This window comes from Gastrolobium bilobum, unplaced genomic scaffold, assembly GCF_033153095.1.
Source record: "Gastrolobium bilobum isolate Gb01-03AN ecotype WA unplaced genomic scaffold, APGP_CSIRO_Gbil_v1 utg1409, whole genome shotgun sequence".
Classification (NCBI taxonomy): Eukaryota; Viridiplantae; Streptophyta; class Magnoliopsida; order Fabales; family Fabaceae; genus Gastrolobium; species Gastrolobium bilobum.
Window position 1 is genome coordinate 187,339 of NW_026898052.1, and position 72,089 is coordinate 259,427.

Here is a 72,089-nt window from a genome sequence, read left to right on the forward strand (position 1 = left end):
TACATCAATCTTACAACTCATCTCACTCACCAAGAATAAATGAATAATTCAAAGGCCAAACTAAAGACAAAGATACTACTCAACAAAAAATAAAGGACATAGATGGTAGCCTACCAAAAAAGAAGAAAAGAGAGAATAGATATTAACATGTACAAGGAATGGAATAAGACTAATAGAGTAATCCAGAAACAAGTTACAAGTAATTCAATGTTTCTGGGTGGTTTTGTTATACTTGGTCTTGATCCATTGGAGGCCCACGGAGGTACCCTCCTTCAACTTCTTGACGCCAGTGGATGCCACTGCCTTTGTCTTGCCGAGGGCGTTGTTGCTCTTCTTCTTCGATTGATTGGAAACACTTACTGGGTCTGGCCCATCATCCCACTGGTCAGCCCATGATGTTCCATAAGAACTCATCCCTTCCGACGATTGAAATTCCCCTTAATCTGAGAGAGACAGAGAGAGAGAGAGAGATGAAAAATCTCGTGTGAACCGGTTGAAATTGATGAGGGAAGTTAAATATAATGGGTGTTAGGAAATGGAGCGTTAGGAACTGGTTCAATGCATTTTATAGGACTAGTTCAACTAGTTGACAAAGCAATCGACCAAATCCTAATGCATGGCTTAAGCTTCTGTTATCATGATGACTTTGTCACGTCAAGGCCACCCCAACAAAACTCGTTTTACCATTTTTGCTCGCTCTCGGAAACTTCTAGAACACGTGTTATTGACTAAGATATTTTTTTTTTTTCCATATAGTTTTGGACCAACAGACACATTACACGTTTGCGCTTACGTTCCAATGCAAGTGCAGGATTGGTGGGCTCATTTTTTTATGCTATGGCGGCTATTAGAAGGTTCTAGGGCCCGCTTGGGTGATTTCTACCGTCAAACATAGAATAGAATAATTAAAAAAAGAAAGATAAGAAAATTTGGACCACCTCTCTTCCGGTCTATAATTCTACCAAAAGAAGCAATTCGAGCGTCCCAAAGTCATTGCGCGTATTATCTAGTGTGATTCTTCACCTGTGTTGTTCCCATCAGAATGGACCCTGGTTCCTCTGTTTAGGTGGTAGCTAACCAGCTTCGAATATGTTTGGTTTTTTGTTCTTTTGCGGATGTGTTTGGTTTACATTTAATAAATTTATTTATTTTTTTAAAAATAAATTTTTGTGTTTGACATGCGGAAAACTCGATTCACGTAAGCATGTTACAAATCGGAGCTTGGTACTATAAGTCATCAGGTCGGCCAGTGGAAACAAAAAGAGAGAGAGAAATAAATAGATGAACACAATAGATTTTTAGCGTAAGAAAATCTTTTCTGTTGTGAAGGAGTAAAAATTCACGGGACATTAGTCCAAAATCAAACTTCCACTATGGAAATAAAGGACACAAGACATCAAACTTTGTAATAGCCGAATAAAAAATAAAATAAAAATAATAGTAATAATAATCAAAGTAATAAGATATAAAACAATAATATTGATAATAATAGATAAATAAATTATTATTATTATTATATTTGCTATAAATAAATAAATTATTATTATTAATAAATAAGTAAAGAAATAAATTTTATCTATGTTACATGTGTGACTACATAAAATTATATGGAAAATATTAAATGTAGTATATTAAATGTAGTATATGATAACATATGATAAATATAATATTTAAATCTTAACATGTAAATATAAGAATACATTATAAATATATATTATAATTAACACTAGCTGTAAATAATAGCTAATATGACTATTAATATTAGACATTGATTAGTTAATAAAATATTTAAGTGAATGATAGATAAATTATAATAGATATGTATTGTTTTATTTATTAACAACTGTTAATAAAATCATATGTGTTTAAAATCATAAGGGAAATAAACTATATCAGTAAAAAAAATATTAATCAATAAATATATATTAAATTATTTTCTTAAAATTTTTAATCACATTAAATTATTTCTAATTAAATATTTACTAAATATCCTAAATTATTAATTAAAAATAATAACAATACTATAACTATTTTATAAGAATTGAATGAATATTATTTATTATTAAAATGAATTAATATATAAAATAATATAATAAAATATATAAATAAATAAGGAGGGGGCCATGTGAAACACCTCTCCAAAGCCACAATTGCCATGTTTTAACTAATATGATGTAAGGTAAGTGATGTAATTACAATGATGTAAAAAAAAAAAGGAAAGAAAGAAAAACGAAAAAGAAAAGAAACGGGTGATTCAGCACATCTAGACATCTATATATATATATATATATATATATATATATATATATATATATATGATGCAGCACTTCAAATGTCATTTTGCATAAGGAGTGTTAAAAAAAAGATTTTACAGAGAAGAACGTAATAGTCGGTGAAGAAGACGAAGAGATAATAAAAAGAAAGGTAATATTGAGAGAATAAAATCGTCTCTCTATTTTCTTCTTTTCAATTAAATTATATATATATATATATATATATATATATATATATATATATATATATATATTTAGAAAGTTGTATGTTGTTGTTATGCCAAAATATTTTCTTAATTTCTTCTCTTCTTTAATATTGTTTTTATCTATAGTTTTACCTTAATCTTTCTTTTAATTTTGTTATACTTGTCATGTTAACATGATTCTTTCCAAATTTTGAATTTTTTTTTTATATTTGATACCAATTGAATATTAAAAGAATGTGTAAAGTTTACCTTAATGATACTGCTGTGAAGTGACCCACAAAAGTTTGAGATCAGAAGGTTTGAGGGTAACAGACGTTTATCATGGCTTGAGCTCTGCCATATCATAACCTTTCATATGCAGGAGACCCACAAAATTGGGAATTAAATTAGCTTCAGTTAAATATTACGAGATTGCATATTAATATTTGTGATATTATTTCAATTTATGAAATATACTTGAGAGATTGATATTTTTCGTTATTACGGCTGGAAATGGTTGTAGTTTAAAAATCTCAATATTACTGAGAATTATCTCATATTGTTTATTTTGTCCTAACCTTTCCAGAAAATCATCATGCCTAACTTATCTTTTTCTGGAGAACGATGGATTGTGAATATTTATTTTTATGACGATCTTGAGAATTTTACATAATAGTTGGAAACTAAGGAGCAACAGCCATATTCCATGCAGGCAGTGTGGAGTCCTACACCTATAGGCCAGACTAGAATGAGAAGTATGTAATGAATAAACATTGTAACCTGATGTAGTTAGGAATGTAATATATGTGTGGAACCGATGTAAAATATTTAGAATGTAAGATATTTGTACTAACTTACATCCATGTATAATTAATGAAGGATGTTAGTAGTTCCAGTTAATCTTTCTAGATTTATTTTCTTAATATTTTTATTTATTCAGTATTATTATTAAATATATTGGTTACAAACAATGTGATATTCTCTATATTGGGATAATTAGAGGTTGTTACATTTTTATGGTATCAGAGCAGCGATTCAGGTAAATAAAAGACCTAAACCATTATAGTTGCTTGTATTTTGTCATAGATTATGCATATTTTGAGTTATTTTAATGAGCCTGATCAACTCACTATCATAAAACAATATATGTAGATCTATGGCAGATACAAGACATATATCTTCTTCAACTTCTGAACCAGAAGTCAACCCAGTAACGGATGCGTTTACCCGAGTAGCAGAAGCTCTTAGAGAACAAACTGTGACTAATCAACAAATTATTCAGGAGCAGAGGGAGGATCGCGCAACCAGAAATCACACCCATAATTCTGAAAGTGAAAATGGACCTAGGATTGCAAATACTCAGGGAGGACTTAATTCTGATTATAAAGGACTCACTGAATTCCGTAAGCATAAACCTTTCACTTTTCGTGGAGCTTATAACCCTAAGGCAGCCATGGAATGGGTGAAAGAACTTGAGAAAATATTCCTAGTAATGGACTGTCCTAATACTCAACGTGTAAACTTTTTCACATACTTGTTGATTGGAGAAGCAGAGCATTGGTGGACAAATACCTAAAGATATTTTCAAAGCCAAGGAACAAAGATTACTTGGAAAAATTTTAAAGATGCCTTTTTGGAAAAATACTTTCCTCAAAGTGTGAGAAATAGAAAAGAAATAGAATTTCTTGAACTGAAACAAGGAAACATGACTGTTGGAGAATATGTGGCAAAATTTGAGGAATTATGCAGATATTCTAATTATGTACAGAATCAATCTAATGAAGAATGGTTGACAACTAAATTTGAATATGGACTAAAACCTGAATTAAAAAGTATGATAATAGGACACCAAATCTGGAATTTTTCATCATTAATAAATATGTGCAGAGACATTGAAGCAAGCATGAAGGAAGTTGAGGAGGGAAGAGAGAAAGACAAAGTTTCAAGTCAGAGAAAGAACGATGACAACAACAAAGGGAGATTTTCATGGGCACGAAACTCAGGGAATAACTTTTCTAACAACAGAGGAAGGAAGAATATAGGATAGATGAATCCTCAGATTCAGGTATGTCCAAAATGCAAAAAGAATCATGCTGGAGAATGCCTAGCAGGAAGAGACGTATACTTTAAGTGTGGAAAGCCTGGACATATGTTGAGGCAGTGTCCTCAGAATTAAGGTCAGAATTCATCAACTCAACCTGCAACAAGATGAAGAGTTTTCACTCTTAGTGGTCAGCAAGCGGCCCAAGCTTCAAATTTGGTTCAAGCTATTGGTCTAATACAAGATTCTCTTATAACTGTACTGTTTGATTCTGGGGCTACTCATTCTTTCATATCTTTATCTTCTACTCAAAAGTTAAAGTTACCAATATCCATTCTATCTTCTTATCTTGAAATCTTTCTTTCTACTAGAGAGAAAATTACCACATTTCAAGTCTGTAAAAATTGTCCTCTTCAAGTCGAAGGGAAAGAGTTTAAAATAGATTTAGTTTGTTGGCCTATGATTGACATTGATGTAGTCCTTGATATGAATTGGTTATCTACAAACTGTGTGGTCATTGATTGTCATAATAAAAAGATAATTTTCACAAAAGAGTCAGAATTTCCAAATGAATCTTTATTCTTGTCAATTTCCTAACTTAGGAAAATTTTGTTAGATGGAGCACAAGAATATGTTCTCTTTAATCTTTCATAAGAAAAGGCTAAACCTGATGCAACCAGTATCCCTATTATCTCTGAATACTCAGAGGTTTTTCTGAATGAAATTCCAGGTTTACCCCCAAACAGAGAAATTTAATTTTTCATTGACCTAATACTTGAAATAGGGCCAATTTCTATTGCACCCTACATGATGTCACATGTAGAGCTTGTTGAACTAAAGAAACAATTAGAGGAACTTCTATCAAAGCAGTTCATCAGACCAAGTATGTCACCTTGGGGAGTACCAGTGCTATTTGTCAAGAAAAAATATGGAAGTATGAGGTTGTGTGTGGATTATAGGCAACTAAATAAAGTCACCATTAAAAATAAATATCCTTTTCCTCGGATAAATGACCTTTTAGATTAGTTGAGAGGAGCCACAATGTTTTATAAAATAGATTTAAAGTCAGGATATCACCAGATCAAAATTAAGACTGAAGATATTCCAAAGACAGCCTTTAGGACTAGGTATGGATATTATGAATATCTAGTGATGCCTTTTGGATTAACAAATGCTCCAGCAGTATTTATGGATTATATGAATAGAATTTTTAGACCTTACCTAGATCAATTTGTAGTAGTGTTTATAGATGATATTTTAATATATTCCAGGAATAAAGAGGAGCATAAAGAACATTTAAGGATAATGTTACAAATTTTGAAAGATAAGCAACTGTATGCCAAACTTTCAAAATGTGAGTTCTGGATGGAAGAAGTTAAGTTCTTAGAGCATGTTATTTCAAAAGAAGGAGTGACAGTTGATCCTAGTAAAATTGAGGTTGTAATTGACAGGATATTACAGAAAATTTATTAAGGGATTTTCACAACTAATGTTACCTTTAACTAGGTTAACTATAAAATGAGTTTCTTTTGTTTAGACACAAGAATGTGAAGATTATTTTCAAGATTTGAAGAATAAATTGACATCTGAACCAATTTTAATAATCCCTGATCCTTTAGAAAAATTTGAAATTTACAGTTATGCATCTAGAAAGGAATTAAGATGTGTCTTAACGCAAGAAGGAAAAGTTGTACCTTATGCATCGAGACAATTGAGACCTTATGAGAAAAATTATCCAACTCATGACTTAAAATTGGCTGCAGTAGTTTTTGCCCTTAAGATTTGGAGGCATTATTTTTTTGGAGTCAAGTTTGAGATTTTTAGTGATCATAAGAGTCTTAAATATTTATTTGACCAAAAAGAATTGAATATGAGGCAAAGGAGGTGGATGGAATTTTTGAAAGACTATGATTTTGAACTTAAATACCATCCAAGAAAAGCTAATGTGGTAGCTGATGCTTTAAGCAGAAAATCTCTTCACATGTGACATTTAATGGTCAAATAAATGGATTTGTTAGAAAAATTTAGAGATTTAAAATTATCTGTGACTGTATTGCCTCAAAGTTTTGGTATTAATGAAATAAAAATTGATAATGAGCTGATAGATAAAATTAGAAAAGCTCAACAAGAAGATTCTGGTTTAGAAAAATCTTTGAAACAGGAAGGATTTACCAAAGGGGAAGATGGTTTGGTGAAATTTCAAGGAAGGATTGTTGTACCTAAAAAGGAAAAATTGATGAAAGAAGTTTTGAATTAGGCACATAGCAGTAATTTCACAGTTCACCCTGGTTCCACTAAAATGTATCAAGATTTGAAAAAGATATTTTGGTGGTCAGGAATGAAAAAGGATATTGTTGAGTATGTTTCAAAGTGCTTAATTTGTCAAAAAGTGAAAATTGAACATCAAAAGCCTTCAGGATTACTTCAATCATTAGACATACCAGTTGGAAGTGGGAAAGCGTAGCCATTGATTTTGTCATGGGTTTACCAAGAACCCAAGAGGGGTATGATGCAATTTGGATAATCATTGATCGATTAACCAAATCTGCTCATTTTCTACCAATTAGGGCTTAATATTCTATAGAGAGGTTAGCCCAACTATATATAAAAGAAATTGTCAAACTTCATGGGGTACCTCTAAGTATTGTGTCAGATAGAGACCCTAGATTTACTTATAGATTTTGGGGATATTTACAGCAAGCCTTTGGAACTAAGTTGAGACTTAGTACAACATATCATCCTCAAACTGATGGTCAAACTGAGAGAACCATTCAAACTCTAGAGGATATGCTGAGAGCTTGCATCTTTGAACAAGGAGGTAGTTGGGATATATATATGCCATTACTAGAGTTTTCTTATAATAATAGTTACCACTCTAGTATTGAAATGGCTCCATATAAAGTACTCTATGGAAGAAAGTGTAGATCTCCAGTGTGTTGGTATGAAAAAAGGGAAAAACAATTATTGGGGCAGGAATTAGTCCAAGAAACCTCGAGACAAATTCAGATGATAAAGGAAAACCTTGAAAAGGCACAAAGCAGACAGAAAAATTATGCTGATAACAGGCGCAAACCTTTGTCTTTTAAAGAGGTAGAACATGTCTTTCTTAAACTTTCTCCTGCCACAGGTGTAGGCAGAACCCTCAAAATTAGGAAATTGAGTCCTGGGTATATTGGTCCATTTCAAATACTCCGAAAAATAGGGCCAGTTGCTTACCAACTTGCCCTTCCACCTCATCTTTCCAATCTCCACAGTGTTTTTCATGTTTCTCAGCTTAGAAAGTATGTCCCAGATCCTTCTCACATTCTCGATATAGACTCAGTACAAGTTAAAGAGAATCTGACTATTAAGACCAGACCTGCTCAAATCTTTGATAAAAGTTTAAAGCAACTGAGAAATAGGATGATTCAGTTAATTAAAGTACGTTGGGAAGGACTTTCACCCAATGTTATTAAACCTGGGCTGGTTATTGACCCGGTTGAGGTACTGGGTCACTGGTTCAACCAATAAGTCACTGGTTCAACCACATAACCCAGTAAGTATATGTAAATCTACGATTTATATTAAAAAAATATAAATATACTTAAATACTTGTAAAAAAATATACCAATTTCAAATATTTTAATATGAAAATAATAAAATACACATCATTGTCCAACAAAAGATCAATCAAACATATAATATTTGTGATACTAGTGTTTCAGGTTTAGTAAACGACATCTCTAACTATAAATCAAATCAAAATTCCTTGCATATTGCATAATCAAGATAATATTAGTGTTGTAGGTACATAATCTTTATAAGTTAATAAGCTACAAATCACTCAAATATTTCAAAAGAAAACAAATCATTTGTGTTTGAGAGTAAAAAAAAAAGAAGATATTAATTTATGAAAATAAATTAGTTTTTTTATAGACCGGGCCGGGTCACCAGTTTTTACCAAAACAGGCCGGGTTTCACCGGGACACACCGGTTCTGTAACATGGCCGGTCCAATATGAAAACCAGACCGGTTACATGACCGGTTCACCGGTTTCCGAGTCGACCCGGCCGGGTCGGTCCGGTTTTTATAACATTGCTTTCACCACACGAAGCCACATGGGAAAAAGAAGAAGAGTTATGACAAAGTTATCCAGAATTTTTTTTAGAAGGTATGTCTAAATTTTGTGGGCAAAATTTTATTTAGGAGAAGGGAAATATAATAACCAAACAAAAAATAAAATAAAAATAATAGTAATAATAATCAAAGTTATAATATATAAAATAATAATATTGATAATATTGATACTAATAGATAAATAAATTATTATTATTATTATTATATTTGCTATAAATAAATAAATTATTATTATTAATAAATAAGTAAAGAAATAAATTTTATTTATGTTACATGTGTGACTACATAAAATTATATGGGCAACATTAAATGTAGTATATGATAAGTCTTATGATGAATACTATTAACTTAAAAAAATTAAATAACATATGGTAAATATAATATTTAAATCTTAACATGTAAATATAAGAATACATTATAAATATATATTATAACACTAGCTGTAAATAATAACTAATATTATTATTAATATGAGACATTGATTAGTTAATAAAATATTTAACTGAATGATAGATAAATTATAATAGATATGTACTGTTTTATTTATTAACAAGTGTTAATAAAACCATATGTGTTTAAAATCATAAGGAAAATAAACTATATCAGTAAAAAAAATATTAATCAATAAATATGTATTAAATTATTTTCTTAAAATTTTTAATCACATTAAATTATTTCTAATTAAATATTTACAAAATATACTAAATTATTAATTAAAAATAATAACAATACTTTTTTTTGGAAATACAATGAAAACTAAAGCAACATCAAAAAAAGCCCTATACTAGGCAGAATCTTGGGAGACTAACTCCCCTCAAGTCATTACGAAGCAATTCCAAACAAGCCGTTGGAGGGACATCCAGCACAATCAGTTGTCCATCCTGATGAGGTGCATGAGTAGCAAGCCAATCAGCAACAAAATTGCCTTCTCTATAAGTATGACTAAGCTGAATAATCCAGTCTCTTTGAAGCATGCTACGAGCTCGGATGATTAAAGCAGAAAGAGGATGACTTACGTCAGACCCTTTTCTTATAAATTCCAAAGCCACCTTGGAGTCACCCTCCACAAAGACTCTCCTAAATCCCTTATGCCAAGCCAGATCCATACCTGTCAAGAACCCCCAAATTTCCGCTGAAGTAGAAGTACCACTCCCAAGGAATTTTGTAAAACCAGTTAACCAGTTCCCACCAGCATCCCTTATGACTCCACCACATGCAGTCCTTTGCCCACTGTCGATGCTGGAACCATCCACATTAAGTTTAACATAACCCTCAGAGGGAAAATTCCAGTGAATAAAACGTTCCTCTCTTCTAAGCTCCTGATGACCAATCTTAGTAAGGGTTTCATTAGCCAATTGAATATTACCACAAGTATAGGTAATGCGCCTAATGAGACCATACTTCGATGTGATAGTTTGATCAAAGATCGCCTTATTTCTTTCCCCCCACAAACACCAAGCTATCACCCCAAAATACAAAGGCCAAGTTCGATCAGTTTGAAACGGACCTTTTAATCCTAGATTTGTCTGAATCCATAGGTGAAGATCCATGGAGAAAAAGTCACTACGGTTATCAGAAGGAACCCAATGCTCCCATAATTCCCTGGCACTAGGACAATCTCTAATGGCATGTAAACTATCCTCAAGATTATAATGACATCTCAGACACCCTGCATCTGTAGCCATGTGACGATGCACTCTATGAACATTAGTTAAAAGAGAACCTCTGTAGAGAAGCCATAAGAATTGTTTAATACGTTCAGGACCAGGCCAAGCCCAAATTACCTTCCAAATCCTATCCTGATGATAATGCGAGGTACCCATGAGATAGTTATAAGCTGATTTCACTGAAAAGACCCCATCTTGGCTACCTGCCCAAATAACACGGTCCGGAGAAGGATCCACTGTAGGAGGGAGCACACTACGAATCTTGTCTAATACTGAAGTAGGAAGAAGGTGCTAAAATAAAGGCCAGTCCCAATTACCATAACAAGTTACAAATTGAGACGTAGACCAATGAGTCATAATAGGAGGAATAGGTTGAACGGCCAGAGAAACAAGTTGAGGACATCCTGGCACCCACGAATCCATCCAAAAAGACGTATGAACCCCATCCCCTAAAATGATACGAGAATTCTCTAGAGTTTGAGGCCAATACTTAACAATAGCCTTCCATAAACCAGAATCATTTGCGGAAGCCGAGATACTTGGAATGAGCCTTTCCTCCACCTTATACTTGCTACGAAGGACCCGAACCCATAACGAATTACGATCAGTCATGATTCAGTGACCTAGCTTCATGATAAAAGCCATATTATTCTCTTTAATTTTACGAAAACCAAGCCCCCCTACATTCTTCGGCAAACAAACTGTCTCCCAAGAAACCAGGTGAGCTTTCCTTCGTTCAGAAGTTGATCCCCAAATGAAATTCCTAGTTACACTCTCAATACGATCACACGTACCACTAGGAATAATACAAGTTTGCATAGGATATTGAGGAATTGCAGTAAGAACTGACCTAGCCAAAGTTGATCTTCCTGCCAATGAAAGAGTACGTTGATTCCAGGCATTTAAACGAGCTTGCATCCGATTTAAGATATAGCCAAACGTACTCTTTGTAACACGGCTATGACGAAGAGGAATACCCAAGTATTTACCCAAGTCATTTGTAGGAGAGTAGCCCATCAACTGGCTTAGATTCTGCACTCGGGTATGATTAACGTTTCTGGATAAGAAGACTTTTGTTTTTTCCTTGCTAACCTTCTCACCAGAGCACCTGCAAAAACAATCAAGAATCTTATTAATAATAACAGCTTGCCCTTCTGTGGCTTCTGTAAAGAGCAGAAGATCATCTGCAAAAAATAGATGGGAAAGCAGTGGTCCCCTTCTATTCAATCTGATAGGCTTCCAAACGTCCTCTTGAACTGCTACATTAATCAAATGAGCAAGTCTTTCCATGCAAAGGATGAAAAGATAAGGAGACAAAGGATCTCCCTGACGAAGACCTTGATTAGGAGAAAATTCTGTCGTAGTTGATCCATTCCATAACAAATTCATTGTACATGACGAGACACAACACATGATCAGAGAAATAATATTCTCAGGCAAACCAACATCCACAAGCGTGTCTTTCAGAAACTCCCAAGAAATCTTGTCATAAGCCTTTTCTAAATCAACTTTGACAATCATCCAACCCTTACCTCCTCTCTTTTTATTCATGGAATGGATGATTTCCTGAGCCACAATGATATTATCCGCTCCTTGTCTACCCTTAATAAAACCACATTGATTAGGCATAACCAAGTGAGCCATATGAAACTTCAGCCTATTAGCCACAATCTTAGTTACAGTCTTGTAAATAACATTACAAAGGCTAATAGGTCTGAAATCTTTAAGTAATTCAGGCACATCAATCTTAGGAATCAGACAAATCAAAGTTTGGTTAACCTCTTTGATATTATCCGGATGAAGGAACACACCTTTCACAAAAGAGATAACTGACTCACCCACCTTATCCCACTGAGATTGAAAGAAAAGAGCATTAAGCCCATCCTTCCCAGGCGACTTGTATGGACCAAAAGAGAAGACTACATCTCTGATCTCCTTACTGTTTGGCATAATACTCATCGTGTCTAAAGCATGCGCTTCAATAACTGGAAAAAAGCCACGAACTGGAAAAGCCGGTTTAGGTAATGGATCTTTTGTGTACAGATTTTCAAAGAAAGAAATAGCCATTTCCATTAAAACCTGTTGATCACCAATCCAAACTCCCTCCGAGTTTTTCAACGTATCTATGCGATTCCTCCTACGTCTGGCAACCGTCACAGAATGAAAGAAACGCGAGTTCTATCTCCAAGAGCAAACCAATTCAATTTTGATCTTTGAAACCAAGTAATTTCCTCTTGAAGATAAATCTTGTCTAGTTCCCTCATAGATCCTTTTGCAACATCTCAAGGCTATGACTGTACTGATAACTAAGACATCTATCAATACCTCTAATCCTTGCATGCAAATCATTCTTTCTTTTCAGAGCAATCCTATAAACATTTCTATGCCATTCCGAAGCATTAATCTGAAATGTCTCCATAGCATGCATCCAGTTTACATTGTTTGACCAACATCCATTAACCACCTCATGAAAAGTGCTCTCTGTTAACCAGGACGCTAGAAAACGGAAAGGACGCTCCCCTCTCGGATAAATAGCAGGTTGACCTTCCCATAATAACACTGGTCGATGATCTGAGCCAAAGAAAGGCAAGTTGAAAGCCACACGGTTAGGGAAAACCAAGTTCCAATTATCATTAGCGCAAACCCTATCAAGACGTTCCTGAAGATTTCTTCTTTGCCAAGTGAAAATAGGACCTTGATTGCCAATGTCAGACAAGCTACATTCATCTAAACAATCACGAAATTCCCTCATGCTATTCCAGTTATGCCCATTACCACCTAGCTTCTCATACTCATACAAATAAGTGTTAAAATCACCTGCTATCCCCCAAGCTGCATTCCTCATGGACTGATCAAACAGTGAAGACAAAATTTCCCACAGCTGAATACGTTCCTGTCTTCGCGGACTTGCATAAATAAAAGTCATGAACTCCTCTCTATTTTCTTTTACCCAACAAATTTTAGTATGGACAAGTTGGTGATGAGAAAAAAGAACATCCACTGAAACTTCATCAGTGTTCCAAAGCACCCAAATATCGCCAGAAAAACCAACAGCATCACGATGAAAGTGACCAGAAAAACCAAGACGCCGAATAGCTCTATCCGCCATAACACCACTCAATCTAGTTTCTAACAAAGCCATAACTTTAATACTGTATCTATGAGAAAGATCCCGAATTAGAGGCGGAAAACTCCTTTTCCCAGCCCCTCTACAATTCCAGGTCAAAATATTCATAAAAAGAATCTTAAATTTATCCGAACAGAAACCGGCCCTAAGAAAGAGCATTGGTATAGACCGAAGTCGCACCCAAAACGTCCAAATTATCAAAAGGGATAGAATCCTTGTGAGTTTGATAAAAATTCCTCATTAACGTAAGAGCATCTGGTGGTCTTCCATGTTTACCTCCATTATCCAAGCCACTAGAAGAAGGAAGAGTCTCTTGCTGATCATTAACCACATGAGACGTCTTCCTCTGGAATTTAGATATAGAAGGGTGCAAGACAATTTGTCTATCTTGGAAATCCTCCGACATATTCTTCTGAGAATCAAGTTTAAAATTATTCTTTTGAGATTCTGCACCTTTTGAAGCATTTAATCTGCCTTTGCTAATATTAGCATTCTGGACCAGCTGATGAACTTTAGCAGATGATGCAGTTGCTTTCTTCTTTTGGTTCTCTTTGAATTTTACTCCTTGACTTTGGACCTCTTTTCTCGACTTGCCCGCGGATAGGTTAGCAGATGGAGAAATTGTTTCCATTTGAATATCCTTTTTCACCAACGGTTCTTCATTATGAGCAATTAATTCCCCATGATTAATTCGTGTCAGACCAGATTCAATTTTGATTGAATCAATCACTGGAGAATCAGAAATAATTAAGATATTATTATCCTTTTGAGCCAACTCAGCAATAGCTTGAAATCTTGAACCTGATTGAATGACCTGTATGTGATTAGGATGATAATTGGAAACTGCCTTATTACGTAACGCTGCATTATTAACAACGCCAACTTGTCTCCTACCCGATGGTAATGATTCCTCCTTTGATTGTGCTATGCTCCTTGATTCCTCCTTTGATTGTGCTATGCTCCTTGATCGACGGTTACGCTGCACTAGCATCCAATTCCCAAACGGTTCCTCCTTCGCCGGAACAAAATCTTTTTCCGGCTGCTTATGCACCACCGAGTCAGAAACTTCAGGAGAATAAGCCGTAGTATCTTGTTGAAGATTACTATGGGAACACTGATCCCTTCTATGCCCATACTTTCCACAAGCAAAACAAACTAAGTGGAGACCCTCATATCCAACATGGAAGATACGATCAGCAATCCGGAATTTGGACAAAAAGCCTTTCCTAAGATCAACTTCGACACAAATTCTAGCAAACTTTGCTCTCTCTGTAATATCACCTTCACCAGAATCACGTTTCCTGATAGAGTTCCTATCAATCTTCAATGTGCGACCAAAAATACTACCTATATTCCACAAATGATGAGAGGTATAGAATTCAATAGGAAGTCCTGGAATACGAATCCAAACTGCCAGCTTTCTGATCTCATCATCATAAGGATTAAAAAATGGACGCCACCGTTGAACTACCACATAATGATCAGCTATGATCCAATGACCATCCTCCAAAACATGAGAGTAATCATTCTTATTTGAAAATCGGAACAAAAAGTAGTCATTCTCCAGATCAATGAACTCATATGTGCCTGAGATATTCCACATTCTCAGTAAACGATTGAGTAAGAATCTAACTCCAACTTTCTTCCCCAGAAGTTTCACAATCACTGCCTGTCTCCAAGGTCTGCAACCTTCTAAATGCAAGGCTTTTGGAAAAGAGTACGTTGGGCAAAGAGGATCCTCCTTACCATCAACCGTAACAAAGACCTCATCCCCTTCTTCTTCGTCCTCTTCCTTACGTAGTTTTTCTACCCAATCTTCCTCATCGCTATCAGCAACATGGGGTCCTCCATTAAAACTAAGAAGAGAATCTTTATATGACACCAACTTCCTGTTAGATGAATCACCTGACTCTTCCTTCTTTTTTCCCCCGTTGCTAGTCACATTCACCTGGATATCCTCCTCTGCCATGTGATCATCCATAGGTTGATCTTCCATAGCAGGGCCTTTAGGTTTTTTTGTGCTTCGATGGAGAAGATCTTCCTCCTCCGTCGTAGCATCTCTCGCCTCCTTGCCGGTTTCTCTCTCTTCACTCATTTCTTTCTTTAGTATACGCCTCTTTAATAACAATACTATAACTATTTTATAAGAATTAAATGAATATTATTTCTTATTAAAATGAATTAATATATAAAATAATATAATAATATATAAATATATGGCAAGGAGGGGGCCACGTGGAACACCCCTCCAAAGCCACAATTGCCATGTTTTAACTAATATGATGTAAGGTAAGTGATGTAATTACAATGATGTAAACAAAAAAGGAAAGAAAGAAAAACGAAAAAGAAAAGAAACAGGTGATTCAGCACATCTAGACATCTAGATATATATATATATATATATATATATATATATATATATATATATATATATATATATATATATATATGATGCAACACTTCAAATGTCATTTTGCATAAGGAGTGTTAAAAAAAAAGATTTTACGGAGAAGAACGTAATAGTCGGTGAAGAAGACGAAGAGATAATAAAAAGAAAGGTAATATTGAGAGAGTAAAATCTTCTCTCTATTTTCTTCTTTTCAATTATATTATATTATATATATATATATATATATATATATATATATATATATATATATATATTAAGAAAGTTGTATGTTGTTGTTATGCCAAAATATTTTCTTAATTTCATCTCTTCTTTAATATTGTTTTCATCTATAGTTTTACCTTAATCTTTCTTTTAATTTTGTTATACTTGTCATGTTAACGTGATTCTTTCCAAATTTTGAATTTTTTTTTATATTTGATACCAATTGAATATTAAAAGAATGTGTAAATTTTACCTTAATAATACTGTTGTGAAGTGACCCACAAAAGTTTGAGATTAGAAGGTTTGAGGGTAACGGACGCCTTATCATGGCTTGAGCTCCGCCATAACATAACCTTTCACACGCAGGAGACCCACAAAATTGGGAATTAAATTAGCTTCAGTTAAATATTATGAGATTGCATATTAATATTTGTGATATTATTTCAATTTATGAAATATATTTGAGAGATTGATATTTTTCGTTATTACGGCTGGAAATGGTTATAGTTTAAAAATCTCAATATTACTGAGAATTATCTCATATTGTTTATTTTGTCCTGACCTTTCCAGAAAACCATCATGCCTAACTTATCTTTTTCTGGAGAAGGATGAACTGTGAATATTTATTTATGACGATCATTGGAAATTTTACATAATAGTTGGAAACTAAGGAGCAACAACCATATTCCATGCAGGCAGTGTGAAGTCCTACACCTATAGGCCAGACTAGAATGAGAAGTATGTAATGAATAAACATTGTAACCTGATGTAGTTAGGAATGTAATATATGTGTGGAACCGATGTAAAATATTTAGAATGTAAGATATTTGTACTAACTTACATCCATGTATAATTAATGAAGGATGTTAGTAGTTCCAGTTAATCTTTCTAGATTTATTTTCTTAATATTTTTATTTATTCATTATTATTATTAAATATATTGGTTACAAACAATGTGATATTCTCTATATTGGGATAATTAGAGGTTGTTACAAACTTCACCAATAACGGTGGTAAACTCAAACCTCACATATGGTGATATTATCTCAAACTTCCTTAAGGAGGTCTAACACTGAAACTTCTCCCTAGAGATGCTCTTAAAATTGTCTAACCTTAACCTTTCATATAACAAAAGCTTATATTGGAGAGGAAATAAGATTATAGAATATGAAAGTGAGGATTAGGATTTCTTGAACCCCAAGTTTCTTGAGCCTCACAAAAAAAAAAAAACATTGGGCCTTGTGCAACATTAAGGAGGAAAAGCCCAACAAATCTCCTCGTTCCGACTTCAATGTGTCGGCTTCGTCAGTAGCAACCCAGCACCTTCACAGCAGTCTTCAAATTTTTTGGTTGGTACCGGCTTGGTCATCATGTTGAACCAATTGAGGTCGATGTGCACTTTGACGAGTTCGAGCTGTTTATCCTCCACCACATCCCGGATCTAGTGACACCTCACATCAATATGTTTAGTGCGGGAGTGATAGGTTGAATTCTTCGTAAGATGAATAACATTTTGATTATCACACTTCAACTCGTACTTGTTTTGATCATGACCGAGTTTAGAGAAAAACTTCTTCATTCACATCATTTCTTTGCTTGCCTCAGTCGTGGCTATGTATTCGGCCTCGGTCGTCCAAAGTGCCATATATTTCTGCAATTTAGATTGTCAGGAGATAGCTCCTCCTGCAAATGTCATCAAATATCTCGTCGTCGACTTCCTCGAGTCGGCATCTCCCCCTAAATCAATATTCGTAAAGCCTTGTAACTCAGCCTTACCTTCTCCGAAGTGGAGGCATAATTTTGTTGTTCTTCTGAGGTACTTGAAAATCCACTTAACGATTTTCTAGTGCTCTTTGCCGGGGTTCGATAGATACTGGCTTACCATTCCAACAACATATGCTAGGTCTGGTCTCGTACATACCATTGCATACATCAAACTTCCGACGGCGGATTGGTACAGAATCTTTAGCATCTTATCACTTTCTTCATCGGATCTTGGACACTGCTTCTGACTCAATTTGATGTGTCCGGCTAAGGGGGTGCTTACTATTTTGGCTTTGTCCATGCTAAATCTCTTCAGAATCTTCTCAATGTATTTTTCTTGACTCAACCATAATAACCTTTTAGGTCGGTCTTAGATAATCTTGATTTTGAGTATCAGTTTTGCAGGGAAGAGGTCCTTCATCGCGAATGACGAGCTTAACGCCTTCTTCAGGGAGACTATCCTTATCTTGTTTTACCCCATAATCAGAAAATCCCCGCCTCACACCTTTTTTACAAATACATAGTGGTCGACTTCAATCTTCATAAACTTGTGCTCAGTCATGAAGGATTCAACTTTATTATACCACTGCTGATGTGCTTGTTTTAAGCCGTATAAAGCTCTTCTTCAAATGCCAGACCAAGTCTTCTTGTCCCGAAGCTCGGAACCCTTCAGGTTGCTTCATATATATCTCTTCAAAAAGGTCGCCGTGAAGGAATGTCGTCTTCATATCCATTTGTTCCACTTCAAGGTCCATTAAAGCTGCCATGGATAACACGATTCGGACCGAAGTCATCTTCACCATAGGTGAGAATATCTATTCAAAATCTACTCCTTTATTCTGATTGCAGCCTTTTACCACAATTCAGGCTTTATATCTCGGCTTCTGGCCATTTTCTTCATGCTTAATTTTGCAAACCCACTTGTTCTTCAGTGCTCGTCTTCCTTGAGGCAACTCGGTCAGTTCATAAGTTTGATTCTCATGCAAGGACTTCATCTCATCCTGCATTGCCTTCTTCCACTCTTTCTTATCAAAGCTCATTATAGCTTCATCATAACTTCGAGGTTCACCATCTTCAGTAACGACAGTGTACTCGTCAGGTGGGTAACTTGTATAAGGCCGTCTACTCTTGTAGAGTGTCTGGTCTAAACTTCATTTTGAGATTATGGATCAACATTCTCAGCATCTCGGATCTCATTATCCTGGACCTTGGCATCTCAGTCCTCATCAACTTGTTCATTTTCAACATTTGTTTCTCCCTCTGCTTCAGTTCGAACATGAGGGACAAGTTTATCACGTCGGACAACAACCCAGACTTTAGGATTCGAGATGTCTTGAATTGTTTCGTTCTCATGAAGGATCAGATCTTGACTTCTCACTATTTCCTTATTGATTGGATCCCAAATTGGAAACCCAAACTCGCATATCGGCAAACCAAGGTAAATGCAATATTTTGTCTTTGCATCGAGCTTTGTCCTTTTGTCTTTAGAGTTATGTATGAAAGCTCGGCATCCAAATACTTTCAATTGATCATAGGTCTCTTTCCGACTTGTCCAAACTTCTTTAGGAATTTCTCCTTCTAGTGGCCGTGAAAGTGATATGTTTATCAAATCAACAGCAGTTTTGACAGCCTTATCCTATAAAGATTTTGGTAACCCAGCATGTGATAACATACTTCAAACCCTTTCTTCAATAGTCCCATTCATCATTTCAACAACTCCATTTAGCTAAGGAGTCTTGGGGGACGTCTTCTCAAGTTGGATCTCGACTTCTCTACAGTACGCATCAAATGGGCTGTAGTACTCACCACGATTGTCAGATCGGATCACTTTCAGCTTTTTGTCAGTCTCCTTTTCCACCATAGCATGAAACTCTTTAAAGGATTAGAGTACCTTGTCTTTAGATTTCAATAAATACACCCACACTTTGCGAAAATTGTCGTCAATAGATTTCAACATCACATAAAAGAGCCTTCCTTTTTGCCTCTGGAAACCACCAAATTTTTCTTAGCTAATTTCCATCAACCACTTCCGAAGTAATTCACCAACTTGACATCATCAAAATTTCCAACAGAGATTATGTTCAAACGCATGTCAGGCACATGCCTTACATCTTTCAACACAAGTCGGCACCCGACATTCGTGGTTAGGGTCACATCACCAACTCCGACAATCTTACTTGTCACCTGATTTTCCATTTTCATGACTCCAAAATCACCACCTCTGTAAGAGGAGAAAAACTTTTGTGTGGACTAACGTGAAAGGAGGCATCAGAGTCAACAATCCAGGTGCAGGCATCATATACAACATTCAAAAAATTACCTTCGCCGAGGAGAAATATCTTGGCATCCAAGTTTGCAGCCACCATAGTGGTGCTCTTGTCCCTTTTCTTCTTTGGCACAATCTGATCCGGCTTTACAGTGTGTCGTTCTTCCCATCATTCTGCAGTCTTACAATTTGGCTTCTTTTGACTGGACTTCCCACAATAGAAACACTTCAACTCGTATTTCAGCCTAGACCGGCTTTTGGACATCTGTCACGATCCCGACTCTTGCTACGACCACAGGCGTCAGACCTTCCTCTACTTTCGGCCACGTTTTCCTCGAAGATGTTGGTCACACCTCGTTTCCTTATCCTGGATTCCTCATCCAAGAGGTTGTTTGTCATGGTGTTCATCTTCAATTTTCCATCGGCAATCGAGTTACTTAAAGTAACTGCTAGGGTATTTCAGCTTTCTGGCAGCGAGCTCAACAGCAGCAAGGCTTGCATCTCATCATCAATCTTCATCCCGACTTTGGACATTTGATTTTCGTTTTGTAGGTGTTGAGGTGTTTGATCATACTCATGTCGTCTTTGTACTCCAGTTTCACAAGTCGGTGAACCAGGTGTGCCTTGTTCCTGAGAGTCTTCTTCTGAATCATGGATTCCAGCTTCGTCCATAACTCGTATGCATTGGTGAACTCGGAAACATGCTCAAAGAGGCTTTTGTCTATATATTTTTTTATCATGACAACTGCCTTCCTGTTCAGGACCTTCCATTCCTTCGCGTTCCTTCCTTCAGGCATCTCGGCCTGGGTGATGGGCTCATATAAGTCTTTGTGGTAAAGGTGGTTTTCCATTACCGGTCTCCAATATGTAAAGTTGTCAGCAGTCAGCTTAAACATGTCTCCGTCATGGACAACACCACTAGTCTCCATCTCGTCTCCTTCAAAATGTCGAAACCGAGCTCAGATACCACCGTTGGGAACTTGATTCTCTTATCTCGGCACGGAAGCATGTCACAAATCAAACGTCGAGCTCAGAGTTCATAAAAACATTGGGCCTTGTAAAACATTGTGGAAGAAAAAGCCCAACAATGGACCAACAGAGGCAGTACACGTTTGCACTTACGTTCCAATGCAAGTGTAGGATTGGTGGGCTCATTTTTTATGCTATGGCGGCTATTAGAAGGTTCTAGGGCCCCGCTTGGGTGATTTCCACCGTCAAACATTGAATAATAATAATAAAAAAAAAGATAAGAAAATTTGGACCACTTCTCTTCCAGTCTATAATTCTACCAAAAGAAGCAATTCGAGCGTCCCAAAGTCATTGCGCGTATTATCTAGTGTGATTCTCCACCTATGTTGTTCTCACCAGAATGGACCCTGGTCCCTGTGTTTTGGTGGTAGCTAACCAGCTTCGAATATGTTTGGTTTTTGTTCTTTTGAGGATGTGTTTGGTTTACATTTAATAAATTTATTTATTTTTTAAAATAATTTTTTGTGTTTGAGAATGATACTTAAAAAATTAAATTAGAACAATTGATTTAATCATACAAAGACATCTTACGTGATCTTCCATTAAGGTTAAACAACGGGATCCTTATTCCCATCAATAAGAAAAAAGCTGTCTTCCAAGTTCATAATGCATGTGTTATGTTCCCCTGAACATACAGGAAACACCTGGCAAATTTGCACAGTTTATATTTTGCACGAACTGGAAAGTGAAATGCATAGTTTCCTTTTCACATCGGCAAAGGAATTCTGTAAAAGAAAAATGGCATCAGAGTGTGGAAAAAGAAAATCCAAAGAGAAGTAAAATGGTCTTGGTTTCATGTACATTTAAGTATAGTTCATTGAAAATTCACTGATTTGCGTTCAGTCCAGTACTCCAGCGTAAGCTTCGTCTCAGGATTGCTCAAGTTCAGGTATTTGTTGAAGAGCCACCGAGAAGTGTTCAGGGCATCTCCTCTACTTTCTAGTGGAAATATATTCCTACGGCTTTGCCAATCATTGGTAAGCTTTATCCAATCCCTCCTCCATTCCTTTAGCTTGAAATCCTCACCACTCTCTAAGCTTTCCCTTAAATATTTAAAATAAATAGCAGCTCTAGGACCATAGTAATCATGTAGAAGCCCGGTCCAGTACTTGTTTCCTGTAGAAAGCAGTAAAAAAAACATACAGTCAATCAGTATGCCAAAACATCACAGAGCTTTTATTTTCCTTTGCTCTGTACGGTTCAGAGAAGTTATTAATAGAAAAAGGGGAGCGCTTACCATTTACCAAAAACAAAGGTAAATAAACAAGCCTTTACTTCATCATATTTTTATAATATTTTTGCTGCAAAAGGGCCAAGACCTCCTCCTAGTGAATGCTAAGTTACTAAATATAGCAAGGTATTAACTGTTATTCATACCATAGTCACGAAGCAGGCTGGCTTCCTCCTCTGTGTTGTCAAACCACATGGTTATTTGTGTTCTAGCATTCCACTCAAACTGTAAATGTTTAGGTTACATCAATAGAAGTAAGGAATAGGTGGATATCAATTTTATGCCAAAATAAGTAAATCAAACCTGTCTCTCCTGTTCTTCATTTTGAGCTAGCTGCTTTGCACTTTCTAACCAAGGTCCCAGAAGAAATCCATCATGGCAAGCCAACAGTGCGTCCAAATCTTCCACTAGGTCCAGAAATTTCTCGCAGAGGAGAGTCATTCCATGGACATCATGTGATTGGTATGCCTCTATGACCTTAAAGAACAACTGATTTGCATATTTTGCTAAGACTTGTCTAGTAAGATCAACAACGTCATACCTGAGTAAAGAATAAATACCATGAATCTGGATAATAAACCTTAACATACAATGCAAAATCAAGTTAAATTTTGCAGGGTACTGAAACAGAAGTGTGAATTCTTATATAACCAACTTTTCTAACCTATAAGTATCACTTCTTGAAAGTTCATTTCCACTAGCTATGAATAGCTCCAATGCATGAATTACTTCAGAAGTTGAATACCATAAATGAGGTCGGTCAAATGAATCAGTTATTTCCGTGATAATTGTTCTTGAGAAAGGCTTGCTATAGTGGCGAGACTGTTCATGCTGTGCTGAAATTAAGGAAGGGTCAACATCTGGGAATGCTACAATGACATCTCTGTTTTTATCCTGTTCCCATTCACCAAGAATACCTGGTCAAAATGATAGTTGATCTACTAATTTATGCATGATTAGTTATGGCTGGAACTGAGCATAAGATGTGCAGTTGGGGTTGTCATTTATTTGTGTACAAGTCGCTGGTCAGATTAAAGGAGGACAGCAGATTGAGAAATAAGCTGGCCTAAGCAATGTGAAATGTCTTTTTTTTTTTTCTGGGTTTGTACGTATCAAGAAGAAATGAAAAACAACGCACCATTTTTTTGGGTTAACACAAATACAACACATCTTAGAAGGAAGAACGCAGTATTAAAGGGAAATACAGTAAGGTAGAAGTTGAACACAATTACATACAAGCTTAACATGGAAAACTTTCCTCAATACAGAAGAGTAAAAACCATGGGACCTAATTCAAAAAATATTCCACTATAATAATAATGGATTTACAAAAGATTTAAGCTTCCCTAGTAACGCTAGATATGTATACTCAAACTTCACCTACAATGGTGGTAAAGTTCTTCCCTAAAGAGGTTACTCAATCAATCTTCTCTTCAGAGGGTTTTTCACAAGCTATTTCTCTCTCTCTCTCTCTAACATTTTACAACATGTCTTTATATAGGTGAGGTGAAAGCTCTTCACCTCCTTCTAGAATCTTCTTCATAATGAGGTAAGTAGCATTTATTGAGGTAGTTATTCAGACATTGAGCCATGCACTAAAAAATGCAATGCATGCACAGCCACCAAGCATTAATGAAGGAACATACCCCAACAGGATTAACTGGAAAAAATTACTAATTTGAGACAGGTTTTATAAGTATCAACCAAGTACTTACATAAGCTCCATCAGTGCAATTGTAAATGGTGTGATATAAGACATTCCATCCCTCTTGTATTAAAGGAACTGATCTTCCATATCGTCTAGTTGAATACAGATCAACCCACACCTGAAAAAGGAATGACCATGATGCATTTCAGTCTGCAAACATTACTTAGTGAAGATAGATATAAAATAAAAGAAAGCATGGATTCAGTGGAAGGCATGGACTGCTTACAGCTTCAGATCTTCAATAGCAGAAACCAAACTTGTAAAGGAGAAACGACAGTGCTATGGTAAGCTTTGTAAACAAAAATGTTTTCCTACCGCAGGTGTATCAGAGCTCTAATAAATAATAATGTTACACAAGCACACTTTATGAAGCCGAATACCAATCAAATATGTCGAGTAACATTACCAAAAGGAATCAGATAAAAAATATTGCCAAAAGGAATATACTATACCATTTCCTTGGTTATGCTGATTTTACTCAAGGTTAAAGGCAGCTATATAACTTCAGAGATTTTGATCATAATTATCAGCAAAATGGGATTCCTAAATATTCTGATTATTCAGTAAAAATTGGAATTGCACGCTAGGATGGAATTTTGGACTTCGGATGTAATTCTGACATACATTTTTTTTCTCTCCTCCCTTGCATGCAATTTAATTCCAACATACTTTCTTTTTGAACTATCTACCGTACCATTTAATACGGTCGATTATACATTCGAAAAACTGGTCATCCACATTATGGAGGGTTCCCCAGGTCATGCGAGATCCTACTAGCAGACGAACATAATAAAACCGTGAGTGAAATAAATACAATCTATTGGCACCAAGATTCTCCCATTCTTACCTTAACATCAATTTTCTTGTGTAGAAATGCCATTTCAGACATCAGATCATACACAATGGGATTCTGTTCTATACCTTCCATCGACATTCCAACTCCAACCTTCAGAAAGTCAAATAGGTATAAGAAGTATGACTTCTATGATAAAAATAAGTTACAGAAATTATTAGCAGAATGACTTGTGTAAATAATAAAATATCATCTGTGCATGTTTCATATTCTGAATGGAAATGGAGAAAGGACGAGATTGAAAAGATATTGCTCATGTTGGACAGACCACTTTGAACAAGAACTTTTCAAATGAATTCAAATATGAACGGTAAATTACATCTGTAGAAGGTATATCTCGGTGTGCTTATATATGTATTTATGTAGGTGCACTAACTTCCAACTTAGAAAGAGTATCTGTCCAGAGTAACCAACAGCAAATGCATAATCATATTTTTATGTTGGATAATCTTTCCTCATGTTTCTAAACTACGATAGAGCAAAAATGGCAGGTAATCAATTGAACTTATTTAGTAGTTTGATAACACAACTGGTAATCAATATCCAATAAAGCCAAAAGTCAGATCCATGAGGATTAGAATTTCTACAAAATATTTTAGACAGAGAGAATGATGCATAATAAAGTAGGATAATTTATTTTTTAGGGATAATTGCGTTAGCTTATCTGTAGGGATCTTGTTAAGAATTTTATTTTATTTTATTTTATTTTTAGGAGAGTCTTATGTTGGTGTTCTCGCCACATGTTTGAATCATGTAATGAGTCTCTTACAAATGCAAGGTGAGATTACCTATAGACCCACACAATGAGTACTCTTCCCTAGACCCTACATATAAAAGGAGCTTTCCAGCACCATGTTGTCTTCTTAGGGATTTTAACTTATCCGTAGTAAGTTATTTGTTCCCTCATCTAATTTGATTAAGGATAAGTTTATTACTCCACCTAATTCCTAGTACAAATAGGGATCAGTGCTTACTGCTGGTATAAGATCATAATAATACACCATATCAATTGACAAGAACATCCGAACACCAGCTTCGAGTAAGAGAATTTGACATCCAAGGTTGTCAACCGAATAGATTGAGACAACAGGAGAGATTACATTTAGTAATCACTGCAAAGAGAAACATCATTCTTGTATCCCAGTGTGTTGAATAGAACTGGAGGATTAAACATGATGGCATTTTGATGCCAGTAAATTGCTGGAAAGATCTGCAGGGCAATGGAAATGACAAGTTGGGGTTGTTTACTAAGCTTGAGGAGATGACAGAATGGGTGCTTCACCTCTTGAGCCACATGACTTGGGAAGCATGGACACATAAAATAGTAATCCTATTCGGGTAAGACATTTTGGATACTCCTAGTTACGTTTAACAAAAAATTTTACTTCAAATACAAATAGAAATAGAAATATTATAATAATTAGATAAATAATAATATTTTACTAACCAATGCTAACTTTTAAAATATTAATTCTTTCTTTTAATTAAAGATTTGTATTTTAATACTAATTTTATTTGTTGCACCCCAGTTGCATTGTGTCTTATAATTTTTAAAATTTGTTCTTCTATTATACGAAAAGGCTAAGTTGTTAAGTGAATATATATTATTTTGTCAGTTATTTGTTAATTGTTTGATTGATTGAGATTATGAGTCGAATGCTTACTTTAATTTTAAGCATAAATAGAGATTAATATTTTATCTTTTATATAAAATCATAATGATTCGGGTTTAACGGGAGTGGTTTTTTGGTTTTTTTATAAAATCATAATGATAATCCAATATATCAATTTAACATCCTACTATGGAATCTATATTCTCTCGTTATGTCTTTGCTGACTTAATTCCTATAGTTCAATAGTGAAATGAAATTAAGTCACCAGTAAAAATAAATAACTTACCATTGTTGAGTTAACACTTTTACGTGCTTCGATTGGCCCAGATGCTATCGCATCTAATATCCCATACATCTCAACGTTTCCTGCAAAATTGTGCAGCATACACCTGTCAAGCATAACACACCCAATCAATTAAAAAAGAAGAAGCCAATCAACAGGATGCAGACTGCAGAGTCTTGAGTATTCATAAATTTATCTATAAATCAAATTGTAAGCTAATAAATATGCTAATACACAGATATAGACGCATCAAACAATTTATAAGGAAGTCCACCTATGCTAGTTACTACATTTTCATATAACATCGTTGCCACAGTTTTACAAAGCAGCTATCTCTATGGATCACTGGTTTAAGCTGCTGCAGGCTGGACTGAGCTAAGCACCAACTAAGTTAGTGCGTGAAGAAGGTCAATCATACAATGACGACACTATATTCACATTTTTATACCTATATATATATATATATATATATTTTACACCAGCATAAATTACACTCTTAATTTTAGAGTTGATCCTATTTATATCTAACGACATTTATTAGATATGTGAACCGTCACATGCAAACAGATCAATTAATAAAATTGAGTGTAAGATTTTTTATTCTTATACCGATGTAAATTGATCCTGCCCATATATATATATATATATAACAGAAAAATATTTCTGCAGTTACTGCAGATAAATTATCTGCATTTACTCTCAAAACGACGTCGTTTTGGGATTGAAATATTAAAAAATTATAATTATAAAGACTATAATAACCCTGAAATAAATTAAAATTACAAAAACACCATTATTTCTGCCCCAAAATGACGTCGTATTGAGCTTACTGCCGATAACTTATATGCAGCAACTGCAGAAAAAGTTAACCGTATACATATAGGGGTAAACATTTCTGCATCCGCTTTAAATAAGGTTATCTACGAATACTTTTTATAATTATGTACTACTGGTAGTATATAGTTATAAAGGGAAGCTATAGATAACCTTATCTAAAGTGGCTGTAGAAATATTCTTTCCACATATATATATATATTAACGTCGAGGAAAAGTAAAGATATCCCTACATATTAAGTATGGTGGAGGCCTAAATATGGCCGTGGCCAACTAACTTAAAATCATCAACAGAGAAAGAATTATTATTATTTATAATTTATAAATATAAAATGGAAAATAACTTTCCAGATGTAGGGAACTCCATAAAATTGCTCTGAGGTAATCCATATGGGTTTTACTTCGGCAAACAGGTCAAGAACCACCAACTTTCCGACAGGGACTGAATGTAAAAGGGCCTGAAAACAAGCACAAATAAGAATCTTATGAATGGTGATTAAGCTAGAAGAAATAAGCAGGGCTAACTAGTAATTCTAGAAAGCATTTTTACTGACTAACGAATGCATCTGTTCAAATGTGAATATGGGTGATTCTAGTCATTATCTTACACAGGCATGAAAGAATTGAAAGAAAAAAGGAAAAAGCAAAAGTGTTGTATGGATTGCTAGTTACAGTCTCTCTGCATAGTGGAGATTCTACGAAGCCATAAAATTTTAATGGAAACAATCTTAAACAGTGATGGGGATCAATATAATTGAAATCCTTGCAAATAGAAAAGTAAATTGATGTGAAAATCATTAAGGCAGCAAGAATGGTTTGTATAGCAAGATCTCGGACAAGTTTTGCTTATATTAAGACCTGCTGTGAAAATAAACAATAAAGTTCGGAGGTTAAAAGTTATGAATATAACCTTCATTTGAGGAGGTCTCCAGAACGGATCATATGAAAATAGCCATCCCTGCATAATTGAAATAGGATCCATTAGGGTCTAGTGGATGCATATATGTTAAATAATATATGAGAGGATCAATTTCCAATTATACTTGTTGCAATCCCCTCATGTGTTATTTAACATGATCATGTCATGTGAGACGATCCTTACCATACAAGGGTGAATCAATGGTGATAACGGATGAGAGAGAAAAAATATAGAGATAGGAAGTTACAAAATTATTACCGTTAATTTGTTCATTGATTGTTAAGATCCTCTCACATGACATTGTCATGTTAAATAATACATGAGAGAATCCATTTTCAATATGGAGGGTGGGGTGAGGAAAGTCCTTATACGCAACCTTACCCTTACATCATTGCAAAGAGACTGTTTCCTGGATTCGATTATGTGACTTTTCAGTCACAAAGGAACAGTTTTATCACTGCTCCAGGTTTTCCCTCTTAGCATCAATCCAAGGTTAATAAAAAAATAAAATAAAAAAACGTAACTAATTCCTATCACCTGCATCAGCCAAACAGCATCATCATCACCGCTCTGCATTCCTTTAAAGATTGCTGCACCTAATGATGAAATGTACTCTGGATCATCAATGGGCGGGGTGTTCTCATCAAAAGTGTCGCTGTGATTGGTCCAACATACTCGACGTTAATGAATCTAAGAATGTCTAGAATATCTAAATGATTTTGAATAATAATAAGATTATATCTTAATATTGTTTAGAGTATCCTAGAAGATTAATTTCTCTATTTGTTTATATTTCATTATTTGTTTCCTTATTTTAGGAATTAGTATAAATATGGATTAGTGTTTGTTATTTTAATCACATTAATCACCTCATAAAACATAATATTCAGTCTTTATATTCTCTGTGTCTTTTCAACTACATCTATACTTAAACCCTGTAATTTCAACAATGAATGAAGTCCCTTATGAACAAAAGTATAGAATAAAGTGCGATGCCAATATGCCATAATTCAAATGAACAGGAGACTTATAACAGAATATAGATTTTCTAGCGATAAAAGTACTCATGTCTTTGGATTTCCCTGGGAGGATGTCACCATGATGCAGGGACAATTTTCAAGTTTGAGTTCTTTCATAGGGGAGGTTTTGTTACTACTGGAATTGTAAATGGGGAGCGGCAACCTGCAGTCTAGAAGGTGTATTCCCCTGGGCAGCATTTAGGTCAGTTGAGGGCTTTAACTAGGATCCTAGGTTAGTTAGAAACTGCTGGTTAGGAGCTTAGGAAGGAAGCTTAGGAGAATGTAGGGGACACTATAACTATTAATAGATACTTTTGAGAATTCATTTGTGAACTGATGCTTTGCTAAGCGTGAAATGAGAATTCCTTTGTAATAGATTCATCTCTTGTAATATGTTATTGCTATTGATCAAGAATACCATTCTTGTCCTTCTTGAACCCGCAGCTCTCAATCCTTTCCAACCCAATTACTGCGATTCTAGCAACTATTGAACTCAGCCGTAACGGTTACCAGATTATTCCCTTTACAAGAGACTTATCGAACAACTACTGTATTTGACAATCTCAAGACCAGACATCACTTATGCAGTGAATAAGCTGAACATGTTCATGTCTTTGCTGCGTGTTCCTCGTCTCAATGTTGTCCATCACCTCTTAAGATACCTTAAGTCTAGCCCAAGTCAAGGCCTCCTCTTCTCATCACAATTGTCCTTCCGACTTTCGAGCCTATGCTGATGTGGATTGGGGGAGTTGTCTTGACAGAAGAAAATTTGTCTTTGGTTTCTGTGCCTTCCTTAGTGAATCTTCAGTCTCTTAGTAGTCTGAGAAACAAGCTACTGTTGCCAGATCCAAGGCCGAAGCTGAATACAGGTCCTTAGCAGCTCTTACCAGTGCATTAACTTGGCTCACAACCCAGCTCAATGACTTTGGTATTACAAGAGATGCTACTATGATGTATTGTGATAATCTAGCCACAATCCACATTGCTTCGAATCCTATTTTTCACGAGAGAAGCATATAAAAATTTGGTTGCCCTTAACATCTTCTTCCCATCTTGAGTTGTAGTATTGCACATTTCCAGTTTGTAATAGTTAGCTGGAAAACTGTTATAGTTGTTGGAAATATTCAAGTGAGTGATGTGAAGTTCCATATCAGTTAGAAATGCACCATGTGAAGACCATATAACTACAAAAAGAATCCATTGACCTACGACCTTAAGGTTTTGGGTTGAGATATGGTGTCAGTCACATTTATTGTGGTTTGTCAATTGGCCCATTGGTGGAAGTTATCTTCTGTATGGGTTTTGGGCTCCCTCGTACCATTATTAACTCTGGTATCAAAGCCAACAATTTAGCTGGATTGAGTAATTAAGAAGTTGCCATTAGGGGGAGGATGATATTCGAAATATTCATGTGTGAGTGGTGTGAAGTCACATTCTAACAATAGTAGTTGTTAATAGTGTTATAATTCTATTTTCGTTTTTTTGTTACCAAAGCAACATTGTGTATATACTCTCCATAACTTAATGACAACTTCACTGTTGTCATTTATCACAAAATTTCTGTTATAATAATATTGATGATATTGGTAAATTAAAAAAGAAAATTTGAAAAAAAAAAAATGTTGAGAAGGAACCAAAGAGAGTTTTAGTTATATATGACCGATGAATGCAAAGAACCTCAAAATCATGAACAGGGAAGTTCTGACAGCCACGTCACAACTACAAGGTTAGGATTTATGCATGAAACTTATTGATATGCATTATTATCCAAGGAAGCTAGATAGACCTAAAGAATTCCATTGCATGCCAGGAGGGATCCACGTACAAAATGTCAATAACAGAAAAGAAACAGTGTTCAATAAATTTTCCAGGTACCGAAACACAGCAATTTTTACAAATATTTTAGCAATTAAAATTTAAATGCTATAATTTTAAAATTGACGAGTAAAGAGAAACTTACCAGTTGTATATGTGGCTGGTTCTTCCATACTCTGGGTGAAAAGATAATCAAATATCACAAACAATTAAATTGGTAACTAGATATTTATTACGGAATAGTTGCATCTATCATTTTACCATGTCATGTAATACAGCCAACAAAGATAGAAAGAAGCATGTATATCAATCACCTTGAATTTGTTGCTCAACAAATGCTTTCCCGATCTCAATGAACAGGGGATCAGTTGCATCAAGAAGATAAGTGCAGCTCCATCTGAGGTCATTCTTAACAGAAAACCTACAGAAGGATGAAAAAATAATCAGTAAAGTCTGTGTCGTGACTCATGAGTGTTATGGATGTAAACAAGACAGGAAAATGAATACAACAACAGGCTATGAGGTCCGTATTCATGGTTTTCTCACGAGTTCCAGGGCATGACATCTTTGTTAACACTTCCGGCATTATGAGGTTTATATGATTGTGTGCCTTATTCTACAAAGCTTGGCTCTCTGTTTTTCTTACGTTATTGAACTTAAGTTTTTCCTAAGCTCAATAACACACGAGCTTCACTATGCAGCAACTAGGTTTGCTATACAAGCACGGGTGTCAATAATATTGGGAAAAAGCAAAAATCAATGGCTGCAAGGATTTAGCACGTTCATGATTGATCTCGGTGATGGGTGCTGGGTGTTAAAGCCATAAAATCTTTGTTATTAGGTATTACCAACCTAGGAAAGTTGTCTATTTGAGGGTGTAAGATGACACTTATAATTTTTTATGGGGTGTTGAAGAGTGCACGAGTACTAAACATGTAAATTACTTCTCCAAGCCGGTTTGAATAATTAATTTACATTTTTCTCCGCAAAAGAACCCTATGTGCTGATGTTTTATGCACTTGTTCCTCCAAAAATTAGGCACTCAAGCATCTCTTTAAGACAGTTCAACTGTTTAATGAATTTATATTAGATATTGAACATGATTAAAGATTACTTACGTTGGAAAGTATGTAAATAGGCTAATAATATCTTGTACTCACGATAATTAGCATAGTTGATATTCTTGTAATTATTACATTTAGTGTATACAATAGAGCGTTTGTATGTATTTTATCAAATGTCTCCCGTTTTCTTTTTTCTTAACATGGTATTAAATCTATGTGTGCTCTTAACATGGAATTAAATCTATATGTGCCTACTCTGTAGACCCACTGCGCACTCAGTGAATTATTTTTCCAAAAACTGTGTTTCAATCCCTTCCTTTTCTGTTGTTTTTGTGCTTTATGCTCTTGGCTCCCCATTAATTTGTTGTCCATTAGTCGTTTGGCACATTCTCTTGACTGAGTTGTCCCCTTTAATAAAGATTTTTCCTTTCTGTATAGTTGGAGTTCAGGACGGATGATTGACATTGGATGTGAATCTTATGGCCTCTACCAGCTCTCCAACGCATCTTGTGTTTGCTCCATCACATATTCCTCTCATTATTTATGCCCAAGGGTCATCCTAATCTTGCCAAACTACATAGATTGGTATCGAGCTTGTCGGTCTAGAAACATACCCATAGTCCATTTTCCCATCGAGTCTCTAGTCAAGCTACTTCTTTAATTTGTTTTAGTTCATTCTGATGTTTGGAGTCCTAGTCTTATTATGTCTTCTAGTTCTCAATTATTGTTACTTTCCATGAAAACTATTTGTGTTGTACTTGGTTATTTTTAATGCAAAATAAGTCTAAGTTGTTTTCCATCTTTCCAAATTTTTATCATGAAATAAAAACACATTTGGTATTCCAATTCGCACTTTATGTAGTGATTATACCTATGAGGCTATGAATACTTTTCTTTGCCTTTACAAAATTTTATGGCTTCTCAAAACATTCTTCATGGAACTGTTTGTGCCCATACCCCTACACATAAAAACCAAGACTTTATTGAAGCAACTAGGACAGTCTTGCTTCATTGTCTTGCTCCCTTTCATTTTTGGGGTGACGTTGTCTTTATTTCTTGCTGCCTCATTAACTCTATGCCTTCTTTGTCATTGATAACCAAGTGCCTCACTCTGTGTTGTTTTCTAAACAGCCTTTGCATTTCCTATAGCCTCAATGTTAGCGTTTATTTGTTTTGTTCATAATTTTACTCCAAGTCTTAATAAACTCTAGGCTTGGTCCCTTAAGTGTGTCTTTCAAATAAAACAATATTTTGGTCATCATTTTTAGACCAAAAACCTTGGCAAATTTTGATACTTTTTAAGAATAAAGGTGGCATAATCCAAGGATGGTATCGTAATTTTACAAAGGAAGTATCTCATAGACATTCTTTAGGAACCGTTTTGTTGAATGCAAAGTCGGTTGGCACTCTTACGGGTTCAAATATAAACTCCTACTAAATTAGGGGGACCCCTTTTGGATATAGGAAGATGCAAAAGGTTTTTGGGAAGCTAAACTATCTCACAATTACTCATCCAGGTATCTCATTTCCAATTTGTGTGGTAAGTCAGTTCCTCGATTCACCTAGTAAAAATCATTGGGATGCAATGATTGGTATTCTAAAATATGTTAAAGAGCTCCATGAAAAGGTCTTGTGTATGAAGAAAAAGGTAACACTCAGATTGTTGGACACTTATATTCTGATTGGGCAAGGTCCGGTACTGGTAGAAGTTCCACTTTTGGGTATTGTGTATTCATCGAGAATAAATTCATATCCTGAAAAATGTAAGAATCAAAATGTGGTTGCAAAATCAAATGCCAAAGCAGAGTATGAAGTCATGACCTCAGCTACTTGCGAACTCATTTGGTTAAAGTAAATGCTCCAAGAACTCCAATTTGGAGAGCTTAACTCGTTTTTAAGACTCAGGCCATGTTGTACATCGCCTCCAATCTAGTGTTTCACTAAAAGACAAAACATTTTAACATCGTTTGACGCTTCATTAGAGAGAAAGTCTTATATGGAGACATCACCACTAGCTTCGTCAACTCAAATGATAGGTCCTCAATTTAGCTATATGTGTAACAAGCTTGGTTCATATAATCTGTATGCTAGCACTTAAAAGTACTTGAAAATATGTTAATAGGCTAATAATATCTTGTAATTAAAAAGAGGGCGAGCTTGAAGTAGTGTAATACGACACGAGTAGTAAAAGATATTGTAGGAAGCTGATAAGAACCTTGAGGTGCACCACCCCAAAAGCTAGCTCAAAGGGTGAGAGTGCCCAAAAGCCTTATAAACCCCACATTAGTTGCCCATACAACCAATGTGGGGCTCCAAGTCCCATACCTTGCAAATGGGATCGTAACATTCCACCACGCTCCGCAGCCCCGGTGCCCACGCGGGCTGGCTTTGCGCTAGTCTTTTACTAGCCCCGAGCGAACACTGCAATGCCGGCGTCACCACCCGCGCCGCTCGATTGCAATCTGGAGGCATAGTGGAAAGCTCTGATACCATTTGATAAGAACCTTGAGGTGCACCACCCCAAAAGCTAGCTCAAAAGGTGGGAGTGCCCAAGGCCTTATAAACCCCACATTAGTTGCCCATACAACCAATGTGGGGCTCCAAGTCCCATACCTTGCAAATGGGATCGTAACAGAAGCATTATAGCATAGTCCCACATCTCAATGCTGACTCAGCAAAATGGTTAGTTAGTAGAGAATATTCTAGAAGTGGGTATGGAAAATAAATATAGAGGAAATAAATGGAGAAGGCAGGCAATTACTTGGGATTGGGCTAGGAACTTGGGAGATAAGGGGTGCCTCTCGAATTGCATCCATTATCTGTAATTTCTTTTTGTTATCTACCTTGTCATTTACCTTCTTGATTTCTTGTCATGTATTACTGTTTGTAATTTTTCTTTATACTTCCAATATACAAAATTTGGTTTATCTAGGAAATTCCTTTGTATCCCTTTTATTTTTTGTTTTTGAGTTGAAGATCCTATCAATTGGTATCAAAGCTATCCGATCCGGGTAGCTTTCAACCATGGCCTTACTAAGATGATCAAGACGAGCAAGATTGGGGATGGTTAATCATTCTCAAGCTAGCCCAACTCGTTCTAAGGAATATCTTAGTCTCTCTATTATGTCAGAATTGGGCTTCTAAGCCCAAATCTAAACAAAAAAAATCATAATGATGCTTCAATCTTTCCAGAATATCCAAATTGGGCTTCCAAGACCAAGTGTCAACAAAAAAAAAAAAAAAAAAAAAAAAAAAAACTTTAGTATCTATCAAATTGACCAGAATGACAATGAACTCAAAATGAACATACTCTTGTTTGCTGAATTGAAATTGGAAAATAAGATAGTTTTTGACAAGCAAGATAGATTGGTCTTGACAATCTTCTTTCATAAAAGTGCAGTGAATAGGAGGTGGAGCATTTCTCGGGTCATGGAAGGAATGCCCACACCTTGGGTCATGTATCATTACTCACTGGATATGTGATCATCATGAGCAGCGTTGCAAGATGGAAAAATGTAGTAGACCTATACTTCCATGACATCAGAGAAACCAGATTTTTCACAGTAACGGAGAAAGGAATTATCGTTCCATTTTTTGTGAGGTATAGAAGACACAATTGGGACTCCATAGCAAATGGAGCCAGTTGGGTAGAATTTAGTTCTCAAGAGACCAACGTATTGATGCTCAAATTGAGGGACATTCAATTATTGATCTGTTCTATTTTGGAGAGATACCAAATTAGTATATTTGCTTATGTGATGGAAATGGCTACTGAAACAGAGAAATACATGGCTGGAATTGTTCGTTATTTGGAATTGAGCATTGGTTATTTTGGTGCGGATTGCAATGTTATGGCAGAAATTAAATATCCAAGCAAGGCTGAGATAGATGTCTGAATAGTTATGGTTGGATCTTGGGCAGTTGATGTGAAGACACTTGTGGAAATACAATCTGCAATAAAAGGTGATGGAACTAGTGCGGAAGAGCAATGAGATCCGGGTGGAAACTATAATGCTTCTTGCACAAGTGGGTCCCAATACTACAAGCAATGGGATCCAGGAAGATGATTTTGGTGAGCAGGCTTTCACCTTGAGGACAAGGTGAAACTTTGAGGGGGAGGTATTGATGCGACACCGGTCTTAAAAGAGGATTGTAGGAAACATTATAGCATATTCCCACCTCTCAATGCTGACTCAGCAAAATGGTTAGTTAGTAGAGAAGATTCTAGAAGTGAGTATGGATAATAAATAGAGAGGAAATAAATGGAGAAGGCAAGCAATTACTTGGGATTTGACTAGGAACTTGGGAGAGAATGGGTGCCTCTCGAATTGCATCAATTATCTGTAATTTCTTTATGTTATCTACCTTGTCATTTACCTTCTTAATTTCTTGTCATTCATTACTGTTTGTAATTTTCCTTTATACTTTCAATAAAAATCTAGTTTATCTTGGAAATTCCTTTGTATCCCTTTATTTTTTGTTTTTGAGATGAAGATCCTATCATAATGATAAGCCACTCTTTTGTGACTAAAAGGTCACATGTTCAAATATTGAAAATAGCCTCTTTACAAATATATAAGAATAAGGTCGCGTACAAAGATTGCACTCACCCATCCTCACTAATTGGGTTTTAATGGGGAATGATTTTTAATATTTTGTAATTATAGTAATTAAGATACTTGAGATTCTTGTATATTACATTTAATATATATAATAAAGCCTCCACTATCTGATTTAGACGAACATATTTCATCTCTTTGTTTTCTCTTCCCATTAATAGCTTACAAACATACAATTGACATATTTAAAGTTCAAAAGAAGTGTTCACCGGTGGCTTTTTCACCTTTTTACCCCTTATTAATTAATTAATAACCATTTTGCCCCTGATTCGAAACTATTTATCAATCTGCCCCTCTTTAGTCGACTACCTTGCATTTTTAATCGACTAAATGACCAAAACAGACAAAAAATGACTGCTGGGAGATTTAGTCGACTAAATCTCCCTATTTAGTCGACTAAATCTTCATATTTTACAAAAAAAAAATAAGCCAGTATGATTTTAATCGATTAAGTAGAGAGATTTAGTCGATTAAATCTCCCAACAACCGTTTAGTCGATTAAAAATGCAAGGTAGTCGATTAAAGAGGGGCAGATTGGTAGATAGTTTCGAATCAGGGGCAAAATGGTTATTAATTAATTAATAAGGGGCAAAAGGGTGAAAAAGCCGTTCACCGGTGTTTTATATCCAAATATATGTATCATAAATTGGTATATGAGATGATATTATGTGCCAGCAAACTCCTTCATTATACTTTTCAACTTCCCAACATTTCAAAGAAATATCCAATAGCTGAATTTTCAGAACCGTGTTAGTTAAGTTCTTAAATCAGTATGGTTGTTGTGTGAGCAAGCTAAATACATGCAAGTCCAAGTCAACACGTACATAGTTGTACTTACCAATTTCCCAAGCGTGTTATTTTTGCTGATGGAAATATATATTTCAGTGCAGCAGGGACATTTCCAGAAAAACCTGGCAGGACTGAAAAGAAATTATTCAGTACTTAAAACTTTTACTTCCAGAAAAGGATTAGAAGTTGGACTCTGTGCAAACACTTATCCATACGTAATTATATACCCCTGCATTTGGTTTGGCTGGCACCAGAAACCAAAAGAGAAGTATTTATTATTGGTAATTGGTTATTTTGTAGTTTGCATAAAGATTGACCATAGTTTATTGCTGTTAAGGTAGAAGAGTCCATAAAAGTAATAGGTACCAGGTGTCATTCCAAGCTCATACATTCTGGCAAGAATTTTCTTCTGTAAGATTAGTTGTTGATCAAACCAGCTCTGTGGCAGTGGTCCACCCCATCTGAAATTGCAAAATCATTTAAAGTATATAGAATTACACATCCTCCGGAAACTTGGGCTTCCAGATCCAGGAACGATGACAAAGAAACTCTCAGGCATAGAAAAAGAATTTTTACTAAAAGCTGTACTTGACAAATTCATAACGAAACTTAAAGTCTGAAGTAATTACATATGCATTATTGGTGTTTCCTCCTAAATTATTATTTGAATATATAAATTTTATTTGTCAACCATAAAGGTAAAATCATATGAATTATCAAAGTAAAACAAGAAGGCCATGAATTCTATCCCTCACCCATGCAAATTTCCCATTCGTGACCATGCAAGAAACGCTGGGCCTCCAAAGAAATCATCCAAATCAGAAATGCTCATGTTAAATTTCTCCTGGAGGTAAAATATAAAGTCAGCTATCTAAGAAATACTTTATGGAGCAGAATTAAGGGATACAATATCCAAGATTATGATAAGATCTAACAAATTATCAGAGTAAAACGCAACTAACACAAGAGAAATGGCTCAGAAGAACTAGATTTTCTGTATATTAATCAATGGAAACAATACATAACAAGGTTTTTTATGACAAAAGATAAATGCAGAAATATAAGAAGAACATCAACTACAATAATTCCAGAGGCTGGTTCAGTGCAATTTTAGAGGCACTGATCTCTCCCGAGAACTCCCAAATTCCAGCCTGCTCATGCTCACGCCACTCTTCACCTTTTATTTCCTCTAATAGCTTTGCCACCTCAGCATTACTTCCTTCTCTCCTCTAACAGACTCAACCTTCTAGAATATTCTTACTAACAACATTTTCCTTATCCAATAATCCCCTGTAACTCTTCCTAGCTTATACCTTTAGGAGCATCGTATCAGATTACTAAGCTACCTGTATGATAATTTGAATAAACAAGCCAATACCAATATTATGGGCCCAAATCAAGTTTTTATTTCATCATTTATCAAATGTTCAAGAAAATTGCAACTTCCAAGCATTGAAATGCTAGGAATTATGCCTAACCAAAAAAAGAGGGGAAAAAAAAAACACTACCAGAGAACTGAGGTACCAATTTAACGGCACCTACACAATTATTATATCCTATAAGACTGCCAGATAGCTCTATATATTTTCCTTTGGGGATTACATTGCAAAACTTGCTAAAGCTACATCCAAATAGATGTACACAGAGCACAGCTTAGATGTGACATCGTAGTTTCTCATGATGCCAGTATCTTAAAATACTACGACGTTGCATAAAATTAGATAACGTCTGAAAAAGAGCACCTCTAATTGAATCCTACTTAAAAAGATGGAAAGCGATGCCTATATGAAGCTGTTCTTGGGAAACAGTTAAAGTATTAGAAATATAAATCCATATTGAGCCTCAACCTAACAACTTATGTTTTGGGATACATACTTCTTAATGGTATTAGAATCTGTATGAGCATGTGATCAGGAGACCAATCGTTGTGGCTCTCACTCTTCGTGATTGAAATTAAATTTCAGCTAAAGTATGTATCTATATTGTTCATGCTTTCTACCCGAAGAGCTCTTGCAAGGGGTGTGCGGGAGATATAGAATAACTAACAAACCTTCACCTAACAACTTAAATTTTTCTGAAATAATTCTAAGAAATTTTTGTAACTTCGTAATAAAATTTATTTTTGACAACTCCTGCTTTCTATAAATTAGAAATGAAAGTAAAAATTTCATGGTGAAATTAAGCTTATTTAAAGAATTTTCCAAAACTAATACCCAAAGTAAGTTCGATGGTGCATGATTTGTGGGTTGATTTTTGAGGATAAAAACCATGTTCGGAAAGTTTTTGAGTGACAAAAATGTTACAATGCCAAACCCATACCAAGGATGATTTAACGCAATTGGAAGGAAAATGACCTGGAACACTTTCTGCCAGATAGCTTCTTGTCCTGTAAATGCAAGTGGCAAGTTGACACCCTGCAGAGCCATCCAGTCAATTTCCTTTTCCCATCTTTTCCAGTCCCACCAAGCAAAAGAATCTTCCAAAAGCAGATAAAATAATATCACGCGAAAATGAAATCTTATGATGTGGATCCATGCACAACACGAAACACATATGATGACGACTTGAAAGAAGTAGCTTACAGCTAGACGTAACAGCATTTTGGTAATAGCTCCACGGAATAGGCCTCTGAACCGAGATTCCAGCGTCGTGAACACGCGGAAGAAACCCCGCATTCGGTACTGAAAACAGTTGCGAGCCACCGGTTTTGTCCCAAGATATATGTGAACCACACAAGTGCTTCAGATACCAGTGCAGACCAGCCACAATATCCACTCCAGTTGCCCCTTCAATTCTGTTAGAGCATTCAAAATCATCTTAAGTTCCATCAATATTAAGCTTGAGTTCAGTTCGCTTACAATTTGTTATATTTACTAGTTAGAAGTTAGTTTGCTGAGTGAGGCGGTTATGGTTTGTTATAACCGCACGCACATAGTTTGTTGCTTTCTGTTCATGTATGCAAGCAAAGCCACATACACTCACATTTCCAAATTCTCAAGAAATCACAAGTTTACATACAGAATTTGAGGATCCCCTTGTGCTGCGAAAGAAGGATGGTTTTTGATCATGAAACAATATTCGCCACCACATTGCTTCTGTTAATAACAAATTAGTCAAAAAATTAATAATATTCCGATTAGGTCAGGAATCAACGAGAAGATGGGGGGAAAGGAGAAGAAGAAGAAGAAAATTGAAATGCCTTGGAAACGATTCGGAAGTGGAAGCTGGCGGAATGGGAAGGGAGCAACCGGAGGAGGACGCCGCGAGCGGCGGCTTCCTGAACGGAAGGGGGAGCCCTCTCGCGGTCTTGGATTTGAAGAAGTTGGGAGATGGAGTCAACACCGACGGTGGAAGACAGGGCGCGTGTGGAGGAAGAGAGAATAGAGATGATGAAGATGAAGATGAGAAAAATGGTGGGAAATGGTAGCTTCATGATGGATTGTAGGGTTCGGGAATGGTGGTGGAGAAAGAAGAAAGAAAATATAAGAAGAAGAAGAAGAAGAGATTCTGAGAGGAGGAGTTTCAACAGTAAGAGACAGCTTCATATTTTTCAAGGCCGGCTTTTGCCGCTAGAGTTTGTTTGTCCCTTTCCATCTTCATCTTTTTAAAATAAAATAAAATGTATAAATGTGTCTTCTTTATATTTTTTAAGCACATAAAATTATATTATTTTAAATATGAAGAAAATAAATATTAAAATTATAGGAGAGAGAGATTTTTTTTTTTACTTTAAATTTTAAATAAAAATTATTATTTTTAATTAAAAATATCATATTTAAAAGGATAAATGTTTTTTTTATTATTATGATAACATGGTAATAGAAATAAATAGATTATTTTGTAATTTAATATTTTTATTTTAATATTATTAAAGTGGTTGATAAGTCGATATCATAAGTTGATCTTATTATTCTATTGTAATAAACGATAAAAAAAAAGCATCAACCTGATCGCCTGCAAATTTTAAAATCAAAATGCAGACAATGCAGCTTATACCTAACATGCAGTATGAATTTTTAATTTTATTTTATTATCTTTTTTAAAAAAAAATAATGATGAAGATTCTCTATTATTGTTTTTCAACCATAGGGAATAGTGATTAAAAAAACAGGCATTATAATTTAGTTTAGTCCCTCATATAGCGAGGCATATTTTTTAAAAAATTGTCATTCAAATAACTACTCTTGATCATTAATTGAGCGTGTATCTATCTATATATATATATATATATAGTTACCGGCTTACCGCTTTAAATAATGTTTATTTAAAATTTATGTTGTCCAACTTTTTTCATAAATTAAAATGTTTTATAGTAGCAAAAACGAAAACAAAATTAAATAAATATATGAATTCAAAATTATAAAAGATATCAATATAATTTTATGGATTTTTGGTCCCATATTTCGACCATGGAAAATATAATATGTCCTTACTATGTTTTTGTCCATGGGTCCTTTGACTCCTTTCTCTCGGCCCAACTGGCTGAACAATGATGATGATTATATCAATTTGGGCTGAACTTGGGCCTTTATTTGTGTGGGTTGAACTTAGCTGGAAACTTGCACTTGAGTTTCGATATCGAAACGAGTTTGTACTTTCCTATTTGCCATTGTTAGTCTTATTCACAGAGAAATTATCGACTGGATTATATTTTTATTTCTGATTTAAAAGTATTTTAGAATTAACGAGATCGAAGTCAAACAATTTTAAAATGCCAGACTAAAATGTACCCAAAATAAAAAAATACGCCAGACTAAAATATTGCTATTGCAATCCTAAAGGAAAGAAAAGTCAAAAGTATTTTTCATGGGTGTTTGGTAGGGGAATTTTATTTTGTTTATTAGGAAAGTGGGGATGAGATTCAAAGGAGATCATGTGTAAAGAATCTTGGAATACAACCACTTCAAAAGTTAGCTCAAAGGATGAGAGTGTCCAAAGTTTTATAAATATCAGATTAGTTGCTCATACAATCAATGTGGGACTATATATCTCAACATCATATTTGATAGAGAATTGGAAAAAATTTACATAAGAAACTTATTTGCATGAGAATGTGATTTGTGTGTAAAACTAAAGGCAGAATATCATCCGATTGATTTTGTCAGCAAACCAAAAATTTGAATGCGAAAATATGGACAAAAATATCCCTCAAAGTGGGTGTGAAAATTTGAGAAATAGAGTCTTCTTTCCATTTTCTCAGCAAGGGTTACTTTCATAATTTCAACCCATTTTTTTAACAATATTTTACTTTCAACTAAATATAAACTCAAGAAATATAAACCAATTTTTTTTATAATATTTTGGCCTACAAAATAATTTTTTTTTTAACTTTTTCAAGAAAACTCACATTTCCATCATATTTTCAATAATTGTAATTTTCTGATAATTCTTTTTTTCCGCTACCGAGCATCCCCTACAAATAAAGATTGTGTTCTATAGTGCGAGGATTTGAATTTGAGAAAACATCTTTCGGTCAACCTGTGATTATCTTAAAAAAAAAAAAAAAAAAAAAACTGCATATTGCATAGATTATAATGAAAAAAAATTATATTGACTTCTGGAATAATAAGAATTTAATTAATTAATATTTTGTCTTCCTTGTACTTCAAAAAATCTTTCGCCTTTTTTTCTTTTTGTCTCATTCCTTGTCTTTTTATAGAAAATATGACCAATCTGAAAAAAGATTTTTTCTCTCTTTAATTGACAATAACGTCACTCTTAATTATTAATGCTCATTGTCAAAATTTAGTCATTAGACAAAAAAAAAAAAAAAGAACAAAAAATTTGAATCCAATAAGAAATTAAGAATACTATTTTAGTCCTTAAAATTACGACTTAGTTTCTCAATTTTAACTTAAGGAGAAATTTGGTTGAGGAGAAATTTTTTTTTACCAGAAAAAAATAATTTCCAGAAATATAATGAAATTTTTTTTTCCTGGATAAGTTACTAAAAGGTATTTGGTAGACCAAATTTTTTTCGAGAATGTTGTGTGATAATTTTTTCACCACATGAAAAAAAATAATTTCACCCCTTTAATGCTATTTTACATAGAAAAAAAAATAATGGGAAAAAAAAAATTTCCTAACCATATTTTTACTTCACCTCCTGCTAAGTATAAATATAAGCAAATAATTTTTTCATCCCATTTTTTTTTTTTTTTGATAACATTTCATCCCATTTTTTTAGGAAATTGTTTTTTCACCTCCTATCAAACATCCCTGGACTGTTTTACACTTGTCGATCAATTTGACCTTCATCATATAAATACCCTTGTTATAAACTTATAACACTTTCCATGAATCTTGCTTTAAACAAAATCAAATTTCGATTAACTAAAAGAAGTATTAATAGCGCTATACTTTTTTCTTTTTTAAATGGGGGCATTACTGGATTAGGTATTGCGTCAATGGGTGAACTTCAAAGATGCATTCACTACATAATGAACCAAATTCATTTTAAGAAAATTAGACATTATCCCTTGTGGTTTAAGTCATTTTTTTAATTTTTATGTTAACTTTGATTTCTGACACAATTCACTTGAGATTTGGGTGAAAATAAAAAATATTACATTCCATTAACTTTATCATCTTGGAAAAAAGAAAATGAATAGTCATCGTTTAAACCAAGTAAAAAGGCTAACTAATTTGATTATATTCTTTGAACCTTCTTTAATTTTTAGGGAGTACGTCTTAATTATCTCCCATTCACATGGACTTCAAAAAATCAAAAGAAATCTTAAGGAAAATTTCATAAAAAAATTTAAAACTCAATAAAATGACATATAATACTGATATTTACGCATATTGTAGAAATGATGACATGAGGGAAGCTTGTATATTTTTGAAATGATAAACTCTGCACTTGGTTGATGTTATAAAATACAATATATAATTTGTTGAAATTTATACCGCTGATTCAATGTTTGTGGATGCTTGATCTAGTTCGTTACATGGACAAATAGATATATAAGCCAAACTAAAAAACACTAAGAGGGCGTTTGGTCGAGAATTTTTTTTTTTATCTGGGAATCTCGATTTTCAAAAATATGATTTTTATATTCAGTTTACGATAATATTTAAAAATTTAAAATTTAAAAAATTCAGTTTCTCGAAAATCCTACAAAATGACACGTACCAAACGCCTAAGGGATGATTAGGAGAGACTGCTTAACAAATTAATGAAGAGGATTGCTTTTTTTAATGAGTTTCTCTTTTCTTATGTCACATGAGGTAGTATCTCTCATGTTATAGACACATCAAGTGGTGGGGCCCACCACTTGTTAAAAAAAAATGACACGAATTTCGATGTCTCACAACATGAGAAAATTATCTCTTGTTGCATGAGAAAATAATTTTCCTTTTTTAATATATATATATATATATATATGTGTGTGTGTTGAAAGATGGAGATTTCAATAAGTATTTTAGCCAAAGTTGTTAACATGCTATTCATTTCTTAAAAAAATAAAAAATTAACTAGACATTTATTCTCAATCCAACTTCAAAAGATTATGTAAAACAAATCAAATTTGATGAATAAAAAGTAAAAATAACAGAAGAGAATAATGCGTAATTTATCTTTGCTGCGTCCGAAATTCGACCTATACATCTCTTTCAAAGTATTAGTCAATTCTTTAATTAACAATGGCTTGTCATATCATATGCAAGCCAGTGTTTCTCAACTTGCTCTTACCAACTAAGCAAATCACGTGTCCTCATTCACCCCGCACATCACCTTGCTCGAAGGCCGAAGCACTATGCAAAAGATACTAATGGTAGGTGATTCAGTAGATGTGTTTTCTTTCTCTTTTGGGAGGGGAAGTTAGTAAAAGGACGATACACTAAAAAAAACAGAAGTAGCATATGTCCTCAATGATGGTGAACACACCATGTGATCGTGAACTAGTAAATTTAATTATAGTGATAAAAACTGACACGTGGAGCCTCAGCCAATACTTACCAACTATATACCACAACCCATGCGTCATCTTTTCTCGTGACCAACATTATGGTTGAACGTTTCCTAAAGATGAGAAACGGTCATGAAGTGCCATTGATTAACGAGATCACATGGTGAAAGACTGAGAGTTTCTCTGTTTGTTCATCAAGAAAAACCCGCAAAGAAAGAAAACACTGTAAATTCTGGCACTTCAATATCCATTCCTAGTTAAATTCCGAAGTAACATAAAAAAAATCATTCTTAAAATTATTGCAAGTCTATGCTGACCCTATACGCCTTTTTCATTTATATATGGGACCAACCACAGACGACAATAAAAGTATGGGTTCTTACAAGTGGTACAAATTGCAACCTACTTTTCTAGGTCTGTTTCTAATGGTTGCAATTGCTCTTGAGTAATAGTATCGACAAGTAGCGCAATAACCTAACTTTATTGAATATGATATAATAATACTATTCGTTTATATATAAATAATAATAATATCCATTCCTTGAATGGAAACCGGTCCCCAATATACCATTAACATCTACTTTTACATATATATAAAGCTTTTGTTTGGATTCATTATATTGTGGAAGGTCAGGTAGGTTTCTCCATTATTGTTGCCAAAGAATAGGCTGTCTATATTCTAGGTTGAGGATGACAAAATGTTTTGATATTTATGGCATTTGATATTATCAACCAAATTTATAATATATTAAACCATTAAATGGGATGTATTTAACAATATTTAGTAATCAGATACTTGATACCTTAAATATTTAAAATCTATATTAATAACAATTATTTTAAATTAAATTTTTTTAACATTTTTTTTTTAATATTATTCATCGATTTATCAATTACTCGGCTAGTCTTATTCAAGACGGGCAGAACCACATATAAGTGGCAAGTTTTAATACAACTGCATTATGAGGAATTCAAGACAATTGATTAAATTGAAACAATTTCTTACCACTTAATTCACATGCTTAGTGGTAAATTATTTTACTTTTATATATTCGTTGGAATACCCATAATCAAGCACTTAAATGAGTAGTGTACTCATCACCCCGACTACATAACACAGTCTTGAAAACTTTTTACGACGGTAGGTGTTTCAAATATTTTGGATTTCGATCCCTGGAGCTTAGAATTTAATTAAGATTTTGTTTATGGCTTTTTGTTTTTGAAATTTGCCTAAAGAAAAAGAAATATCGGATCCAATCCCGTCTGTACACGACTTCACCTTTCATGAACTAGTAACTCTGAACAGGCTAAAGGATAGATTTGTTGAATGCTCGTTTAGTGGCACTGGCTTTACAACTTTGAAATGAAAGTGATATGAGGATTTGATTATATTTTTCTACCTAATAAAAGCACAGGCTTTCGTCATGATATAATGTAGTTGATACTGTATCTTAATGATGATGATAGTTTTTATAAAAGTAAAGGATAAGATATTATAACAATCAATTAGTGTTACTATTAATGTTAGTACCAATCAATTTTACCGTTAGATCGATTATGTTGATCCAATGGTTATATTTATTTCCATCTTTGTATGGTTATGATTTCCCATATTTAATGTGAAAACATTATATATGAAAAACTATAACTATACAAAGGTGAAAATAAATATAAAGTATTAAATATAAAGAATCATAACCATACAAAGATGAAAATAAATATAATCGTTGGATCAACATAATCGATCTAACGGTGAAATTGATTGGTAGTAACATTGGTAGTAACACTAATTGATTGTTATAATATCCTTTCCCTAAAAGTAATGCAATATATTTAAAACAAAAAATGAATAGAACCTTTGTATGACTGTTGAATAAGATAAAATGAAGAAGATAATTAGTTTATCTGCGGCAGACACATTTTTAGTAGGATTCGCATACAGATTCTGATTTTTTTTTTTTAAATGGTATCTCGGATTTGTAGCAGTGACAAACAATTTTATCCGTCACAGATACAACAAACTGAGCCCACTTGTTTTTTTTTAAAAAAAAAAATTCAGGATCCACATGTAAATCCTACTAAACATAAAAATTTTTGTGTGTGTGGCAGACAAAAGTATTTCTGCCACAACTGCAAAAATATTTTTGCCAAAAAATAAATAAATCAGAATCCACATGGAATCCTGATAAAAATGTGTCTGCTACACGAAATAATATTTTTGCATCAACAAAGGAGCAGTATTTCTGTTAGCTTATTTAAGAATTGAATAATAATGTTTAACTCATTTTGACAAAAAAAATTTGCCTGTCTATCAGGTATTTTATTTTTTTAATAATTGTTCATTCACAAACCTTTTGAAATTTTTTATACATTTATTGGATCATATTCTCCGTCCGAAATTTTGAATGACAGATGAAAACTATGAAAATCTGAAGGAAATCATATGGCAGCTTTCTTAATGAAAATTCATGTGCAAGAAACAAAGAGTAAGTTCTACTGATACATTTTGAGATTTTCACGCGTTTCACACATTTCCCCTTTCATTTTAAAAATCACAATAACACTTTAATATATTATCTTTAATAATTTTTTTTTTTTAAATCTCATCTGGCAATCATCAATACCATCACAACTCCACTTGTTTCATTCCATTTGCGATCCCTACCCTGTTATATCTGTTCATATGATTTAAAAAAAATAAATTAAATTGATCATGAGTATTTTTCGATAAGTGCTTAAGATATCTAAGAATATTGTTTCTGAACCAAAACACCTGAAAATTTCATGAAATATTCCTAATAATATTTTATACGATCCCAGAAGTCACATGTCTCATTTCACAACCAACACCCTTCTCTTTCTTCTGAATGATGTCAAATTTTCACTTTTAGTTTTCATTTTTTTAATAAAACTTTTACTTTTAAATCCTTTAATTTCCTTTAACTAACAAAGTGCATGTCACTGTCCTTGGCTCCTTCAAAATTTGTCACTTGCCTCTAAAGCAAAGCAAACTGCCATCTATTCCAACATCAAGAAGACTAGCAAGCTCATGATTTTTGACTAAGAATGAGCAAGGCAGGAATTAGTTTGAAAAATAAATTGCAGGTGACATATATAAGAAATGAAAGCACATATATAGTATATTTGAACGATAATATAGAGGATCTAGAATTATAAAACGGCATGTAAAACTATCAGTTCAGGAAATTTAATGAGCAAGTAATTTATTTATTTTTATAAAAAAATAAAGAAAACAAATATTAATAACCCAATATTTTTTTTTTGGTAACAAATATTAATAACCCAATATTTACTTTTGATTTAACTCTTCCGTTTTCATGTATTTCATTGATAAAAATAAAACTAAAAATAAAAATAAAACTGTAAAGGAACCTAACTTTTAAAAGCTTTTGTTTTATGATAAAATATTAAAAATTAATTTGATATAATTTTTTTCAACTGTGAAAGAATAACTATCGAAGTATCAAATGATAATAGTTCAGTTAGTGCTAGGAAACTGAGCAGGTGAGAATAAAAGTATGTATTCAATATTTTTTAATATCATTTTTAGGAGGATTTTAAAACCTTAATCTCAGGATTCGAATCGAACTAATCGCGAAGCTATGAACCGATTGACATATTTAAAAAAAATAACTACGCAGTTGCACAATTGAAAAAACAAATGTACCATTTCGTTAAAATCTTTGTAATTCTTACTGTTTGGGGGCTACAGATAGGGGAGGCAAAGTGGGCGGCCCGCCCCGCCCCGTCCTACCTCGCCATCAACCCGCCGAAAAATGAGCCAGTCCGCCCCGCCTCACTTTTAAAAGTGGGCTCAAAAACTTAGCCCGCCCCGTCCCGTTTGGCGGGTTGGGCGGGTTAGCCCGCCAGCCCGAGCCTATTTTACACTGACCTGCCTCGACCCACCTATGCCTGCCATCAACCCGCCAAAAAATGAGCTCGCCTCATCCCGTCCCGCTTTTGAGATGGGTTGAAAAACTCAGCTCGCCCCACCCCGTTTAGTGGATTGGGCGGGTTGACCTGCCGAGTCAAACCTGTTTTGCCGACTCTAGTTACAGAGTCGGCCTCAATTAAGTACAGGAAAGGGAAATTAGAGAAAATCATAATGTTCATAATCACTCATTCACATTGACTTTCCATGGGCATGACTAGCATTTCATGGTAAATGATTTAGAGTTAGGTTGCAATGGGTTCAATTAGAGTTAGGTTCAACTAAAGCATTATATTCATTTATTTATGGGCCACCTCTATTCTCCATTGTCAATTTGTCTCAAGCTCTTTGGCACATCCAAGTCTAGGTAGACCCTACATTTAGTAATTCAATATTGTAAACCAACTCTCTGAAGAGTCCAATAGGAGTTAGAAGGAAGATGCAACGTGTCATTTCAAAATCGACCCTAAAGATAAATGCGGGCTCGGAAAATGAATGTATTAATAAATCTGTCACGTAACTCTTTTTAATAATTTATAATTAAGGATATAAATAGGTCAGGCTGGGCTAGGCTTTGCCTTTTCTGGCCTAAGCCTACATAAAAAAATATTCAGCATATCTGACCTATTAGTCTACTAAAAGCTTTATATATAGGTCAAATCTGACCTATTTTTTAAAATTAGATAGCCTTATATGACCTACAGACCTTGTAGGCCTCCCTAGTGAAATATTATTAAAAATATTTTTAACAATTTTTAAAATATTCGCTTGACATTACAAGTCATTAACGTGTTCATAAATTGCTGCATTTTTTTACACAAGATATAAAATTCACTAGTGAGCATTAAAAATTTTACAATAGTAAAAAAAATAACTATAAAAATATACTGAGCAAAGTTCCATTCAAGCATGCACTAGTACTTCTCATAATTCATAAAAAATGACAAACAAGAAAGAGTCAACATAATACCCCAGCTCTATAATGTATATCATATACCCTAAAATAAATATTTTATTTTATTTTATTTTTAAAAATTAAATAGGTTAGCCTACAAGGCTTTAGGTCAGGCTTGACAAAATAGGCCTATGGCCTACTTGTTAAAAAAACTTTCTTATAAGCTTAAGCCTACTCTACTTTTCAACGTAGGTCGGGCTAGACCAGCCTCAACGTAGGCTAGGCCAGGCCAGCCTGACCCATTTACACCCATATTTATAACTATGTATTAAGGTAGTACAAAATTATAATATTAAATTTGTAACTTTCCCACTTTTCACATCAACAAACATGGCTTTTTGACTCTTTTACCTTTATTAATTAATTAATAACTATTTAGCCCTTTATTCAAAACTATCCATCAATCTGTCTCTCTTTAATCGATTAACTTGAATATTTAATCGATTAAATGGTCAAAACAGGCAAAAATGATTGACTCGAGATTTAATCGATTAAATCTTTCTATTTAATCGATTAAAACTTATATTTAATCGATTAAATATCCCAAATGAGCGTGAAAGTATTGATTGAATGAGACAAACAAGAAAAACTCGTTGGTTCATTGCGTAGCGAGAACCAATCTTGATTCATTAACACATTTGAGTTGTTCCTGAATCCAAATTTTCACATAATGCTCGCCAAGTGACCTTTGGCTCCCAACTCAGACTTGTCCCTAGTTTAAGAACATCTCGAACTATGATTGGTTCACCTTTAATCCAATGTTGTTGGAAGAGAAATAGCCCTTCTTCTGACAAGTCACTTAAATGGACAATATATGTTATTATCATTCATGCCATCTCCAAAAGCAGCTCTTATCATAGATTTGCTGCTTAATATTGCTTCTTTCTGAAGAGTTTTGTGCTCAATTTTGCAAAAATTCTTCAGCATGTCACGAGTTTTGGCTTCCAACTTAGAAATCCATCCTTTTGGAAGTATGGACTTCAGCTCCAATACATAGTCACCACAACCCCTCATTTCTTTTGGAGCACATCTAATACTTCCATCACTGTTAGCATTCCAATCAATATATATCTCAATAGTACCATCTGAAGTCCCTAAATCACAATATACTGGTTGAGGATAACCACCATGCATGTACTCACTTCCCTTATTAACATATTCAAACTTCAGTTCAGGCCGGGGTGAAATACTTTCATTTCGTATTTCTTCACAGCAAGTAAGACAGATTTCAAACGAACACTTGGGGCGGCCAAAACTTAATCATTATAGTAAACTAAACCTCAATCATTCCATTTGAACGTAGCGAGTTTTCCTTGTTTGACTCTTTCAATCAATGCTTTCACGTTTATTTGAGATATTTAATCGATTAAATATAAGTTTTAATTGATTAAATATTCAAATTAATCGATTAAAGATGGAGATTTAATCGATTAAATCTCGAGTCAACCATTTTTGCCTATTTTGACCATTTAATCGATTAAATATTCAAGTTAATCGATTAAAGAGGGGCAGGTTGATAGATAGTTCTGGGTAAAGGACAAAATGATTATTAATTAATTAATAAGGGGCAAAAGGGTCAAAAAGCCGTCCAACAAACAGTGTCTAAATAGAGAGAAAAAAGTATAATTTTAATGTTATAATTATATACTACCCTTAATACATAATTTATAAATTGATAAAAGTACCTGAATTATATCCTTTAAAAGGATAAATTATTTCTCCTATGAAAATTTTGTGTTTATTTTTTATTTTATAAATTTTAATTAGATCTCATATATATTTTTTTGGTAGAAAGATTTCATATATTTAATGTTAATAAAAGAGATACACACACAATTTTCAATCAGTTGTGCGAAATTTTAATGTATGAAGATGCCCTCTTTGAATGAAAGGTTTACAAATGGACAAGCCAAATCAATAATAATATTGAAATTTGGAACTATTCCGATAGGAACCAAAGGGCCGTGTTATTGGAGGGTCGAAACTCCAATTTGAGCGCCGAATGGGCTATATGAACAAACTAGCCTTCAAGTGCGAAAATATGTGGCAAAATAACTCAGTAAATGGCTGAAAATATGGGGTCCACAGCTTCCTATCAGAGGTCCCTGTTATTAGGACACCTGATAGTACGTTAGGGTATCACATTCGTAAGGAAACTAGAAAGGGTGCATGTTGAACAATTCTGTGAGACATAAAAATGCGGAAAAGCAGAGCCTGGATACATAAGGGCCAATAAATGGTTAATACAAGCCACATGGTTTATGTACAAATGCAAAAGTCACGTGGTTTGTCTTGACCTACTCATGCTTAGTTTCTAATTCCGAATTTTGTTTATTATTATTTTTACCTAGCAATTTTATTTTATTTTTAATTTTTGTTATCATCTCCTGATTCTCTTCTTTTATGTGGTGCATACAAAAATGTTCTTGCCTTCCCTTTGCAATGTGCTTGATACATATATTAGTAGAGCAGAGAGCCTATTTGGATGAATTTTTTACCCTTCAAAAGTTACTTAAAAAAAAAAAAAACACTTCTCGAAAAAAGTCTGTTTAAATGCCTACTTTTAAAAAAACAGAAATCATAAAAATAGCTAAAAATTTATTTTTTTCAGAAGCTAAAAATTTTAGCTTATCAAAAAAGCAGAAGTCAAAAGTCAAATATTTTTTTTAAAATCTAAATAGCTATAACTTTTATAAAAAGTACTTTTAAAATAAAAAAACCATAAAAATGACCTTTCTTGATAAGCCAATACAAACGAGTTCTAAATATTTTGCCACGGAGTCAGATCTACACCAAAGTCACTCAAGAATCAAGAAAAGAAAAGAAAATAGAAAAGAATAGAGAGGATTTCTTAACTTCTTTCGAGGAAAAATTTAAGTACGAAGATTTGATTTGAAAGGGTATCTTACCAAAATTAATCTTAACCAAAAATAGCGGGTCCTGGATCATGATTGAAATATGTAGTGAAAAAGTGGAAGGCACAAAATGATAAGCGGACTGGAATTGTTCTCCACTACTTGTACAGACCCCAGATCCCATTGGCTATGTTGTTTTTTTCTTTTCACTTTTTGAGACAAACATGCTTTATTCCCTAATAACCTACATCGTTAAGCTAAAGTCTTTCGGATGATATGCTTATTAAAAATGTCCTCTGCAAAACCTGGAATCAGGAATGCCGACTTCGATATGAGTAGAATTATAAATTAGCACTTCTTCTTCTTTTACAGACAAGACAATAAGGGACTCAAGTGGTAAATGAGCTAAAGTGTTAAGGTTTCTGTAATGTCAAAGGTTAAAATTCGTGAAAAAGCATTTGTAAAAAATAAAATAAAAAATACAGCCGTAGTAACTTGAATTTTAATTAATTTCACAGTACCCTTCAATGTTATTAAAATTGATGCAATGAATCATCCGGTCGAGGTATTGAGTCACTGGTTAAATCATATAACCCGGTGATTATATATAAATCTATATTTATATTAAAAAAATTATAAAACATACTCAAATAGCTAAAAAAATAATATAAGTTTTAAATGTTTAAATATAAAAAATAATAAATTATACATTATTATCCAATAAAAAATAAACAAAAATATAATGCTGTGATATTGGTGTTTCAGGTTTACTAAACGATATCTCTAACTATAAATCAAATTAAAATTCTCTGCATAGTGAAAAACTGAGATAATATTAGTATTATAAGTACATAACTTATGTAAGTCAATAAATAACAGATCACTCAAATATGTCAATTATGAATTATTTTTTTTAGAAAACTTTTTTTTTTTGGAAATATTTTTTTTTCAAAACTCGGGCCGGGTCACTATTAACCGGTCGAGTCATCGTTTTTCATCAAAACCGACCGGGTCGTACTGAATTTGATACTTGGTCAATCCAATGTAATAACCGAATCGGTCAAATTACAGTTAATCGGATTTCGAATCGACCTGGCTGATCCGATCTGATTTTCATAACATTGGTACTCCTTAACCTTATAAAACTTAAAATTATTTATCAATTTTAATGGCCTTTTGGTAACTAGCTTGTTATCCACAACATGTTGATGATAAGTCTTTGTCCATGACCTAAACCTACAATTTTTAAATTCTTTTGGTACACAACCTACAAATTTTTAATGGCCCTGATTTATGTTTCTTTTATTCGAAGTGACCGATCATAGTAATTAATTGCGGGATTGCTCGCCAGTACCAATAGCTCCTACAAGAGATGACAGTAATAGCCATATCGTCACTGATCCATTGAACAGATTATTTAATACGGTTTGTTCCCAGTCATGGATAATTTCATTAGCTAGTTGGACTTTAGAAATGACAACCTTAGATCAATCACTTACCCATATATTTTATCTGGGAGACTTTATAAATGGTAGCTAAAAACTCCCAAGTACCAAATCTACCTATAGTAGGTTTTAGGTAATTTTATAGAGATGTGTGTGTATAGAAATGAATTGAATTATCTGATGCTAAATTTTCACTTGAGTGTCTATCTCTCTCACATTAAAGTAATTTAATTCATTTTTCTAATTTACTTTAGAAGGTTTATTTTTTAATAGTGGCTGGATCAAATTTGTTAATATGGATTTTTCCTATCAGACAAGAGCAAGAAAGTTGAGCTCGACCCTTGGTACCCGATTTCTGCCTACACAACTTTACAAAGGGCGAATGGGAAAGACAATAGAGACTTGAGAGTGACACCATCTTTAATTAAGAAAGATTTGCCTTCATTACCCATCCCAGCATTCCTCATGGCGCTGCCTAATGAGTTTAAAGCTCCTCTCCCATTTAATAATGGCCCTTAACTTACATGACCAATTTTGCTTCCCCATCATGTCCCTGCAGACCCTACACACCAATCTTGCTAGTGATAACTAGAGCATCATCACTAGCTACTGCTATATCTATAATATTAGATCATTTCGCTTTCTGCTATATATACCATTTTCACTCACCTTACCATGTGAATCATGGAATACCAACAATCTTTTAGTGGCTCTTCCTCATCTCACTCTAAACACCTTCAACCAGAGTTAACTTCTCTGTCTTCACAACGCAGCCTAATATCAGTTCCTTCCCTTAATAACTCCCAATCTCAACGCCAGAACACTCCCACGACCTACCATCACTGCCTCACAACTCTCAAAGGCCACACTTCCTACATATCCTCTCTAACTCTTGCTGGCAACTTCCTCTACACTGGTTCATCTGACAGAGAAATCAAATCATGGAACCGCTCCCCTTTTCACTCTGAATTCGACCCTGAACATTCCACCACTCACATGGTAATTGCTGGAAAGGGTGCTGTGAAGTCCTTAGTGATTCAATATGACAAGCTTTTTAGTGCTCACCAAGACCATAAAATTCGGGTTTGGAAGATTAGTAACAATGAATCGAACCACCAAAAGTACACCCGTTTAGCCACTCTCCCAACGCTTGGTGACCGTGCCTCCAAGGTATTGATCCCAAAGAACCATGTCCAAATTCGAAGGCACAAAAAATGCACATGGGTTCATCATGTTGACACGGTTTCTGCTCTGGCCGTGTCCAAAGATGGAACCTTGTTATATTCAGTTTCATGGGATAGGACAATCAAAATCTGGCGAACCAGTGACTTCACATGCTTGGAATCAGTGAACAACGCCCATGATGATGCCATAAATGCTGTTGCAGTCTCTAATGATGGGCATGTTTATACTGGATCAGCAGATAAGAAAATCAAGGTGTGGAAGAAAGGGCAAGGAGAAAAGAAACACTCACTGGTGGATACCTTGGAGAAACACAACTCTGGGATTAATGCCTTGGCTCTGAGCAATGATGAGTCTCTGTTGTATTCTGGTGCATGTGACAGATCTATATTGGTTTGGGAGAAAGAGGGATATGATGGCAAAATGGTTGTGGTGGGTGCGCTTAGGGGGCACACTAAGTCCATATTGTGTTTGGCTGTTGTATTGGATTTGGTGTGTAGTGGTTCTGCTGATAAAACAATTAGAATTTGGAGAGGTGTTCATACTGAATATTCATGTTTAGCTGTTTTAGAAGGGCACACAGGTTCAATTAAGTGCATAACTGCAGTTGTTGATCATTCAAATCCATCGGAGTCAGAAGAAGCATCTTTTCTAGTCTATAGTGGCAGTTTGGATTGTGACGTTAAGGTGTGGCAGATTTTTGTTTCTGCTGTCTAAATTATAGGACAGTTCTTCCTTTTTCTCTTTTTAGCACGTTAAAGGGAAGATATTAAGCTTTTCTTTTTTTCTCTCTGCCTCCCTTCCTACCCTGATTTTTCTTTTACAAGTTTTGCATTCTTTTTGCTTCCTCGGATTGATTAGAACTACGATCTAGTTTACCTGTGATCTTTGTGTTCAACTGAAAAGCTGTTTGTGTGTGAAAATAAATAAAACCAAATATTTTATTGAACTGGTGATTCAGTATGAATTACGATAAAGTTTTAAGCTCTTTAATTAGTACATTTTTAGTATACTCTGCATCATTGTGTAATGATATACGATGCTTTTGAAGTGGAAGCTCTCACTATTGATTACTCTCAATGTTAAAACAAAAAAGATTTCTACCAAAAAAATAAATAAAGGATATTTTCTTTCCAGATATATTTAATATTTTTTTCCCCTTTTTATTCATGCAAATTTAATATTTGATTAATTAAATAAATAGAATATAAACGCATAAAGAAGGAATTCATTATGTAAGTTAAATAAATTTAAGAATTTTCTAATTAATTCTTTTACTGATAATAAAGATTAAGAATAAGAAAATTGAGAATAAATCAGAAATGTTAAACATTAAAAAAATTTAAAAAAAGAAGATATGGAATTTCAACTAAAAAAATATGTGTTTGATTAAAAAATAAATAAAATATTAATTTACTTTAACAACGAAGAATCTAATTCAGTTTATTATATAAAGTGGATAATATATCTACTAAAAAACAAAAAAAGTGGATAATATGGTTGCACTCGAATTATGTAAGCCACCTTGCAATACTTTGGAGGTAGAAAAAGTATATTAGTTTATTTGATGGTTTGGCCAATGTGATTGACTACACATCATCTGGACCACCAAAAAGTGCAGAAGAAAAATTCATTTGATCATATTATTATAGGAAAATCATTTTTTCGTACGTTTTCTCGTGTTATGGTATAAGATATTGAAATTTGTGTTATCTTTTTTTCTTTTTCTTTTTAACAAATGCATTATTTATTGTATTTATGACATGAAAAATGCTAGCTGTTATAACATGAGAAAAGAGAACCCTTTAATATATTATAGGAAAAAATTCATTAATGTCTCTGTAATTTACTTCAAAATTATCTATGTCCTATGATTTTTTTCTATCACATATGCCCTTGTGTTTTGTAAAATATAAAAAATCACAGAAGCATATATGATAAAAAAACATACTCTTTTGCAAATAATAGGAACATATGTGATAAAAAAAATCATAGAAACATAACTGATTTTAAAGTAAACCAACATTGATGAACTTTTCACTATATTATATTATATGTGTAAAGAAGTTTTCACCTGTACAACAACAACAATTTGGCAATGTCAGGATCTACCTTAACGGGGCGTTTGGTAGAAGAGAAATTTTTATTAATCCAGGAAAGAATGTTTACTGAGTTATAGTTAAAAATATATTTTACTGACAAATTTGTAAAGAGCTGTTTGGTATGATGAAATTTTCCCGAGAAATTATTTAAAAATTAGTGGGTGTGTGTTTGATTGGTTGTAATATATTTGTAGGAATGTTATGTAATTTTACGAAAATGTCCCTGCCGTACTCATTAGTCCAACGGCAAAACCTGCGAGCTTCTCTCTCTATCTCTGTCTCAACGATGGCCACTAACTCAGTCCGAGTTGCTGCGGCTCAGATGACTTCCATCAACGATCTCGCTGCTAATTTCGCCACCTGCTCTCGTCTTGTTAAAGTCTTCTTTTTTCATCTTTAATCTTATCTAGGTTCCTTTTACTGCGAGCTTCACAATTTCTGTTTTTTTGTTGTTGTTTGTTATGATTTGTGCTTTGTTGTCATCTGTATGTTCTCCAAATACACGAACAAGTAAAGCAGCACAGCTTGCTCAGGATTTGACACCCATCGTACAAAAATGAGGGTTAATTTAGTCAATTATTTTGCGCCTCAAATCATCTTTTCCCGGGAACGAAATGGTTCCATCTTCAAGATGGAGTTTTCATCTTTGCAATCGGTACTGTTCATTACACTTGGTATGAATTCTCGGGATAAGTTTGTGGTCGGGAAAGATTTTCTTTTTGGTTTACCAAACGCGGGATTCAATCTTGTCAAGTGTTGTTTTCCCGGGAATTGCAAAATAAAACGCCTACCAAACGGCCCCTAAGAATCTCCTTAATTGCAGGTTTATGGGATCTCTGAATGATTTTTCCCTATTTTACTATGCAGAAAAAGAAGATTATCTGTTAGGTAGCAGTCATTTTTCCAATGCCACGATTTCTAACCTAACTTCGTTTCTAAGATAACTCGTCATTCATAAACATCAAGATTGACTTGGAAGTACTAAACAGACATAAGACACACATAATGCGAACCTCGGTCACAATTTTTTTTTCAAAGAATGACATCACAAACCCACATCATTAAACCATTGAAAACTCAGTCATCTCATTAAATCAGTGAAAACTCCCTCGTCCCCTACCCTTCGTACAACTTTGTGAATGAAATTGTGTACGCGTGTCTCACTGGAGCCATAATATAACCTTAAAACATTTGACATTTCGATCCGAGTTTTCCGGCAAAGGTACACGTTATAATCCTCAACACTTCAAGTATCCTAATCACCGCAGTATCAAATTATTATAAAGGTAAAGAGAAGGCACAACTATGATCGAAATGGATGAACAACAAAGAAAAAAAAATCATTTTTATTAGTAGTCTTTTATTTTTCAATTATTTATAAGTATATACTACTATAAATCATTACTTAAGGCTTGTGGAATGTCTGATATAAAGAAATTTCTTTTGTCTCGAAACATTCATTCATTAAAAAAAAAGTGTTATTAAAAAGATTTTTCAATTAATTTGTACAAATTATTTGTCTCCTGAATCTAATATATTGCAAATGTTCAATGAACATGTTGATGTCAAGTTTTGACTTGCACGTACAAAATTTTCGATGTGTAGAATCAGGATCCATTGCATGCATTAGGGAACCTCTATTATAGGCCTCAGGGGTTAGGGTCATCAAATTGTCCAGTGTAGGACAGCTCATGATTTCCATGTCATTATCCACACAAAGGCATATTCAATGTTGTACAGCTTTGTATACATTGCAGGACAGAAAAATTGTACCAAAGTCATACCTACAAAATTTATAACACTTCATCCATAGGAGATGAAAATCTAGGTAGCAGGGCAAAAAATCCATACTAATGTTTTTTTTGAAATGTATCTCCATCCTAAAACACATTTCAAAAGAATGGCCATATTAGAGCAGTCAAACACGTAGGTTTGACTGACGAGATAAGTCCTGCCAGTGCGAAAGACAAGATTAGAAGCCACGTAGGAAGCCCAACCAATCGCGTCACTCCATGTCACGTGTAATTTCCACGTATCCCGCCACCTGCTGTGACATGTACCAGTCCCGCCATGTCAGTTGGCGAGACTAAGCCACGTGGCCAAAGTCTTGTAACACTTGTTGGCGGCATTCCTTTACAACCGTTCATTTCTTATCTCTTCCTGCACCGGTGCCTCTCTCCCTCCTCCCTCTTGTTCCCTCCCTCTTCTTCTTCTCTGTTTGTCTCCCTCATTTCTTTCCATTTTCGTAAGTAGTCAGAGAGTGAAGCAAGCAAATTTTTGGGTCCAAAGATCGTTCTCCAGTCCGTTGGCACCTCCGCCGGAGCAACTGTGTGCATTCCCATCTTTCCGTTTAGTCACGAAACCACAGGTACTTTGGCATTGTATTTTTTTTACCTATTGGCTCGATTTTTATATCTGTGTGCTATGTTGTTGTTTGTATGGTGTTGTGGTTTGTATGGTGTTGTGTTTGAACTATTTATAGGCATGATCTGGTTATTTTTTTTCCGGGGACCACATGTTTGTTTTTTACATGTTGTGGTGTATTGATGTGGACAGATACATGTGTTCTCAAGTTGTTTTGTTATACGCATATATCTGTTAAAAAAATTGCCTCACTTTTTGATTTTAAAATCTCTTGGGACATAGTTTTGTAATGGAGTCCGCTGTCAAACAAAAATTACAACATATATGAACAATTGAATTTGAAGAAGAGCAAACACGGTGGTGGCATGAAAGGAACTGATAACAAATAAAATGAAACGATTCTTTTTTTTTTTTTTTTGGAAATAATGAAACGGTTCTTTTAATAATTATTAGTAAATGCAATTTTAATTAGTAAATTTGTTTTTTTTAATTAGTAAATAGTGGCCCATTTGTTTGCGTAATTAATAAATAAAATAAATATTAATATTAATCAAATATATTAATTATAACAAACCTGCACATACTTAGTCATCATTAGTTTAATAATTAAATAATAATCATGTCATTAAAGTCCTTTTCAAATATTCTGCATTAATTAAGAAAAATAATTTTGGAATCCTTAATAGGCATCAAGCTAGGTTATTCGTAAGATAATTATTAATCAATGTAATTTTGGCTTTTGGTAAACAGTGATTAAAGTCATAATTATGTTGTAATTTTAATTAGTGACCTGATTAATAGTAATCATATTGAAATTTACAATGCTTTAAAAACCATGTTAGAAAACTAAGTTGTTAATATTGAAAATTATAAACATTAATCTGAAATAGTAATTTAGATTGAATATATTTATAATAATTACAATTATTAATTATTGAAATCGTAATAATTGTTTTAATAATTATATAATTGCAGATCTCATGTTAATGAATAAAACCTAAGAAAAAATATATTAAGTTGATTTAATAACTATTAAAAAAGTAAATAAATAGCCATTACCATTTAGTGAATTAGTTAAATATTATTCATGCTATTAAATCCTTTATACAAAATAATTTATTAACATTACAATGTTGCAAAAAATGCTTTAGGTTAATTTAATTAATGTAATTTGCATGATTTAATAGTAATTCATGTTTTTATTAGTATTAATAAAATTTGTCTTAGCAATGGCATAGTGACCTGTGTGTAAAAATAAGATAGTATCAATGAAAATTTGTAAAACGTAAATTTAATTACTGTATATTTGCCAAGATTAATTAAATCGACATGAAACTTTATAGTAAAGTAATAAATACTCTTGTAATTATTTAGTATATGCTGTTGTTATTACAATTGCAGTCATATTTTATTAAATAGTAATTGCAATAGTACCTTAATTATGTAGTCCCTATAATAATTGATAAATTTTACAAATTGTTGTTAGTTAAATGGCTAGTGATGGACCTCGCATTGACCCCGGTCCGAAAGAGTGGGGTGTACTAGATGAAGATGTGCAGCAATGTCATAGATCCCAGGTGGTGTGGAACGAAGGACATTTAAAGTCTCTGAGAGTGAGACGAGCTTCAGAGGGTAGGGGAAACAGAGATGTACACGACCCAGATGACATCCCCCAGGACCTGCAGCAGCATTTGTTGCGTGCAGGTTTTTGGCATGCGGCTCGCAAGAGAAGATTACCGGTATGTTCATCATCTCCTCCATCACTATCATTCTGATCATGGTCATTTGCCAATAGAGTGTCTTCATCTTCCTCCTCCTCTTCATTGTCAGGTTCAACATCTACCATATAGTCATTTTCATCTCCATGCGCAATAGTTGATTGTGTGGGCTGGGGTACCGATGATGACGACATTTGTGTCTGACTGTTAAGGTCTAACCCACGTGTCGGTGTTGACATTTCGTCTGATGTCTCAATATCCACGTATAACTCAACAAATTGAGACGTAGTAGAGTTTTGGACAAATGTTCCAAGAAAAATATCAATGTCCTCATCATCAGTTAGATCAAAACCTGCATATTTGCGATTTCCACTTGGGACTCGACCCGTTATTGAAGAAATTACCTGATTTTGTTGCAACTTCAACTTCTGACGAATCTTCTGAAGTAGTTCTTCAATGGACAAGCCTCGCACAATATACATTGCTCTTTTTTCCCCTTCGAATCTCAACCCGCCTACACCGTTAATTTTAGAACCATTATAATATACAAAAGACCGATATTGTTCCATTGTAATAATACAGGGGTATATGCAAATAACACAAAAAGATCAGATGCAAGTGGAGATTAAAAAAAGTAAATAAACAACATTTGAATCCGCATTACAGCAAGTGACACAAAACCTTTTGGAAATTAATTACACACAACAAGTGATACAAACAAATTACTACAAGTAAAGAAATCGTCCGTCAAAATCATATACAAAAATAGCAAACATAAACCAAATTCCAAATTTTCAATACTAGCAAACACCGGAAGACCCTATATATAACCAGGCAGGTATCAACCGTAAGTGTCAGTGGCGAGATTGAGTACCGGACGCTACCCCACAATTATTTTGTTGAGTACGGGACGCTACCCCACGAGTATGGCGAGGGGTGGCTGGAACGCGTCACAAGAACTGCGGATGTGTCACACACGTGGCTTAGTCTCGCCAACTGACATGGCGGGACTAGTACATGTCACAGCAGGTGGCGGGATACGTGGAAAACACGTGACATGGACTGACGCGATTGGTTGGGCTTCCTACGTGGCTTCTGATCTCGTCTTTCTCACTGGCGGGACTTATCTCGTCAGTCAAACCTACGTGTTTGACTGCTCTAGTATGGCCAATCTTTTGAAATGTGTTTTAGGATGGAGATACATTTCAAAAATAACATTAGTACGGATTTTTTGCCTAGGTACCAGTGTCCATTATGCTGTCGCAAACAGCAGGTCACTTGTAGTACCCAAAGAAAAATGGTCACTATCAGGACATGCTTCCCGTTGGTTTTTCAAGAAAAGTAATAGGACTGGATAGAAAGAATAACAGAACATAACAAATAAAATGAGCATTAGCTGGTGCACCAAGATCATGGGGAGTCTTATATATGCACTTTAGATTCTTATAGATGCACCAAGAGAGAGGGAGCAAAGGTTGATGCTCTAGATTAATGAATAGCATGAAGTATAGGGATTTGGGGGAAAAATTTGTGTATTGATAGGCTTTGCTTAAATTGGAGATTGATTGTTAATGATTTTTATGACAACTATGCACCTAAATCCACTGACACATGTTACCCAAGCCCAACTTTTACAGGGTTACTTCTAAAGATGGAATGTGTGACCACATGACTCATAAAGCATACTGCGAAAACATAAACAGATACAACTGAAAACCCCAGCTAAAAACTTCAACTTTTTTATCCAACCATCCACTCGGCAGCTATATCTTTCCACGTTAAAACATTAAATCAACTCTCTACTACTTTTTATATATAGGATAACACCGCAACTTTCTTATGTGCCATATTCAAAGTTCTCATGTTTTTCTAAATGACTTCAATTTTATACCATAACAAGTACTCCACCAACCATCCATATCTATGTTTGAAGGAAGTTGTATGCAAAACTTAATTGTACTTTATCATCTTAGTCTTCCCTCTTATTTTTTAAGATGCCCCGGCCCAAGGCGTTTATGTTGACTGTATCAGCAATGAATTTTTAAAGGGAATATAATATTTAGTAGACGTATTAGAACACGACATAGTAGGGTTGTGCATAGTTCAGGTCAGGTTTTTGTCCCACTCGACCCAACTTGGTTTTTATAGGTCAGGTATTTTGACCCGACCCGCTCTAATTTGATCCAAGTCAGGTCTGACTTGGATTGGATTTTGTTGAACTAGTTCAGAACTAGTTTGGATTTGACCTGACTTGGTTTCTGAAGTGGGTCTGACTTGGTTTCTGAACTGGGTCAAATCTGACCTGACCCGTTTTTGACTTGATTTTCTCACAAAATTTTGTCGAAATTTTTACGTTGCAAAAGTCGAAAATTTCGTCACAAAATTATTTTTTCGTCGAAATTTTTACAAATTTTTTTTTTCTATTGAACTTTAGTCAAATGTTTTAAACGAAAAAAGAATTTTGTCAAAAAATTTGACGGAATGTTTTTCGTTCAAAATTTTGATGGGAATGTGTTCTAACGAAAATTTTGACGGAAATTATTTCGAGGGAAATGTTTCATTTGAAACTTTCGACGAAATTTAGATTCTCTAAAGAATTTTGACAGAATATTTTTTTCGTCAAAATGCTTTTTTTGTCAAAAAAATTTACGGAATTTTTTTATAGAAATGTGTTTCGTTGAAACTTTTGATGGAAATTTTTTATCAAAAAACTTGACGAAAATATTTAGTTGAAAATTTTCGATGGAAATGTGTTTCGCTAAAAATTTCGACAAAAATTTGTTTTTTGACAAAAAATTTAACGAAAATTTTTCGTCGAAAACTTTCGCCGAAATTTGAAATCTGTAAAGAATTTTGATGAATTTTTTTGCCGTCAAAATTTTTTGATGACGAAAATGTTTCCGTCGAAAACTTTCGCCAAAATTTGAAATCTGTAAAGAATTTTGATGAAATTTTTTGCCGTCAAAATTTTTTGATGACAAAAATATTTTCGTCGAAAACTTTCGCCAAAATTTGAAATCTGTAAACAATTTTGATGAAATTTTTTGCCGTCGATATTTTTTGCCGTCAAAATTTTTTGATGACGAAAATGTTTCGGTCGAAAACTTTCGCCGAAATTTGAAATCTGTAAAGAATTTTGATGAAATTTTTTGCCGTCAAAATTTTTTGATGACGAAAATATTTCCGTCGAAAACTTACGCCAAAATTTGAAATCTGTAAAGAATTTTAATGAAAATTTTTGCGGTTGGAATTTTTTGATGGAAATGTGTTTCGTCGAAATTTTCAATGGAAATTGTTTTGAGGAAAATGTTTCATTTGAAACTTTCGACGAAATTTAGATTCTCTAAAGAATTTAGACAAAATATTTTTTCTGTCAAATTTTCCTATCGAAATATTTTTGTCAAAAAATTTTACTAATTTTTTTTACAGAAATGTGTTCCGTTGAAAATTTTGATAGACATATTCTTTATCAAAAAACTTGACGAAAATATTTAGTCGAAATTTTTTGATAGAAATGTGTTTCGCTAACAATTTCGACGAAATTTTTTTTTGTCAAAAAGTTTAATGAAAATGTTTTCGTCGAAAGCTTTCGCCGAAATTTGAAATCTGTAAAGAATTTTGATAAAAAAAATTTCCGTCAAAGAATTTCGATGAAAATGTGTTTCGTCGAAAGTTTTTATGAATATCTTTTTTTGTGAAATATTTTGACGAAATTTAGATTCTGTAAAAAAAATTGACAAAAAAAATATTCCGTCAAATTTTTTTACCGATATGTTTTTAGTCACAAATTTTGATGAAAATATTTTGAGGCAAAAATTTTTGCGAAAATTTTTATGAAAAATTTTGACGTAATTGTTTTACGTTAAAACTTTTCTTTTAATGTAATTGTTATTTTTTTCACATAATGGGTATGGGTCAAGTTTTGGGTCAGTGAGTCAAATTAAAACGAGTCAGGTCTAAAACTGACCCAAATAAAAGTGGGTCAATATTTAAACCAGTTCAAAAAATATGGGTATTTATGGGTCGGGTCAAGGTCGGATCAAGGGCAGGGCAAGTGAACCAGTTTTTTTGCACATCCCTACGACATAACAAATGAATTATATGTTCGGTGCATTTTAAAAGTAAAACAAAATAAGACGTAAGACTAAAAAGTGGTATATTTTGGTTTTACTAGAAGGAATGGAATCAAGAACAACATAATAGAACAGATTCGTACAATTCCATTCCATTTTGTCCACCAAAACATTACTAAAATAAATGTTAGGTGTCCGAGAGTATAAAACTCGGGATGTTGCTTGGGCAACAACTATTAGCGGTAATAATTTTTTTCTTTGATAGTTTATTCTATTTAAAATATAAAAACACGACTGGTATACTTGACATTGATTTTTTTTTTTTTTGGTAAATGAAAGAGCTAGAGACCAAAACAGAACAAGCAAAACAAAAAACTAATCTACCACCAAGGCACATTCCCTCCCAACAGAAGAGAGGTCAACTAAATACTGCAACTAAATTCCAGGGGAGGATCCCCCCATATAACCTTATTGACTCCCTCTTCGGCATCAAGAATATAATTAGTCATTCAATCTACTTACGTGTTGCCCTCTCTATAGGTATGACTAAATTTATTCCTCCAATCTTTTTATAACCATGTTTGTATTTGAGTGATTAGATGACCCTCACGAACTACTGCACCACACTTTGTGATCACAGAGATAGCACATTTTGAATCACTTTCAATCTCAATATGACGGAAACTTTCACTCCAGGCAAGCTCCAATCCACAAAGGATTCCCCACAGCTCCGCTTTGAAAGATGAACACGAATCTAACTTAAACGCAAAGTCTTTGATCCATTTTCCAGATGAGTTTAAAAAATGCCCCCACAAGCAGATGGTCCCGAATTCCCATGTGCAGCCCAATTGGTGTTAATATTTACGAAACTAGCCTCCAGAAACTGCCACGCAATATTGACTAACACAGACTTCCTGCCCAAACGATGGCTATTAGGAGAATTGAAAGCCTGATCAACCTTCCTAACCAGATTATTGATTATGTGTTTCCTGATAGATAAATCCAAGAAATCAACCCCATGCTTAACCTTATTACGCCAGTTCCAAATCTTCGATAAGAAGAAAACATATATCCAATTACTAGGCAAATTTAACCCCGCAATTCCTTTTATATTAATTTCTAACCAGTACTCCAGATCATCCTTGAAGAAAGCAGTCCCAAATGTGGAGGGGATCAATCTACCCCAAAGGTTTTTCACTTCAAGACAATCCCTCAATGCACGAAGGAGGGTTTTGCTATCATTTCTGCATATTGGTCACCTATCAGATCCTCCTCCCCAACAGGCAATACTTTCCATAGTAAGTAGTCTGCGATGCGGGATCCCATATCAGCACTTTGGCCTTTTGAGGACCATACCAGCTCCATAACAAATGCCACTGTTAACTCTCCCAAATGAGAGTTGATTTGATATTTTTGTGATGAATCTGCTGCATAAATTCCATATAAGTTGTATTGTTTGCATGATAATTGAGCTAAATATTGCATATTCATGATTACGTGCTTTGAGATGACTAAGTATGAAAAATGAGACAATATTCCTTTGTTTTGTGTAAGAAAAGATGACTTGTTGGGTGTTTGTTTTTTGCAGGAAAAGTTGACGCCTGAGTGCTGTAGCAGAGAAGCTGACGAAGTAATGATATAGCAATCGGTACAGCATGACAGCGAGGACAAGGGAACAACTGAAATTCAAATTTCAAAAGTTAGTTATGATCCCAACAAACGAATAAAGCACCAGCAAGCAATATTAGCAAATTAAGGACGTTTTTGAAGATTAAATCACATCTTAAATCTCAACAACCAAGGATAACAAACTCTTATCTAATCAGCAACAATATTGGCAGAATAAAATCAAGAAGATCAAGATCTTATCCAATCAAGTGCAACAGCCCAAGAAAATAGGGATAAGATAAGGCTACTGCAACACAATTCTTGGATTTTCACTCCCAAACCTGAAGCCCAATTAACCAACCATCTTTTCCTATTTAAAGAGGACTACATTACGAATTCAAAGAAGGCTACGAAGAATGTAGTACCCCACCCACGTTTAGAGAGAGAAATGGGAGATTCTTGGAGGAAGAAGAGTTGCTGGAGCGGATCTAGAGCAAGACTGTGACAGAGTTTTACAGTAGCATCTTTTTAGTCTTCTTTTCTGTTTTTCCATGGATTTTTTCTTCTTCTTTTCTATTTTATTTTATTCCATCATGAGCTAATTTTCTCTATAGGTTGGCTGATAAAGTACCTATGCCATAACACTGTAATGGATGCCTAAACTTTGTTTTTATTAATGTTTAATTAGTTTTTCAACGAGTTTGCTTATTCTTATTCATGTATGCATGTCGAGAGATACATATATGATATTGAGGAGGTTGGGGCCAAGAAATTTCCTAATCCAGACCCTTGTTGAATTGTGTGGATTAATTAGGTGAAGAAAAGTAGCTTGATTAAGTTGTGGGTAGAGAGATCATTCACACCACATAGCCTTTGAACTTGAACTTTAATAATTCATTAATTAATTTGGCCATAGAGATGTGGGAATTAGTTATTGGGTATATATGTTAGGTTGGCCAAAAGCCCCAGCATATACTTTAGTGTTCGGTTACTAATTAAGCCTTAATAGAGCATCGTTATAGTATCGTTCCAGTATTGCTGTATCAGGGAAATTGAACCTAACCTATTTCTCATCCATCTCTTTATTACCTTAGAATTAGCTTACTATTTTCTTAGTTTAATTGTCTTTTAATTTGCAAACCCAACCATAAAAATCAATCATTTTCTAGTTTCTTTACTTAAATAATCATTGCTTTGTAAATCATCTTCGTGGCAACGATATTTGGACTCACACATCATTTTTTTACTTGTGACACGTGCACTTGTGTATTTATGTGATTGATTTTAATTGATTGCAAATTGCACAATAGCCACATAGAGCTTTCTCCCTCAGTTATTTCCCCATCATTAAGCAACCAATGGTAGATATCTTTAACTGCAACAAATGAGCTACTCCCTAATAGCCACTTTCTTTTGTCGGGGTCATCAGTGGGACAAGGAGGCAGCGTTCCATGAAGTAGTTCAATAGCATTAGCAGTGAGCCACTGCTGTAAAGTCACCAAGTCCCACTCTCTAGTATCCAAAATTAAATCTGCAACTTTCATATTAATATCAATATCTTTAGTACCAAGAATTAACATATCTTGCATGCAGGGACCATGTTGTATCCATTTCTCACACTAGAAACTAATCTCTCTCCCTTCACCAAGTTCCCAAACAAGCAGCCCCTCTAATCTCTTCCAAATTCTACACATATTCTTCCAAAGGTTGGGATCTTCACTTTGTTCCACAAAAGTCATCCCCCTCATGCTATTAGACACATACTTATCTTTAAGTACTTGAACCCACAACTGATCGTGATCAGATATCATTTTCCATGCCCTTTTAGCTAAAAAGCATCGTTCATTACATCCAATCTCTTCAAACCCAGCCCACCAAGCATCTTAGGTAAGGTGATGATATTCCAATTAATTAAGTGATCTCTTCTGACTCTATCCTTATCCCCCCAAATAAAGTCTCTCTGGATTCTTTCAATGTCTTTACAAACAAAAGCGGGTAATTTACAACTCTGCATTTGAAAGTATGGAATAGCTGCCATAGCAGATTAGGTCAATGTGATACGACCAGCTTGGGATAAGCAATACCTGTTCCAGTTGTTTAACTTTGCCTTGACCTTTCCCACAATGTTAGCATATAGGTCTTTGCTAACTCTCCCATGTTGCATCATCGATCCAAGATAACGTCCAACGTTTTTGACTCTCTTGAACCCACTTCTTTGGACAATCTTACCTATAAGATCCTCTCTAGTATTTTTCGAAAAGAAAATCGAAGTTTTCTCCACACTCAGTTTTTGACCCTAAACTTCCTTAAATAAATAAAGACACTTTATGAGACTATTAATCTGGTCCTTCGAAGCCTCTATGAGAATCATGAGATCGTATGCAAAAGCTAAATGTGAAATTTCTGGCCCTTCTTTCCCAGCATGTTTCCCCTTCCAGATACCTCCATCAACGGCAATGGAAATTATATGTGCCAATTTCTCCATTGTAATCATAAACAAGTATGGTGATAGTGGATCACCTTAGCGGATTCCTCTAGACGGCTTAAAATCAATAGTCTTACCACTGTTCCAAAGCACATTTATCTTTGACATTGAGTAGCTAAAGCATTAAACTATATGAAGAAAATTAATTAATTTGTTTGATTGTGTTCTTATTTTTTCTTCTTCCTAAAACTGTTTTATAGAATAATTGTGAAAACATGTGTTTTATGTGTTTTTATTTTGTTTTGAAAGTTAAAAGTCAAAACACAAAATAAAAATAACTCAGACATATTCTTTAAATTTGACTTAAAAAAATTACAATTTTTATTTTTATTTTTATAAAACAGGGCTTATCAAATGAATTTTTTTGTTTTTTATTTTGAAATCCAAAAAACTAATTTTAAAAACACATGGCCTCAATCTCCTGAACTCCCCTCTTATGTAGTCATAATTTTTACCGTCAAACTAATAGTACCTACGTACCATTTTGTAGTTTAAACATGTTATATAATATTTGAAATTGAATCCAATGGTATGTTTGGTTACGTCATCCAATGTTTTATAGTTTTAGTGGATTGAGTGTAATACTATGAAGTACGTAAGAATTTCTCTCATCCATGTGCCTTAAATAACTTGGAAGATGTGCATAGCAATTGCAAATGATGCAGCTTTTAACATATCTCCAGACTCAGAGTAATTGCTTTCATACTGAGCCTTTTCCTTTTCCTTTTCCTTTTTATATGCATTTTGTAAGTTATCTTGCTATGCACACAATAAGGAAAACCGTATTTAAATTTAAATTAACATACATTGAAAAGGATATTGCCTTCCGATAGACTGTAACGCAATAAGAAGCTGCATTTAAATTTTAACAAATACAACAAAAACTCGGGTGATTGACCATGTACTTTTGTATTTTTTTTACCACTTTGCCCCCTTTTTAAATTATTTATTAAGTTTAACCTTTTATCAAAATTATATATTAATATACTCTTGTTTAACTATGTTGACTGCAAGTTATTCAAGTAAATCGAACAAATGGGACAAGTCAAATTTTCAAATTTTGATCCACAAATATTTTTTATTCAAACCAAGTTCTAATACCTTGTATATGTATAAATGGACTTGAGATGAGTGTTTGTTTTTCAATATGACTTGTTAAATTGGGTACATTTTTTATTAATACATGCTTACTGTTATATCACGCATACACATATTTAGGGCCTGTCTGGTGTGATGTATAAGGCCTGATAATCTAAGCTTATACTATACGATATGACATTTTTAGTTGTTTGGTGTGACCATCGTATAGTATAAGCTTATAAAGCAAGATTCCTTTATACATCAAAATGATGTATAACTTAATCAGGCCTACGAGGGTAGGATTAGGCCTGATAAGGGGTTGATGTATTAACCAATGCAATTCTCAAGAATTAATATATATTTTAATATTAGTATATTAAAATAAAAAATAATTTTTTAATATATAATTTTTTAAAATATTGGAGATTTTTATTTTTATAAAAATTAATATTTTTTTGGACACACTGATCAATATATTTCTATAAAATATAATATCATCTGATATATTTGGAAGAATTATGTAAATTCATTATT

At 34.1% G+C, this 72,089-nt stretch overlaps 2 protein-coding genes across 2 annotated transcripts; one reads left to right on the forward strand and one right to left on the reverse strand.

Moving 5' to 3' along the window:
- Positions 1-21,643: 21,643 nt before the first annotated feature.
- LOC133312458 (alpha-N-acetylglucosaminidase-like) lies at positions 21,644-41,259 on the reverse strand. The gene is made up of 19 exons (XM_061513658.1): positions 41,026-41,259; positions 40,845-40,921; positions 40,409-40,620; positions 40,181-40,302; positions 38,582-38,667; positions 38,193-38,287; positions 37,876-37,957; positions 31,669-31,775; positions 31,500-31,530; positions 29,058-29,175; positions 28,512-28,559; positions 27,951-28,059; positions 26,771-26,874; positions 24,866-24,964; positions 24,026-24,136; positions 22,975-23,204; positions 22,614-22,851; positions 22,457-22,535; positions 21,644-22,195 (listed from the first exon to the last, which is right to left on the reverse strand). Exons 1-19 carry the CDS (start codon positions 41,257-41,259, stop codon positions 21,894-21,896), a joined length of 2,484 nt encoding a protein of 827 aa, XP_061369642.1. The 3' UTR covers positions 21,644-21,893.
- A 14,257-nt stretch (positions 41,260-55,516) lies between these two features.
- Positions 55,517-56,845, forward strand: LOC133312467 (protein JINGUBANG). The gene has a single exon (XM_061513667.1). The coding sequence runs from the start codon at positions 55,628-55,630 to the stop codon at positions 56,840-56,842; it is 1,215 nt and encodes a 404-aa protein (XP_061369651.1). The 5' UTR covers positions 55,517-55,627; the 3' UTR covers positions 56,843-56,845.
- The last annotated feature ends 15,244 nt before the right edge of the window (positions 56,846-72,089 follow it).

Excerpts from the sequence above, each read along its gene's own strand:
- LOC133312467 (XM_061513667.1), top strand. The coding sequence starts at position 55,628 with ATGGAATACCAACAATCTTTTAGTGGCTCTTCCTCATCTCACTCTAAA.
- LOC133312458 (XM_061513658.1), bottom strand. The coding sequence starts at position 41,259 with ATGAAGCTACCATTTCCCACCATTTTTCTCATCTTCATCTTCATCATC. Across the intron at positions 38,668-40,180 it reads TCTGGCAGAAAGTGTTCCAG|AAATTTAACATGAGCATTTC; the intron begins GTCATTTTCCTT and ends TACCTCCAGGAG. Across the intron at positions 31,531-31,668 it reads TGTTGAGCAACAAATTCAAG|AGTATGGAAGAACCAGCCAC; the intron begins GTGATTGATATA and ends CTTTTCACCCAG.